The sequence below is a fragment of the Hippocampus guttulatus genome, chromosome 4 (genome assembly GCF_054856545.1).
Source record: "Hippocampus guttulatus isolate MCC_2025c chromosome 4, RoL_Hgut_1.0, whole genome shotgun sequence".
NCBI classification, from domain to species: Eukaryota; Metazoa; Chordata; class Actinopteri; order Syngnathiformes; family Syngnathidae; genus Hippocampus; species Hippocampus guttulatus.
In genome coordinates, this window is record NC_141264.1 from 16,324,034 (window position 1) to 16,396,122 (window position 72,089).

The 72,089-nt window shown below is 42.3% G+C and overlaps 2 protein-coding genes across 3 annotated transcripts in view; both read right to left on the minus strand.

Moving 5' to 3' along the window:
• Positions 1-19,871: 19,871 nt before the first annotated feature.
• Positions 19,872-47,179, minus strand: peds1a (plasmanylethanolamine desaturase 1a). Its single transcript, XM_086109563.1, has 6 exons — positions 46,746-47,179; positions 37,033-37,152; positions 35,165-35,256; positions 28,598-28,742; positions 25,527-25,739; positions 19,872-21,969 (listed from the first exon to the last, which is right to left on the minus strand). The coding sequence occupies exons 1-6, from the start codon at positions 46,903-46,905 to the stop codon at positions 21,848-21,850; spliced, it is 852 nt and encodes a 283-aa protein (XP_085965689.1). The 5' UTR covers positions 46,906-47,179; the 3' UTR covers positions 19,872-21,847.
• Positions 47,180-50,500: 3,321 nt separating this feature from the next.
• Positions 50,501-72,089, minus strand: part of znf423 (zinc finger protein 423) — a 118,175-nt gene continuing 96,586 nt past the window's right edge. For both annotated transcript variants that reach the window (XM_086108906.1, XM_086108907.1), the window contains 3 exons: positions 65,302-65,433; positions 63,848-63,963; positions 50,501-51,357 (listed from right to left, as the gene is read on the minus strand). In XM_086108906.1, coding sequence (XP_085965032.1) covers positions 51,328-51,357; positions 63,848-63,963; positions 65,302-65,433 — 278 coding nt within the window. In that variant the 3' untranslated portion in view covers positions 50,501-51,327. The remainder of the gene's footprint in view (positions 51,358-63,847; positions 63,964-65,301; positions 65,434-72,089) is intronic.

Below are 72,089 nucleotides of genomic sequence, written 5' to 3' on the forward strand. Positions count from 1 at the left end.
TGACCTTGTGCATTACCACACCATACAGCACACAGTGTTCTATCAGCATGGTGCGGGAAAAAAATCACAGTTTCCTTCCTACGATCACGGCCGCCCAACCAACCACCCACATCCACACACAACACAATCCATCATAACCCTGCCGCAGACCAAAAAAATCCATACCGATCTTATTAGCAATGACTTTGTATGCCAATTAAAAAGCTCATGGCTGGATGTGTTGACTGTCTGGTGTGGCTTCACAATGCATGACTGTCATCCCACAAGCACACACGGACATGCACACATAAAAAAAAAAATCCACAAAAGTAATTCAAGCATAATAATGATGGTTATAAAGAGTGGCATCTCTTTTGGCTGCGCCATACCAAAAATGCAAACCAGATCACAAAGCGTTGCCAAAAATGAGAAGCACTGGGAGACCTTTTCTGCTTGTTGAAGTATTTGTGGAACCTGAAAACAAACAAAACAATGGCGACATATCATCTATAAAGCAACACAATTTTGGAGCTTCTGAATGATATAAAGGCTGACTTGGAGATAGTCACAAGAAGGAGTCATGCTGAGTAAACATGGCCTTTATGCTTTGAGGTGGCTTCACCCCAAATAATCGTCGTGACTGACTCACTCACTCACTCACTAATACTGTACATTGGTTTGCCTCTTCCATGTTGTCCCATGGTTAAAATGATCAGAACTACCAAGAGTGTGAAACCCACTTTGAAAAACAGCCTCCATCAATTTTACACTTGTTGCCAACAGCGAGCGTTATTTTCATAGACTGTGTGAACACGCAATTGAGCAACAGCTATTTGGGATTAGTCTTATGAACTCAGACTCACATCCAAAAGCAGTCAGATCATACTTGTGTCCTGCGTCATCATACTCGTCATCTCTGTGTTTTGTTCATTTTGTGTACTCATCCTAAACATGTTTCACTTTTTAACCTTACTTGGCAATGAAGACCAAATTAAAAGTCTTGAGTGGTCTGGTGGTTAGCAGTGTGCCTGCATGACAGTTCTGATGTTCTGGGTTCGAATCTCCACTCGGTCCCTCTTGCGTGGAGTTTACATGTTCTCCCTGTTGCCTTGATTTGCGCTGTAACACCCTGGCAACCAGTCCAGGGTGTAACTACCTCTCACTGAGCTGGGACAAGTCCTAGCTCACAAAAATTGTCTGTGCTCTAGGCAGTGACACTGGCAAGAATTTATTCTTGTTCCATTATTTCAGACAGAAAAACGACATACCAAATACATGGTGATGGCTGTTTTTGACCGGATCTGGTATTGTTAAAAAAATTAAATCAATCTTTCAAATGTCCATCATCATTGTGAAAAAGTCATTTTAACCGCATGTGTGGATAACCATGACGGGGGGACTGTTGTTCAGTCAGTATGCAGCTGAGACTCAACTGAAGTTATTAGCTGGCAATCAATCTGTCGTACCTCTCAATTGATCTTCTGGACGTGGACACACACACACACACACACGCACACACATTTAGCGAGGGGCCAGTGGAGGGAGATTTTGAGCAAAGAGCTGAAGAGAGCAACAGAGATGTAAGGAAAGATGGATGAGACAGGAGGATAGTGAGTTTTGTCTCAACCTTTGTGTTTGCCTCAGCATTGATCTCTGTCTCACCTCAACAATCAGGTCAGCAGCCCATACACACGCGCGCACAAACACACACACTCACAAACATACACACACACACACACTCATATTTGCTGAGGCCCTGGCTTTGACCGGCTGACTGGTCAAATTAAACCAAAATCGCTGCAGGGCTCCAGGGACACACACACACACACACACACACACACAGACACATGCACACACAGACAGACACACGTAGACACACACACACACACGGAGACACACACACACGCACACACACACACACCCGCCATTGAATCAATCACAACGCGTGAGGATTTTGAGACGATTGCAGAGTTTAACATACCAGGACACAACATAAGGATGTGACACTCAAACTGCATCACTGTTGTGTCTTTTTTTTTCTACAAAGCACAAAGAATGGGTGTAACCATGTGTGTGTGTGTTTGCGAGATGTCTCATCGTAGTTCTGCTGTGTAAGCACCTCAGACAGACAGCATTGTTGTTGTATATCCACAGAGGAAATAAAATAACAGCCCACGTCTTTTCAACCCACTGACAACTCACTCAACCTCCCCCCTCCCTCCCCCCATTCTCGCTCTTCACCTTCTTCCTTTGTTCTGCTATTTTTCCTCCTTTCACACCTTTGCAATTATTCCACCACATATTATATGTGCCATTCCTTATACATTTTTTTCTTCACCTTTTCTGCCCCTGAAATAAAAAACAACACTGATATCCTGACTGATACTTTAGTTTATATGTTCATAAATGTACCGATGAGACAAAGAATGCTTATTTTGAATCCATAAGAATCCATAAGAATGAAGGCTATTTCATGACTTAATTAATGTGCACATACCTGCACTGTGTCCTGGTACGTGTGCGCAATTGAATACGAGCTGTAAAAAAAATCACAAAAACCTTACTAATTCATGCTCTTTTTTGTCAATAAGGGCAAAATAATAATTGAAATGCAGCTCTGTATACTGTAAAAAATGGGAAGTGAAATTTACTTGAAAAAACGGGGGAGGTTTTTCCACTCAAAGATTCTAAGTACAGTTTATAAGGAAAGTTTTTGAGTATTTTTAATAATTTATTCATTTAAAAAAAAGTCACTCAAGAGCTCTTGAGACAAGGCAAGACATGTTTTTTTTTCTATGCAGCACATTTGAGAGCCAAGGAAACTCACTGTGGTTGAGGATCAAACTCCCAACCTCCAATTTGGGAGACAGCCATGCTACACCCGAGCCATGTCGCTCCAACTGTGTGTTAGCGTATGGCTTGTGTCAGGTGGAAGTTTTTGGTCTCGTGGAGACACCAGCAATACATTGAGACAGTATGGAGGACCATGGCTCAGGTGTAGAGTGGCCGTATCACAACCTGGAGGTTGGGGCTTGGATCCTCAAAAACATTGAGTGGTCTTGTGCAGGAAAGGTGCTATTTAAAAAAAAACCGCCTTACATTGAGTGCTCTTTTTTATTTGATAAACTAGTAAAAACTTACTCGAAAACTCTTTTTTTTCTTTTCTTTTTCTTTTTTTTTACAGTACACTACGCAAAATGTATGGATACATTGTGATACTGCTGTCAAGTTTGTTATCAGATGTGCACCTACATTTTCAGGTGTCCTATCAATACGAAGATGTTTGGAGAAAACTCATGATAACACACATTTATGAAGGGGGGGCGGAGGGGGGGGGTATCAATACGGTTAATCACAACAAAATATTTATTCAAGATTTCTGTCTCAGTATTTGAGAATAGCGCCAACTACTGCAGCTCTCCTGACGTTGACAGCCATCCTGTTTGAAATACAATGCTTCCATCTACTGGACATTCAGTAAAACGCTTGCATTTTCATCTACTGTCTTAAAGAAGGAAAAAAAAAACCAAAACAGTATATGTTTGTTTGTCTGGAATTATCTCCCTAGTCACGTCTTTACACTCCTATTCAGGCAAGTATTGCCCAAAGGAACAAAACTGTTGTAATTTCACCAAACATCTTTCATCGCAACCCTGACACCAGTTCACTCAAGTACTGTGTAGCAGTGGACCATCCTGGACACTCTTGGTTACAAGGCTCAAGTGGAACAGACAATCGTCCAACTTTTTACTGTTTACGACTGTTCACTTAAATACAAGAAGGTAACTATACAAAACAAGACACACACACACACACACACATTTAATTCGCATACTTAGGGCCGCTGTGACAGTTTGACAGTGCTCTCCTCCCTGTCGCCTGGTGTCAGCCATTCATCAGCAAAGTCCCCTGACACTAACAATGGCCTTTTTCACCAGCCTGATCCCATCACAGCAAAGACCCAACAGTCACTCGTGGACAAGTGTGAAATTGACATAGTGTAACTGGTTAGACTGATGAGGTTTTTGTTCTTTCAATATCTATAATATTTTCAGCCTGATTGTTATAAAGCATGCTATCATGTTCCACCAGGGCTGGGCAACTTAAATGATGCAGGAGGCCAGAATATTAATCAGTGCTATTGGCTTGGCGACATAGGACCATGCACTACCTAACCATATGGACAAAACAGGCAAATGTTTGTTTGTTTTTTTTGAACCAATGTACCTCAAGAATGGTACAAAACTGCTTAACGGCCAACTAACATTCAGTGCAAGAAGACAGTCTGTGCAATTTTTTTTCACAAAAATCAACTCACTCAGAATTATAATTTTATTTACTACATTTACCCTGCAGGTCATTCCAAATCCAGAAAAGAAATATTATCTGACATACTCATGTTTAGTATAGGGCATTTCAAGACCCAATGGAAGTGCAACCAAGTGATTGCTGCCATCTCATGTTCCAATGTAAAACTATTCAGTGGACACTAATCAAGGAGGATAGCCTGCAAATAGCAACAACATTTTTTTGGGGTTTTTCTGTAGACCAAAACATCTTAAAAATAAGGTGATAAACCTCCAACATGCATTTTCCATGAAAAATGAGGGCTGCCCCCCCCTGGAACAAACAAGAATGTTTTTGTTAATTAGCATTTATGTCTATCTCAGTTTAATGAAACAGCTTTTTCAATTCCAATGACAGCATTTTGTTTGTTTTCATGATGACAAAATTGATCCATCCATCCATCCATCCATTTTCTATGCCACTTGTCCTTATTAGGGTCATGGGTAAACTAGCGCCTATTCCAAGCTGTCTTTGGGGTGTACTCTGGTCACCTCTCCAGCCAATCACAGGGCATTAAAAAAAGCACACCAAAAAAGAAAAAAAACTAACAAAAACATGAAGGATCGAGGTTAAAATTAGCACAGGTAGGAAGCGCAAGCGTGCCGAAAAGTGAATGCATGCACACAGCAGATTAAGTTACAACACAAACAATATTTTCATGGTAAACTTGGCACTCACTTCTATGTGGAAAGATTAATTCAATAATGATTGAGCTAGGGCGGCCCGGTAGTCCAGTGGTTAGCACGTCGGCTTCACAGTGCAGAGGTACCGGGTTCGATTCCAGCTCCGGCCTCCCTGTGTGGAGTTTGCATGTTCTCCCCGGGCCTGCGTGGGTTTTCTCCGGGTACTCCGGTTTCCTCCCACATTCCAAAAAACAAAACAAAACATGCATGGCAGGCTGATTGGACGCTCTAAATTGTCCCTAGGTGTGAGTGTGGGCATGGATGGATGTTCGTCTCTGTGTGCCCTGCGATTGGCTGGCAACTGATTCAAGGTGTCCCCCGCCTACTGCCCGAAGACGGCTGGGATAGGCTCCAGCACCCCCCGCGACCCTAGTGAGGATCAAGCGGTTCGGAAAATGGATGGATGGATGATTGAGCTCTGCCTTTACATCACGTTGGGTTCATGTGAAATGAGATGCAGAGTTTGTGCAAAAGTCTCAGCTGCTCGTAATTGGATTTCTCACTCCTCAAACCATTTGTAAGTGAATCTCATTTTCTCATGTCACAATGACAAAAAAAAAATCACGCAAGTAACTTTTTGAAACATTGGAACACAGATACCCTGAGGCACACAAAGGGTGTGAGCGCACCCCCCCCCCCCCCCGATCCTTAACAAGCATCTCAGTCGAAATCTCACACTCTCATAATAAAGTGACAAGTCTAGCATTTCCATTTGGATTAACAGTTTTTGTATGAACTGCCTGCAATAAGAACTAAGTGTGTCTCACAGGAGGCCGTTTGAACTGTGCCTGATATTGTTGCAGAAGGTAAGCAGAGCTGCATTGAGTTTTGTTTGGCAGCGCAGATCAGAATCGTAGACAACAGCGTTAGTTTCTGCTAACCACTAAAGTACAACATAATAGAACTTTGTCACTTTCAAAGAAACACTGAAAAACTCACAACGTGCAGTGGTGAGGTAAAAACTACAAGCACACAATTAACAAACAAAAATAATCACTGTATTTACACATCATACCGGTATTCACATTTGGGAGAAGGTCTATTTTATATGCTATTATATGGTAAGGCATAAGAGCAATTCATGATTTTTATTGATATAGTATACAACTACATATTTTTTTAACCAAACAATACCGCACATCTCCATATTGTTATTGCGTATGGGCTATTATATTAAAGCCTGCCTTCTTAAAAGATGCTTTTGCTGTTATGAAATACATGTGATGGGATGCAACTTTGCTTCTCAGTAAATCTAACAGAAACTTTAACAGCACCAGGACATGATCACTGGTACGCATCGACACCTAGTGAAAGCCAGCATGTCGCATCCATGCAGTGTGTGTGTGTGTGTGTGCGTGCGTGCGTGCGTGCGTGCGTGAGTGCGTGCGTGCGTGTGTGTGCGTGTGTCTTGTTAACTCTGGAGGTGAAGGTGCAAACGCCAGAAGCAATGTGGGAATGACAAAAGGAGGTCTCACGGTGAGCTATATGAAGACGTGCAAGTGCCGCTGTCGCCGTGTTTGTGGCGGGCCCTAACAAAGCCCACGTTCCTTCATAAACTGATTAATTAACAGTCACAGAAAGCTGTCAAAGCTGGTGTCAGACCACATGTAGGTTTTGTAAGATTTTGCACAAAAATACACTGTACTGGAAAGAAATATTTTCGCTGTACCAATGAAAAGCAAGAAGATCCAAGGAGCGACAGATAATAATGCAAAAAGTTACATCTTTAACTTTGGAAATTGATTTCAAAGCCCAAGAGGGACCTTTTTTTATAGTTTAGATATTAAGTGTGTGACTAATCTATATGAAGGAAATGCCACATTTATAGTTGTGATGAGCACCCAGTCAGCAAAATTGGTCTGGCCCAGCTCTGGGGCAGACACGGCACGTACACTCGGCCCACATACAGTACCTCAATGAATGACGGTCCTGCAGTGGCCCACGTCTGGCATCCATGATGTGGACCGCATTCGGCCCAGATCTGAGCCGCATTGTAAAACCATATCTGGCCCTACTCCGGCCCGACGCTGGGCCAGAAGAGGTTCCTGATATCAGCCTGAATTCAACCTCAACTAAGCCACATCTTTCATGAGCCATATTTGACCCACATTAAAAAAAAGTCTCAAAAACAACTGTTATAAAAATATGTTTATTGTCATAATTTGTGAACCTCACATCTAACTCCACATACACTGGAAAAATGCACTTTTCTTTATTTAACAGTGAACAGAATCAGAATCAAAATCAGAATCATCTTTATTGGCCAAGTATGTAGAACACACAAGGAATTTGTCTCCGGTATAACACGCTGCATTAGTATCATCGTAAACAAGGACATGACAAATAGGTATGCAAGGACATTTCGTAATGTAAGTGAACCGTAGTGCGGTGGTACCACCCAGTGACAACTGTGAGACAATGTGCAAAGTATCAAGCAGAGCTAAAGTGATCATTGGTAGAATACAATACTACGACAGTTTGTACAGTTGGTGCAGAAAATCATTGAACCATTTTAGAGTGACCAGTAGCAGTATTTGTAGTACAAGAAGAGTGATTGCGTCAGTGACTGTTTAGGGAGTTAATGGCTAGAGGGAAGAAGCTGTTTAAGTGTCTACTGGATTTGGTGGGCATGGATCTGTAGCGCCTGCCTGAGGGGAGTAGCTGGAAAAGGTGGTGGGCAGGGTGCGGGGGATCCAGGAGGATTTTCCGTGCCCTTGTCTTGATTCTTGCAGTGTGCAAGTCCTAAAGAGTGGATAGGGCGGTGCCAATGATTTTTTCCGCCGTCCTAACTGTCCGTTGAAGTCGGATTTTGTCCTTTTTTGTGGCGGCCCCAAACCAAACCGTGATGGAAGAACACAGGATTGATTCGATGACTGCCGTGTAGAACTGGCGTAGCACCTCCTGTGGCAGGCCATACTTCCTCAGCAGCCTCAGGAAGTACATCCTCTGCTGGGCCCTTTTCAGGATGGAGATGGTGTTGACTTCCCACTTCATGTCCTGGGAGACTGTGATTCCCAGGAACTTGAAGGTCTCGACGGTTGACACAGGGCAGTTGGATAGTGTGAGGGTCAACTGTGGAGAAGAATGTTTCCTGAAGTCCACGATCATCTCTACAGTCTTGAGCGTGTTCAGCCCGAGGTTGTGTCGGCTGCACCAGACCTCCAGCTGCTCCACTTGTTGGCGGTACGCAGACTCGTCGCCGTCTTTGATGAGACCGATGACCGTGGTGTCGTCTGCGAACTTTATGAGTTTGACAGCTGGATTTGTTGAGGTGCAATCGTTTGTGTAGAGGGAGAAGAGCAGTGGAGAGAGGACACATCCCTGTGGGGCTGCAGTGCTGGTGGTGCGTGTTGATGATGTTGTTGCTCCCAGTCTCACCTGTTGTGTCCGTCCCGTCAGGAAGCTGAGGATCCACTGGCAGATCGTAGGGGACACACCGGGGGTGAGGAGTTCCGGGATGATGGTGTTGAACGCAGAGCTGAAATCCACAAACAGAATCCTTGCGTAGGTCCCTGTGCTGTCGAGGTGCTCGAGGATGTAGTGCAGACCTATGTTGACTGCGTCTTCCACAGACCTCTTTGCCCGGTAGGCAAACTGGAGAGGGTCCAGCAGGGGTCCGGTGACGTTCACACAAAGTCCAACTTGGGATGCAGCTTACTCTTGAATGGTATTTTTCTGTCCATCAAATTGTTGCGCCCTCCATGTCCTCTTTTCTTCTCATGCTCTCCTTCCTGTCACCATCCCGATCAGGAGCCAGATGTAGCCATCTTTTGATTGTGACATCATTTTCCTGGTCTGAGGCCCAAGATGTTAGGCTGCTAGGTCTCACAGCGGCTGGAAGAACTGTAAGAAAACAAGAATGGACAGCGTGTTAGGAAAACAAACATTTGTACATGTCATGAACAATGAATGGTCAGTAAAAATAACCCCTGAAATTTCTTATAAAAATAATAATAATACATTTCATTTATAAGCGTCTTTCAAGACACTCAAGGACACTTTACAACCAAAACTAAAGTAGGTGTGACGCTGTGTGGCGGAATATTTGCCACCAAAAACTAAACGTAAATAACTTTTAAATAGTTTATACTGAATTTGAATTACGTGAATTGAAGGTCAGTGCCTCGGATAATGGATGGATTTGTAAATTTTACTCTGAATCATATTGAATAACTGAATCTGAATTGTACAATCTGAATTTGAAACGATAGACTTTTTTTTCTTTGAAACTGGATTTGATCCTCACTGAAAATTAAATTCTGTTTATTTTCATATTCAGTCTTACAAATACAAAACGACGTTTTTTTTCAACGTCAGACTTTGTTTTTGAATTGAGGTACTAAGTTTTAAATTAACTTTATGGTCAAGTATGAAGTATCCGGTTTGTATTGCAGCAAACGGAATCAAAATTAATTTCATTGTATTTCAGTGCAGAAAGGGTTCTTTTTGGCAGCACCTCTGACTGTTCAATCACCAACATTTTCACAAGTGATGTGTCGGTTGCGAACGAGCCTGTACAAATAGCTTTGAAGTGAACGATGAGCCGTTTTTAGACGAAAAAAAACGACTATGTATAGTAAGGCGTTTTTAGCCAAAAAAAAAAGGACCATGTATAGTAAGCCGTTTTTATACGAAAGAAACTAACATTTTTATAAGGCGTTTTTAGCCCAAAAAAACAACCCTGTATAGTAATGCATTTTTAGACAAAAAAAAAGACCATGCATAGAAAGGTTTTTTTAGCCGAAAAAAATGACCATGTATAGTAAGGAGTTTTTAGCCGAAAAAAAACGACCATGTATGGTAAGGTGTTTTTAGCCCAAAAAAAAACGACCAAGTATAGAAAGGCGTTTTTCGACGAAAAAAACGACCATGTGTAGTAAGGCATTTTTAGTCGAAAAAAAAACGACCATGTATAGTAAGGCGTTTTTAACCGAAAAAAAACGACTATGTATAGTACGGCGTTTTTAGCTGACAAAAACAACCACTTACAGTAAGGCGTTTTTAACCGAAAAAAACAACCACGTACAGGATAGTAAAGCGTTTTTAGCCGAAAAAAACAACCACGTACAGGATAGTAAAGCGTTTTTAGCCAAAAAGAAATGACCATGTATAGGAAGGGGTTTTTGGCCGAAATTTTTAGCCGAAAAAAACGACCATGTATCGTAAGGCGTTTTTAGCCCCCAAAAAACGACCATGTATAGTAAGAAATTTTTAGCCGAAAAAAACGTCCATGTATAGTAAGGGGTTTTTGGACGAAATTTTTAGCCGAAAAAAACAACCATGTATCTTAAGGGGTTTTTGGACAAAATTTTTAGCCGAAAAAAACGACCATGTATAGTATGGCGTTTTTAGCCGAAAAAAACGAGCATGTACAGGAAGGCATTTTTGGACGAAATTTTTAGCTGAAAAAAAAACGACCATGTATAGTAAGGCGTTTTTGGATGAAATTTTTAGCCACAAAAAGCGACCATGTAAAGTAAGGCGTTTTTAGCGGAAAAAAAACGACCATGTATAGTCAGGCGTTTTTAGCCCAAAAAAACGACCATGTATTGTAAGGCATTTTTAGCCGAAAAAAACGACAATGTATAGAAAGGCGTTTTTAGCCGTAAAAAACAACCATGTATAGTAAGCCGTTTTTGGATGAAAAAAATGACCATGTATAGTAAGGTGTTTTTAGCTAAAAAAAAAAAAAACACGTATCGTAAGGAGTTTTTAGCCGAAAAAAACCGACCATGTATAGTAAGGCGTATTTAGCCGAAAAAAACAACCACGTATAGTAAGGCGTTTTTAGCCGAAAAAAACAACCACGTATCGTAAGGGGTTTTTGGACAAAATTTTAAGCCGAAAAAAACGACCATATAAAGTAAGGCGTTTTTAGCCCCAAAAAAACGACCATGGATAGTAAGAAGTTTTTAGCCCAAAAAACCAACCACGTATAGTAAGGCATTTTTAGCCCAAAAAAGCAACCATGTATAGTAAGGCGTTTTTGGACGAAATTTTTAGCTGAAAAGAAAAAAAACGACCATGAATAGTAAGGTGTTTTTAGCCGAAAAAAACAACCATGTATAGTAAGGCGTTTTTCGCCGAAAACCCCCCCGACCATGTATAGTCAGGCGTTTTTAGCCGAAAAAAACTACTATGTAAGGCGTTTTTAGTCGTAAAAAACGGCCATGTATAGTAAGCCGTTTTTGGTTGAAATTTTTAGCCGAAAAAAACGACCATGTTTGTAGTAAGGCGTTGTTAGCCGAAAAAAAACGACCATGGATGGATAGTAAGGCGTTTTTAGCCGAAAAAAAATAACCACGTAGAGTTAGGCGTTTTTAGCCGAAAAAACGACCATGTATAGTAAGGGGATTTGAACGAAAATTTTAGCCGAAAAAAACGACCATGTATATATAGTAAGGCGTTTTTGGACTACATTTTTAGCTGAAAAAAAATGACCATGTATATAGTAAGGCGTTTTTGGACTACATTTTTAGCCACAAAAAACGACCATGTAGAGTAAGGCGTTTTTAGCCCAAAAAAACGACCATGTACAGTAAGGCGTTTTTAGTCGGAAAAAACGACCATGTATAGTAAGGCGTTTTTAGCCGAAAAAACCAACCATGTAGAGTAAGGCGTTTTTAACCGAAAAAAATGACCATGTATAGTAAGGCGTTTTTGGACGAAATTTTTAGCCCAAAAAAACGACCATGTACAGAAAGGCGTTTTTAGCCGAAAAAAACGACTATGTATAGTAAGGCGTTTTTAGTCGTAAAAAATGAATATGTATAGTGAGACGTTTTTAGTCGAAAAAAACGACCGTTTATAGTTAGGCGTTTTTTGCCCCAAAAAAGAAACGACCATGTATAGTAAGGCGTTTTTAGCCCCCCCCCCCTAAAAAAACGACCATGTATAGTAAGGCGTTTTTAACCGAAAAAAACGACCGTTTATAGTTAGGCGTTTTTTGCCCCAAAAAAGAAACGACCATGTATAGTAAGGCATTTTAGCCCTCCTAAAAAAATGACCAGTGAGGCGTTTTTAGCCGAAAAAAACAACCTTGATAGTGAGGCAATTTTAGCCGAAAAAAACGACCATGTATAGGAAGACGTTTTTGGACGAACAAAATGACCATGTATAGTAAGGCGTTTTTAGTAGCAAAAAACGACCACGTATAGAAAGGCGTTTTTAGCCGAAAAAAATGACCATGTTTAGTAAGGCGTTTTTGGACGAAAAAAACGACCATGTATAGTAAGGCGTTTTTAGCCGGAAAAAACAACCATGTATAGTAAGGCGTTTTTGTACGAAATTTTTAGCCAAAAAAGAACGACCATGTATAGTAAGGCGTTTCTGGCCGACAAAAACGACCATGTAGAGTAAGGCGTTTTTAGCCGAAAACCCCCCGACCACGTATAGTAAGGCGTTTTTCGCCGAAAAAAACGACCATGTATTGTCAGGCGTATTTGGACGAAATTTTTAGCCGAAAAAAAATGACCATGCATAGTCAGGCGTTTTTAGCCGACAAAAACGACCATGTATAGTAAGGCGTTTTTAGCCGGAAAAAAAAAAACGACCACGTATAGTAAGGCGTTTTTAGCCGAAAAAAATGACCATGTATAGTCAGGCGTTTTTGGACGAAATTTTTAGCCGAAAAAAAATGACCATGTATAGTAAGGCTTTTTTTGCTGAAAAAAAACAACCATGTATAGTCAGGCGTTTTTAGCAGAAAAAAACGACTATGTAAAGCGTTTTTAGTCGTAAAAAAAAAAACGACAATGTACTGTATAGTCAGGCGTTTTTAACCGAAAAAAAACGACAATGTATAGAAAGCCGTTTTGGGACGAAATTTTTAGCCGAAAAAAACGACCATGTTTGTAGTAAGGCGTTTTTAGTCGAAAAAAAAACGTCCATTTATAGTAAGGCTTTTTTAGCCGAAAAAAACGGCAATGTGTAGTCAGGCGTTTTTAGCCGAAAAAAACGACCATGTATAGTAAGGCGTTTTTGGATGAAATTCTTAGCTGAAAAAGACCGACCATGAATAGTAAGGCGTTTTTAGCCGAAAAAAACGACCATGTATAGTACGGCGTTTTTAGCCGAAAACCCCCCCGACAATGTACTGTATAGTCAGGCGTTTTTAGCCGAAAAATACGACAATGTATAGTCAGGCGTTTCGCCGAGAGAAACGACCATGATTAATAAAAAAAAAAAAAACACATAACTCCACTGCTCTCTGTGGTCATTTGGTTCAGTGGTAGCGTGATGGAGTGCCACACCAAAGGTTGAGTGTTCGATCCCTGGTTGTTGCAACAATGTCTACTCTTTAACCACCATATACAACTTATTTGAGGAAAAACACAAAACAACCCAAAGGTTCATTGTGGTGAGTTAGCTCAGTGGTAGAAAGCTGAAGTCCCAAATCTAGTGGTTGGGTGTTCGATTCCCAGGGTTTGTAACAAGGTCGCATTTTTTTTAACCACCATTTGCAGCTTTATTGAAGAAAACACAAAACAAACAAGAAGTTATGTGGTGGTGTGGCTCAGGGGTAGAGAAACCATGTCCCGAACTTGCGGTTGGGTGTTCAATCCCCAGAGGTTGCAACCATATCCCTTCTTTCTTTGACCAACATGATAAGTAAGGCTTATTGAAGTCATTTTTTTTATTATAAGGCGTTTTTCGCCGAAAAAAAACGACCATGTATGAAGGCGTTTTTGGATGAAATTTTTTGCCGAAAAAAAATGACCATGTATAGTAAGGCGTTTTTAGCCGACAAAAACGACCATGTATAGTAAGGCGTTTTTAGCCGAAAAAAACCAACCATGTATAGTAAGCCGTTTTTAGCCGACAAAAACGACCATGGATAGTAAGGCGTTTTTAGCCGAAACAAAACGACCATGTATAGTCAGGCATTTTTAGCCGACAAAAACGATCATGTATTGTAAGGCGTTTTTAGCCGAAAAAAAAAGACTATGTATAGTAAGGCGTTTTTAGTCGTAAAAAATGACCATGTACAGTGAGGCCTTTTTAGTGGAAAAAAACGTCCATGTATAGTAAGGCTTTTTTAGCCAAAAAAAAAACAGCCATGTAGAGTAAGGCGTTATTAGCCGAAAAAAACAACCACGTATCGTTAGGCGTTTTTAGCCGAAAAAAACGACCATGTATAGCAAGGGGTTTTTGGACGAAATTTTTAGTCGAAAAAAACGACCATGTACAGCAAGGCGTTTTTTGACGAAATTTTTAGCCGAAAAAAAAAGACCAAGTATAGTAAGGCGTTTTTGGACGAAATTTTTAGCTGAAAAATAAAAACGACCATGAATAGCAAGGCGTTTTTAGCCGAAAAAAACCTCCATGTATCGTAAGGCGTTTTGAGGCGAAAAAAACGACCATGTGTAGTAAGGCATTTTTGGAGGAAATATGTAGCCGAAAAATAATGACCATGCATAGTAAGGCGTTTTTAGCCGAAAACCCCCCGACCACATATAGTAAGGCGTTTTTCACCGAAAAAAACGACCATGTATAGTAAGGCGTTTTTGGATGAAAATTTTACCCCAAAAAAAAAAGACGAAATTTTTACTATACTATACATGGTCGGGTTTTTCGGCTAAAAACACCTTACTATACATGGTCGTTTTTTTCGGTCAAAAACGCCTGACTATACATGGTCGTTTTTTTTCGGCTAAAAACGCCTTACTATACCTGGTCGTTTTTTTTTGGCTAAAAACACCTTACTATACATGGTCGTTTTTTTCGGTCAAAAACCTCTGACTATACATGGTCGGGTTTTTTTCGGCTAAAAACGCCTTACTATACATGGTCGTTTTTTTTCGGCTAAAAACGCCTTACTATACATGGTCGTTTTTTTCGGCTAAAAACGCCTTCCTATACATGGTGGTTTTTTTCGGCTAAAAACGCCTTACTATACATGGTCGTTTTTTTTCGGCTAAAAAGGCCTTACTATACATGGTCGTTTTTTTCGGCTAAAAATTTCGTCCAACAACGCCTTACTATACATGGTCGGTTTTTTTCGGTCAAAAACGCCTTACTATACATGGTCGGTTTTTTCGGCTAAAAACGCCTTACTATACATGGTCATTTTTTTCGGCTAAAAACGCCTTACTATACATGGTCGTTTTTTTTCGGCTAAAAAGGCCTTACTATACATGGTCGTTTTTTTCGGCTAAAAATTTCGTCCAAAAACGCCTTACTATACATGGTCGGTTTTTTTCGGTCAAAAACGCCTTACTATACATGGTCGGTTTTTTCGGCTAAAAACGCCTTACTATACATGGTCGTTTTTTTTCGGCTAAAAATTTCGTCCAAAAACGCCTTACTATACATGGTCGTTTTTTTCCGTCAAAAACGCCTTACTATACATGGTCGGTTTTTTTCGGCTAAAAACGCCTTACTATACATGGTCGTTTTTTTCGCTCAAAAACGCCTTACTGTACGTGGTCTTTTTTATCGTCCAAAAATGCCTTACTATACACGGTCGTTTTTTTCGGCTAAAAACGCCTTACTATACATGGTCGTTTTTTTGGGCTAAAAACGCCTAACTATACATCGTCGTTGTTTTCGGCAAAAAAATTCGTCCAAAAACGCCTTACTAAACATGGTCATTTTTTTCGGCTAAAAACGCCTTACTATACATGGTCGTTTTTTTTCGCTCAAAAACGCCTTACTATACATGGTCGTTTTTTTCGTCCAAAAACTTCTTACTATACACGGTCGTATTTTTCGGCTAAAAACGCCTTACTATAGATGGTCGTTTTTTTCGGCTAAAAATTTCGTACAAAAACGCCTTACTATACATGGTCGTTTTTATCGGCTAAAAACGCCTTACTATACATGGTCCTTTTTTTGGGCTAAAAACGCCTTACTATACATGGTCCTTTTTTTCGGCTAAAAACGCCACACTATACATGGTCGTTTTTTTCGGCTAAAAACGCCTTACTTTTCATGGGCGTTTTTTTCGGCTAAAAACGCCTTACTATACATGGTCGGTTTTTTCGATCAAAAACGCCTTATTATACAGGGTCGTTTTTTTCGGCGAAAAACGCCTTACTAAACATGGTCATTTTCTTCGGCTAAAAACGCCTTACTATACATGGTCATTTTTTTCGGCTAAAAATGCCTTACTATACATGGTCGTTTTTTTCGATCAAAAACGCCTTATTATACAGGGTCGTTTTTTTCGGCTAAAAACGCCTTCCTATACTTGGTCATTTTTTTCGGCTAAAAACGCCTTACTATACATGGTCGTTTTTTTCGGTCAAAAGCGCCTTACTATACATGGTCGTTTTTTTCGGCTAAAAACGCCTTACTATACATGGTCGTTTTTTTCGGCTAAAAACGCCTTACTATACATGGTCGTTTTTTTCGGCTAAAAACGCCTAAAAACGCCTTACTATACATGGTCGTTTTTTTCGTCCAAAAACGGCTTACTATACACGGTCATTTTTTTCGGCTAAAAACGCCTTACTATATACATGGTCGTTTTTTTTCCGGCTAAAAACGCCTTACTATACATGGTCGTTTCTTTTCAGCTAAAAATGGCTAAAAACGCCTGACTATACATGGTCGTTTTTTTCGGCTAAAAATGCCTTACTATACATGGTCGTTTTTTTCAGTCAAAAACGCCTTACTATACATGGTCGTTTTTTTCGGCTAAAAACGCCTTACTATATACATGGTCGTTTTTTTCGGTCAAAAACGCCTTACTATACATGGTCGTTTTTTTCGGCTAAAAACACCTTACTAAACATGGTCCTTTTTTTCGGCTAAAAACGCCTTACTATATATGGTCGTTTTTTTTGCTCAAAAACGCCTTACTATACATGGTGTTTTTTTTTCGTCCAAAAACGCCTTACTATACACGGTCATTTTTTTCGGCTAAAAACGCCTTACTATACATGGTCGTTTTTTTCGGCTAAAAACACCTGACTATTCATGGTCGTTTTTTTCCGCTAAAAATTTCGTCCAAAAACGCCTTACTATACATGGTAGTTTTTTTTGGGCTAAAAACGCCTTACTATACATGGTGGTTTTTTTCGGCTAAAAATGCGTTACTGTATATAAATGGTCGTTTTTTTCGGCTAAAAACGCCTTACTAAACATGGTTGTTTTTTTTTCGGCTAAAAACGCCTTACTATACATGGTCGTTTTTTTCGGCTAAAACGGCTAAAAACGCCTTACTATACATGGTCATTTTTTTCGGCTAAAAACGCCTTACTATACATGGTCGTTTTTTTCGGCTAAAAACGCCTTACTATACATGGTCGTTTTTTTCGGCTAAAAACGCCTAAAAACGCCTTACTATACATGGTCGTTTTTTTCGTCCAAAAACGGCTTACTATACACGGTCATTTTTTTCGGCTAAAAACGCCTTACTATATACATGGTCGTTTTTTTTCCGGCTAAAAACGCCTTACTATACATGGTCGTTTCTTTTCAGCTAAAAATGGCTAAAAACGCCTGACTATACATGGTCGTTTTTTTCGGCTAAAAATGCCTTACTATACATGGTCGTTTTTTTCAGTCAAAAACGCCTTACTATACATGGTCGTTTTTTTCGGCTAAAAACGCCTTACTATATACATGGTCGTTTTTTTCGGTCAAAAACGCCTTACTATACATGGTCGTTTTTTTCGGCTAAAAACACCTTACTAAACATGGTCCTTTTTTTCGGCTAAAAACGCCTTACTATATATGGTCGTTTTTTTTGCTCAAAAACGCCTTACTATACATGGTGTTTTTTTTTCGTCCAAAAACGCCTTACTATACACGGTCATTTTTTTCGGCTAAAAACGCCTTACTATACATGGTCGTTTTTTTCGGCTAAAAACACCTGACTATTCATGGTCGTTTTTTTCCGCTAAAAATTTCGTCCAAAAACGCCTTACTATACATGGTAGTTTTTTTTGGGCTAAAAACGCCTTACTATACATGGTGGTTTTTTTCGGCTAAAAATGCGTTACTGTATATAAATGGTCGTTTTTTTCGGCTAAAAACGCCTTACTAAACATGGTTGTTTTTTTTTCGGCTAAAAACGCCTTACTATACATGGTCGTTTTTTTCGGCTAAAACGGCTAAAAACGCCTTACTATACATGGTCATTTTTTTCGGCTAAAAACGCCTTACTATACATGGTCGTTTTTTTTCGCTCAAAAACGCCTTACTATACATGGTCGTTTTTTTCGTCCAAAAACTTCTTACTATACACGGTCGTATTTTTCGGCTAAAAATTTCGTACAAAAACGCCTTACTATACATGGTCGTTTTTATTGGCTAAAAACACCTGACTATACATAGTCGTTTTTTTCGGCTAAAAATTTCGTCCAAAAACGCCTTACTATACATGGTCGTTTTTTTTCGGCTAAAAACGCCTTACTATACATGGTCGTTTTTTTCGGCTAAAAACGGCTAAAAACGCCATGTACAACCATGGTCGTTTTTTTGGGCTAAAATAGCCTTACTATACATGGTCGTTTTTTTCGGCTAAAAACACCTTACTATACATGGTGGTTTTTTTCAGTCAAAAACGCCTTACTATACATGGTCGTTTTTTTCGGCTAAAAACACCTTACTAAACATGGTCATTTTTTTCGGCTAAAAACGCCTTACTATACATGGTCGTTTTTTTTCGCTCAAAAACGCCTTACTATACATGGTCGTTTTTTTCGTCCAAATACTTCTTACTATACACGGTCGTATTTTTCGGCTAAAAACGCCTTACTATAGATGGTCATTTTTTTCGGCTAAAAATTTCGTCCAAAAACGCCTTACTATACATGGTCGTTTTTTTTCCGGCTAAAAACGCCTTACTATACATGGTCGTTTTTTTTTACATCACTGGTGTCAAACTCATTTCACATGGTGGGCCACATACGGCCTCGGTAGATGTCCAGTGGGCCGGACCATTAAAATGATACCATACTTTGCTATAAACAACCAAAACAACATGTCTTTCCTCTTTTTTGGTATAAAGAAGCACAAGAACATTTGGAAAATGTTGAAATTTAATGAATGTATCTTTTACAAAATATTTCATGAAGCACCTTACATTTCCTTCAACAAATGTGCAATTTACTTTTATCATTCACATATATGCATTGCAACTGATCCCACTGATTGTACAAACTTTAACAAGTAATTGGTATTGATAAATATAGAAATGCACTTTATGATTAAACAAGATTTATAAAGAAAGGAAGTTTTAAACCATTTACACGTGCATATAAAATCTAAATGTAATCCCTGCCTACACTGTACAATCTAAGGAGAGTGCTATTAAATGTGTAAATGTGAGAGTGCTATTGATAGCGTCTGCTGTCATGGGTCTGTCTCAGTGACGGACTGAGCGTTTACAGAACGCTCACAGTGAACGTCACAGATGTTCAATCTAAAACGCGATTCACCTTTCTCTCATCTCCCCTTTCTCTTCGGCATCATCCACAGTGGAGGCAACACCAGCTGTACTCCAACAGGAGGCTCCATTTTTTGGGGAGGCCACTTAAATGAAACAGCCCAAAAGGTTCTGGGATCCACACAACCGGTGCATTAAAGTGACCATGTGATTTTCTTGTACAACGTACGCAGGAGAACGTGATAACTTTCACCATGATTCATATTCAACAGCTTTTAATTATTTTGTAAGCTTTTTTTTTCTTCCAGCCCCAATGTTGGGAAACGAACCTGGCGCTAGAGGGCGCAAGAGGCATACAACTGCAGCATGTGGTTAAGTAACATTGCCATGAAGATGAACTCTGAAAAGAAAAAAAAATTGTCCTCTCGCCTTCACCCCTATGTCTTATGGATCTATGCGTTAGACCGAAGATCCTTTATTGAACCAAGTTTTAATATTTGCATTGCTTCAAAGAGACAACAGAGCACTTGAACATCTGGAATAGTTTAGTTCTTTATTCAAATGAAAGAGCAGATAAAAACATTAAGGCAGAAAAGCAGCGAGCGTTAAACTGCAAAATGTAAAATCAAGAGTTTAACTATACACGGCTTGATTCGGTAATAAGAAAATAGAAAATTATGAAGCCGGAGAAAGCAGCCAAACATAATATGAGAAACAGCACATGTACGCTTGTGCATGTGTGACAGAAGGTGGATACATTTGTGCGAAGTGAGGAAGAGTGCTCATTGCGGAAGAATAAAGTGCAGTTATCTTTGACCCTTCGAATGCGGACAGACACTAAACCTGTTGAAAATGTCAAGCAATGAGTTGCTTTATTTGGGCCTGGAGCAGCCGACTGTGATGCACGTGTTTGGGATTTCATCAGAAAAGACGGACTTCATGTAAGGCAACAGCATCAGACCTCAAAAGGTGCTGTGCCACGCAATTAAAAGAATGTGTGCCACCCATTTAGGTTTAATGCTTTACTGAGACACAATTGCAGGGGTCCCGTGTGTATTTTGAATTTTAACCAAAAGTGGATGGAGGGCATCCTGCAACAGTGAATGCAGGGGCACATGTTTATTGACAAAAAGAACCAAGACTGTTTGGGACAAAACATATACAGACAGGTGCATCTCAACAAATTAGAAGGTTGTGGAAAAACATATTCATTTTGTTTCAAGAGTTCAGTCAAAATAAGTGAAACAGAAAAAAATTGATGCAATTTATTACACTAAGTGAAGTATTTCATGATTGTTTACACACACACACACACACACACAACATTTCTAGTTTAAGGCTAATCCTGCCCCCCCCCCAAAATCCACCATCCCCAGATATTTGATGGCATTAGAAAAAAATATATATTTTTTGAATGTTAAAATTGAGTACCGGTAGACATTTTCTGATGAAAATATGCCGGGATTAGTTCAATCCAGTTTCAGTTTTTGAATGAACTACTGAGACAAATGAACTTCATACATAAATAATAATATTCCCATTTTAGGGGATGCACCTGTATGTAGATGCTTTCTGAGTGATAAAATCATTTACAGTGGGAATTTGAGTCTCTTCTAATAGCCAGTGAAAGCCATACTTGGTACCACTTAATAATGGTAAATCGGTGATAAAATAATTGTATGGTTGTGGGGATGGTGGGGGTGGAGCATATCTATGGCGTACAACAATATCTTCCAAAAATATACAACACGTCCATTTTGCACATCTTTTACTGAAAACACATCTTGCAACAATTTTTTTTCCTCCTTCACTAAGGTAACGCAACTGAATTAAAATCAATTCATGTTTGAATATGGAAGGCAATATGATGCAAATTAATTCGTTTTGAAAATGAAATCTTTAAAAAAATTCTGCCCTTGTTTTTATTCAATGTTGTGTATGCTTTTTCTGCATTCCCGCAAATGGTTGTGATAGCTTAAAACATATTTCCTGACGTATTGCCCTCCCGATGTCTCATCGCTGAGCGTGAAACAAATACGGGCCCCTCCCCAAATAGACAGTGCAGTGATGACTATTGATAATGCAAGTTTTTCATTCAGTAAAAAGCATTATTATTATTTTCATCAATACTGTAATACGTGTGTGTGTGTGTCTCTGTCTGTGTGTGTTAGCATGTGTTCGGCAGCGTGGTTTCGCCCCTGGAGAGCCCAACCTCCAGATGCGCCCGACACCAGGACAGCAGCACATCTGATTGATACTGGCTTCTCAATACACAAGTTGTTTACCGCTTTAACCGATGTTAGTGTTTGGAACACTTTTTTTCCCCCCTTCACAAAGTTTTATTGACTACAATTTTGCATGTACAGAAATGACAGATTTTTTTCACTGAAACATGAGTAAAATGTACAGTGTGTGTGCGTGTGTGTGTGTGTGTGCATGCTTCCCTTTTAAAACGTTATCTCCTTGTCTATACCCTCCTTCCCGTCTGTCCACGCATTCCTCAGTCAGTCTTCTTGGCCCAGGCCAGGTCATCACATCGAGGCTTTTGACCAGTAAGTCGCTCGATCAGATGCTCCATGCGCCTCCAGAAGCCCAGCTGGTCCAGTGGATAGTTACACCAGCCTGGGTGAACAGAACATCACACCAAAGGAACGTGATAAGAAGAGTTGTCTTGAGTGTCGAAAAAGGAACATTTGTTTTTCTATCTTTGACAGATCTCTTGCTCGTTCGGGTCGTGTTTGAACCGGAGCCAGTCCCAGCAGGTTTTGGCAATCGCGGGCAACGAAATAGTATGCATTCGATAAGCACGCAAAGGGCAAGCGCTCCCTCGCAATGGCTTGTCTCTAACCATCCATTTCCCAACCGGCTCTCTTTTGCCCTCCAGACAAGCTGAGCTCATCTTTCATTTCACATTGCTTCACCTCTCATGAGTGACCTTAATGTCCATTGAGTGGAATGTCCTCATCAGTCCTCACCTGCATCGCAACCTCCGTTTTCTCTCTCGCACCAAAACGCACATGGCTCCTCGTCGCAATGTCTACATTTCGGGAGCTCATCTTAGTAAATTACAATAGAAGAGAAACGTTTATTTCAGTTGATTAATTCAAAAAGTGAAACTCGTAGCATTGCACCATATATACACCACTTATATATATATGTCAGTGACACTGTTGAGCTAGACTCTATCTCACTTTGGGCAATAGGCATTGTGCACTCTGGACTGAGCACCAGATAAATTTCATAGTTTCTCGCTTTCCCATTTTCTCTCTCTTTCTCTCGAGATAGATAGAGAGATGGCAATAGAGACGGCTATCACCAATTCCGCGCACAACTTTTATGGACAAAATTTCTAGCCGCGGTCAAGATGTTAGGGGGTCTTGTTTGATGACCTCATTATTGCATCTCTGTTTTTGTTTTCCCTTCAGATGATGTGGGGCTCTTGGCTTCATCAAGCCGCGATCTCCAACTGTTACCGGAGTGATTTGCAGCCGAGAGTGAAGCTGTTGGGATGAAAATCAGTTCCTCTAAATCTGAGACTATGATCCTCTGTTGGAAAAGGGTTTGGATTAGGGAATGCCCATCCAGATCGGGGATGAGATCCTGCCCCAACTTCAAGTATCTTGGGGTCTTGTTCACGAGTGAGGGGAGGATGGAGAAGGACATCAACAGGTTGATGGATCGGTGCAGCATTTGCAGTGATGCGGATTTGGTATTGGTCTGTTGTGGTGAAGAGGGAGCTGAGAGGTGAAGCTCTCAATTTACCAGTCGATCTAAGATCTTGGTCGTGACTGAAGGAGCAAGTTCCCAGATACAAATGGCCGAAATGAGTTTCCTTCGCAGGGTGTCTGGGCTTGATTTTAGAGAGAGAGAGTGAGAAGCTCAGAGTCAAACCGCTGCACCCACACATTAGAGGAGCCAGATGAAGTGTCTCGAGCATCTGGTTCATGTTCTGGGCATGCCCCACCAGCAGTCTGCCCCAATGACGACCCAGGGAAGGCAGAAGAGAATCTCTCTTTTGGCTGGCCGAGGAACGCCTTGGGATTCCCTCGGAATATCAGGACCGAGTTACTGGGGGGAGAGAAGTCTGGGCTTCCCTGTTGAAGATGTTAACCCGTGACCCAACTCTGGATTAGTGGAAGAAAATAGATAGATGGATGGATGGATCCTCGCATCTCCCCCAAAGTCAGCTGCCATCGGCTTCAGCAGTGTTGAGATCCCCTTAAACCAGGCATGTCCAGTTCCGGGCCTGGAGGGCCACCGTCCTGCCCGTTTTTCATCTCTCTCGGCTGCAACACACCTGATTGAGATGATCAGCTCTGAAGCAGCATTAGAAGATTCCTGATTATTTGAATCAGGTGTGTTGCTCTTGGCAGAGGCTGGAAAACAGGCAGGACAGTGGCCCTTGAGGACTGACTTTGGACACCGCTGCCTTCAGCAGTATACAGAATGGATGCATGGATGGCAACAATGATATGTATACATTTTCAATGGGTTTGTGACTGGTAGTGGCTGGGAATTGGCACAAACTCAAATCGGACTAAACTAATATCTGATTTATATTCACGTACAAACAAAAAGCCCAGTGGGATTTGAAAAAAATAAACTTCAAATCAAAATTGTATATTCGGGGGGAATCGCAATCGACCCGCAACTCCGCCTAAAAAGGGCTGTGCGTACTCTAGCTTCCCTCGTATGATGCCCACACGTTGCCACCGCCCGTGATGTGTTTACATAGGGTGCATGGTATGGCTACGGGGAGGTGCGCGTATGCCACGCGCAAATGTGTGCGTCGTGTCCCTTCAGTAACCCGCCCTCTGCTCGGAAGACCGCAAAGCCGCCAGAAGTTGTGTTTGATTTCACTCCATCTCTCCTTCCACACCCGTCTCCGCCTTTCAGCAGCACACTCCTCCTTTCCCCCCCATCCAAATCCCTGCTTCCTACCCTTCCTCATCCTCCACTCTTCCTCCCTCTGCCTGTGAAGTCCTATTTGTTAGAACAGACAGCAGGTTAGCATTAAATATACATGGGGATTGTCAGCCAGTGGCAAACACAAAGGCAGCTCGGCGTGCCCCAGTGGAATCCGAGCCCGGCCCAGGCTGCTATGCTGAGGGAGACGGAGGTGATGTTGGTGGGGGGTAGCGGGGTGTGCTGTCACTGTCCCCTGTGGGTGCTGGACTGCCACCAACCCACACAGGCACACGCACAGGTTAGAAATTATGAAGAGGTCACAAAAGCTAGCTTGCGCACAGATGCTCAAGTATGCAGATGCAGGCCAGTGCGTGCATCTACAAACACACACTTTTCCCTGTGACACCCCCCTCGGCTCGCTCACTCACATCTGGCGTCCGCTGGGGCGCCAGGGTGACGTACAAGCTCAACCCCCTTCGCGTCTCCTGACGCTTTGCCTCTCCCTCTCACCCACATGCGCAAAGAATAGGAATGTGGCTCTAATACGGGGCCGGCGTCTCTCAAGACTCAAGACACACGCAAACTACATTTTTGGGGAGTTATTTAAAAGCCAGCGCCATTTTGTCAGACTGCTTAAGTGAAGACATTCTGTCGTCTTGGGTTTCAATTTAGGCCATGTAAAATGGCCGCCCGCCAAACAATCTTCAATTCACACAAGTTGACCTTGATCTGTTTTCACACTGGGACGGATATTCATTTACCTAATTTAGACAATGCACTTTTTTGAGTGGTATCCAAATCTTGACTTCACTCTGTACAAACAGAGACAAGCACCACAGTGCATGATGGTAGCGACATTTGGCGGTCACAAAAGGTGCAGAATCAACAAGCGAGTGAAGAATACGTCGTCACACAGCACAAAAAGGCACACTCAGTTAACGCCTTCTTCAAATGAGTGTCATTTGATTGTTTTAGATTTATGTCACAAAAGTTTGATGCACGCAAATCTTGACTATATTTTATGATTTTACAACTGCGTTAGGTGCAGCGTACATGTACAAATGTAGATTTAACAGGAACAGAAATGTGTCCTAAACCTATGACTTCCTGTTCCAAAAACATCTAAAAAGTATTCTACTGTTCACCGATTACCGACTGTAATTACGGCCGTAATGAGAAACCGTTAGCAGATTTATTTGAATTGAATAAAGTTTACTTCATCGTAACGCTCCTACGGCGCGATACTGACGCAAGTGAGAGTGCCGTCTTACCTGTAGTGATACAGTAGTACGTCTCGTGTGGCGAGACATGGTGGATGCGGTGGTGTTTCCGTGGCAACACCACATGCCAGTCCTGCAACAGCGTGACCCAGCGCGGGAGTCCGAAGTAGGAATGACTCCACTTGTGAATCTGGTTGGTCAACGTGACGAAAATGGCCAGGGCGAAGACATAGCAGTCCCAAGGATAGGACGCCGCCAAGGCCTCTGAAAGGTGATGTGAGAATGATTACATGAAGACGACAAGATTAGAAGGCATTCCTTTTTTAATCGATTTATATATATATATATATATATTTTTTTTTTTTTTTTAAAGTGTTGTGATGAGGGCCAACACAAAGACAGCACTCCCACAGAGAGAGCGCTGGCGAGAGCCACGCGGAGATGAAGGGATCGAGGGAGGGGGCGAGGAACGCGGGAGACGGGACGACGTGTCAACGGGAGAGCGATGAGCAGACAAGTGTAGCACATGTCATGAGCATTCGCGCTGTTCAAGAGGACGTACATTTGAAACATTGACCACCAAAGATGACTGAAGTAAGAACAAACGGACCGGAACACATAAAACATGTTGCGCTATGTTTCTCGGTTGAATTTTGTGTTTCCAGGAGCCTAATTTCATTCGTATTTGGATGTAAGGGGTTTTATCTTTATTTTGATTGAAAAAAAAGTGATAGAGATTAAAACATTGATAAATCATGTCGACAGTAAATACTGTACTTTTCGGATTATACGTCGCTCCGGATTATAAATCGCAGCAGTTAACCAGGTTAACAGTACTGTATTTTCTGCACACCTAAAAGCTTTCCATTTTCTTAAAAGCTCACAGCGTGCCTTAAAATCCGATGTGCCTTGTGTATGGTAATTACGGTAATATGTCGACCCCCCCCACCCCCCCAAAAAAATGGCTCCTTGCTAGAAACATGCTTACAACGGAAATAGAGCAGCGGCAAGAGAGTTCAACGTTAACAAGTCAATGTTATAACTTGCTGTTGGTTACGTGATCTGTGTCGCTGCTTTATTAAATACGTTTTACTGACATCTGATCGTTCTGTTGGCATTTCCTTGAGCGTAGCTCTATCTAGTGGATGCATTGTAGATTGCGTCCAATATATGAAAAAAAATTACAAAATAGGCCATTCATTGAAGGTGCGCCTCATAATCCAGTGCGCCTTTTAGTGCAGAAAATGCGGTAGTATTCATACAGCTTTCAAAATCGTGGAGAATGTCAGGGATTGTTGATACATTTGTATAAACCGAAAACAAGCCAAGAGGAGCATTTGGAGGTTTTGTTTCTCTGACGCTGTGGATGATGAAGGAATGATTAGCGTGACAAGCTAAAGCATTATTCATAACAAACCTACAGTGCTGCTGGAGTCGTATCGCATTGTTGACATAGCTGATGCACCACTCCATGGAAACACAGCCTGTCACTGTGGGTTAAAGGCGGACTACTCCAGTTCAGGTTGATTGTGAACGGGGTACGAACCGGAAAATCCCACGTCAGAAGCTATGAAAAGCACTGCGCAACCAAGTGGCCTATTGTTTTATATGCGTTAAAGTCTTTTCTATCCAAATGTTGCTCCCGAGGGCCTGTTTTTGTTTCGTCACGTCGGACACTCGTCGTCTGTCTGACTCTAAGCAGTCTTTGTCTTGAGCTGCCTTCCACATCCACTTCTTGACCCTCAGCTCAAGTGCAAACATGTCAGCTGGAAATGTCACCTCACCTTCTCACCTGCCCTCCGTGTCTTTGTCTGGTGACCACTTGCCACCATGAGGAGTTTGACACGTTACGCTCAGATGTCACCTCACCGCAACAAGACCGTCCTACCCTCCCACTCACCCTTGTCTATGCCCGAACCCTCTGAACGCTGACCCCTTCGAGAGCAGACGGAGATGTCAACATCCTTCTTGACCCACTGCGTAGACGTGACCTACGAGCGGGCCTCAGTTTTTCGATCTATAATCTTCTCCCCGCCCATTCTCCATTGTTTGCTGGACCCCCTTGAGGACGGATGACCTTTACAGCTTTTACTTTGGGTCGTCTTAAAGCACAAGTTCGGAACATTGTACTTCTAGTTCCGGTCTCCTCACAGTAGACAGAATAGTCAATGCAAATGTATCGTGTGATCCAATTGACCAGTTAACAGGTGCCACAAGTTGGTGATTCCAAGCAAAACAACTACATTCCGTGATTCACAGGGAAGCGAACTGCACACTGAAACCAAAGTAATTGTGTCAATGAAATTTAAAATTTTCTTTAAACACACTTAGAATTCTGAATACTATATATGATAAACATATAGTAAAGAAAGACACACAGTGTGACCATTTTAATCTGTAGAAAAATTTGGAATGAGCACTTGTGTGAGCATTAACGCGAGAATAAACAACGTGAATGGCATCACTCTGCAACTGTGCGCCAGAAGTGGGTAAGACTTTAGTCATCGTTTTGGTCATTTTTGGGATGAGCACAGCTGAATTTATACTCGATGGGTGGACGGCATCATTAGATTACGTAGGATTCATGAGGTCAGTGCACATACAGTAATTACCAGTGCAACTTCCCCCTGTCTTCCCTCACTTCCGACGCCTTCGCAAGCCGCGTTGCCTCTGCAGTATGGCGATGTCAACATGCTCGTCACTGTGACCAGTCACACTTCTGAGGCAACTTTCAAACGTTTTTATACTCACGTAATCCCAGTCTACTTCCACCATCTAATCAGACCCAATACAAGAGCCGAATCAAAATAGAAACAACCCCCCCCCCCAAAAAAAAGCGTTCACAAAGACAATACTCAGTTTTAATTGCAGGAAGGCATTCACTTAATATTTATTAGGGTAGATGTGTGCAGTGGTATGGAACACCATCCTGTTTCATTAAGTCTGTCATCTAACAAAAATAAGAAAAGAAATGCCTCAATGTGTGATTCAGAGCATTCGCACCCCAGCACATTAACTTTTCTTAATTGATTGATATGACATTTGCTAACATTTCCGCATCTTTTCGCTGCTGTGTTGATTTCTGACTGTGTGAGCTCAGATTCTGTGTACGTGTATATTACCTGGTGTGCAAGTGAAGAACTTGTAGGCCATGTGTGCCAGGGGTAAGATGGGGATCATACAGTTGTCTCCATTGGTTTCAATGAAATCGTGGCGGGTGATGGCGGTGGGGTCAATGTGGTGCTCCCTGAACGGCCGAATGAATGCCTGCAGAGACAGAAAACAAGGTTATACTTCTCTAAAAATGTAAAGAACGAAAGTGTTTCCTTAAAAAGTTTTTTAAAAAAAGGCAAGATATGGAGCTGTTTTTCAAGCTTTTACCACAATTTCCAAGGGAATAATAACTTGCGTCCTAATGAGAATTTAGTGGCTGCGTGTACCAAAATAAATTGCACCAAAAAATAAATTGATCTGGCGCAGGCTTTTTTTTTTTTAATATGCACTCTAATTAGGAGAACTTATATATACATATACATACATATTACAAATATTAATAGGAGCTCATATTGAGAAAAGGAAAGTACCATTTGAACTACAGCGCAGTGGCGCACACAAATGCACACTAACACAAAAAGACGGCGCTCAGCAGCCAGAGCAACTCCCAAAGCTCACATCCAGCATCTTAATAAACCACAGAACAGCAGTCAACTTGCACAAATGCACTCACACACATAAATGACCCTTGGACAAGCCATACACGAACTAAAGTGTACACTTCCCAACACACACACACCGCAGAGGCATACACCTCAACGTGAGTGCATAAGGGACGGCAAATAAAAGAATCTGCATCTCAGACGCACACAGGGGACAACAAGCATCTTAAACACTCACACTGAGCGTAAAGATAATTTATTTACAAGTGTGAAGAAAGCCAAATGGGAAGGTGTGTTTTTTTATGACACACACAACCGTGGAGACGTCAGCGGGAAAACTCATTATTGTCGCATGCTCGCACAATGGCGCCCGCCTATTTGCCAACTTTGTAGCTCGTCACCTCCGGTATCTTGACAATTAGATGCTCTCTTTCCTCCGGCCGCCTTCGTCTCCTCTCCCATCACCCCCCTCTTCCTGCCTGCCGCAGCCCCTCAGCCACATGAAAGGCGGAGGTCGTGCCGAGAGGGACGGCATCCTCGCTCCCGGTTAACGGCGGGCCACCGGTCACTGCGTGTCCTCTAATCCCACACCGTTTAAAGGTCCGCCTCGCACGACATCCGCTAATCACCAACTCACATCGCCTATCGCCCCGGCAACCAGCGCCATCCCACTGGTTGCACGGACACGCCCTGCCGCCCTCTTACACCCCCTTCTCTCTCTCGACCTTCCGACTGCAATTTCATCGCACTTTTTGTGTTTTTGTTTCTTTGTCCAAATCGTTCCACTTTTTTTTTTCTTTTGTGTTGCTCTCACTCTTTTTTCCCTAAAAGCCACAAAGCTCTAACAGATTACACTCAGTCATCTCAGGAAGCGCATCGCTGCCACACCTGGAGAACAATATACTGTATACATAAATGCAATTCAACATTGCATACTAGTAAGTATAATGTGATGCGTTTCACTTTTTAACGTGATGCTTCATGTCTAACGTGATATGTGGTGTATGTCACTTTTTGACGTGATAAATTGGACTTCGGCCTTCGACAAAATAAAATGAAGGAATTCCTTCAGGCGGCGCCCAATGCGTGTCTTCGTTTTCAATTTTTTTTTGTTGTTGTTGTTTATTGAACATAAAACATATACAGTAATAATTTGACAGAAAATAAGGTAGATAAAATAGTAAAAAGAAAGAAATCAGTCTTCATTCAACACAGTTATTATGTTCAAGGGAGTAGGAAGAAGTAAAAAACGTATCTAGTCCTACCCCGTTATGTGTTTATATCTCATAAATCATTTTTATATCAATCAGAAAAAAAAAAGTAAGAAGAAAGAAGTCTCCATTAAGGCTCATACTTTACCCTTAACCGTGATATTTTTATACAACTTTTGGTTTGTATCGGGATTATATACATCCACACCCTGGCACTCTTGTGTCAATTTTCTCTTGTATTCATAATGGATATTTCAATACCTTTCTCTATTTATCAACTTAGTTCTGATTTATCATTATATTTAATGTTTAGAATTTATCATTTTAACTCTGATTGATGTAGGTTGTTTGTACTATTTTTTTTGAATTTGTTTTTGAACTCGGCAAGGGATTTACTCATTTTCAGGTCCGTTTCGAAATTATTCCACAGATTAACACCTTTGATACACACACTTCTTTGCTTGATGTTTCTTCTTGTTTTGAGTTTTTTGAATAATTTGGTACCTCTTAAATCATAGCTGCTTTCTCGAATTTCGAAAAACTTCTGAATGTTTTGGCAGAGCAGGTTATTGCGTGCTTTGTACATTAATTGGGTGATTTTAAAGTCATCCAGGTCATAAAATTTCATCGTATTTAATTTGATAAATAGTGGATTTGTGGGTTCTGTATATTTTGATCTATTAATAATTCGAATTGCTTTTTTTTGTAGTTTTAGAATAGGGACTGTGTTTGTTTTGCAGGCATTTCCCCATATTTCCACACAGTTGGTCATATATGGTAATAATAATGAAGTGTATAATGTGTACAAAGATCTCTTATTTAGCACTTCCTTGGTTTTGTAGAGGATCCCTACGGTTTTGGCTATTTTTCTTTTTACGTTATCGATATGTGGCTTCCAACATAGTTTTGAGTCTATTACTAATCCGAGAAACTTGGTTTGATACACTCTTTCTATCTCAATTGAGTTTACCATAATTTTAGCTTGGTGTTTGATTGGTCTTGTGCCAAAAACAATTAACTTCGATTTTTTCAGGTTAAGTGACAATTTATTTCTGTCGAACCAGTTTTTTAATTTGTTTAATTCGTTTTCTACGGTTGTCAGGAGCTGTTTCAGATGTATTCCAGAACAGTAGAAAGTTGTATCATCAGCAAATAGGACACATTTAAATTGTTTTGAGACCTTGCAGATATCATTTATATATAAGATGAATAGTTTTGGACCAAGCACTGACCCCTGGGGAACTCCATGAGTGATTTTCAGTTGATTCGTTTTTTTATTGTTGAGCTGCATGTACTGATATCTGTTTTCTAAATAACTTTTTATCCATTTATAAGCTACACCTCTAATGCCATATCTTTCTATTTTTTTCAATAATATACTGTGATCTATTGTGTCAAAAGCTTTTTTTAGATCTAGGAAAACCCCAACAGTAAATTCTTTGTTGTCTATATTAGTGGCTATTGCTTCCACAAACTCCATAACTGCCATTGAGGTGGTCCGTTTTTCTCTGGTATTCATAATGGATATTTCATCTGACATCTTTTTAAACACTTGGCCTTTTTTTAACAGTACAGCATAATCAAAGAACACTGTCGTTACGTCGCTAGTTAATTAGATACACAAGACAAAAAAAGGATTCCTGCATTGAAACATGAAACTTATCTCGTTTCTATGTGAGAAGACATACATTACATGAGGTGTGGAGAACTGATTCAAACGTATGGACAATAGACTATGAAAGCAGCAGCTATTTTGTGATGACAGCACAGGTGTTACTAATGGGGTCAATGAGAGCCGTGATGATTCATCTAATTAGTCACACCTGTGTTTTCTTACGCCCTTATTACAACAAATGCCTTTCTTGGAGGAGGGCGTAGAGACACGCAGCCAATCAGGCATGGTTTGTCTGATTAGGCCACACCCACTTGCATTTTTGTCAGCCAACTGTAGCAAGTTTTCGATTTATTTATTTTTCTTAATGCATCAATCAAAAATGTCACCATGGACTTGGGCTACACTCCAGAAGAAAATACATGACCAAATTTGTGATGAAAAAAATATATAGATCAATAAAATCAACAAATAGCATAGAGGGTGAAAACTCCAAAGACAATGTAGTCACTAACCGATGTAAACACAGTAGTGAAGTCAAAACGATTTAATATATGTATGGATAAAATTAGGCCATAAATATAAAACAATTAAAAATAAAAAAAAGTTACAGGGGTAAATGAGTGTGTCTTCTTGTGCCGCGTGATGATGGATACTCAAAAACGAGGACTACCTCTATACAGTTATTTGTACATAAATACACTGGAAGAATGCTGAGAAGATGATGTTATAAACACAGAGTAATGTGTTTGAAGGGCTCAGCAGGGTCTGCAAGCGACCGCTATTAGCCTCAGGTGTTGTGTGGCCTGCTTGCCTTTCATATTCTAAACCGCTTAAAACAGGTAAACAGGACATCTTTATCCTCCTACTCCTAACAACACAGGGATGCAAAAACAACTACGGTGCAAGTCTTTTTATCATTTTGGGTTTTTTCTCTTTTTTTGTATACATGCAAATGTGGGTTTGCTGCAGGGTCTTTGGGCCCAGCGCCATTCCCAAAGCCCACAAAAGGCCTCATCAAAAATGAGCTTCACACTCACATTGCCTTGAGCGAGGAAATCCGATTCAACAATTAATGTTGTGATAATAAGCGGTGTTACACCATTTCATGTTTTTGTTGTACTAATATAGGCTTGCCCAATGTTTCTGGAGCCAAGATGTACTTTTCGAGCAGCCAACCTCCTGCGATGGACCACTTCAGTCGTGTCAGAATACAATACACCCGCTCGACATCACGTCACTCACTCTGCTTCTCTGCCACAATCGCACGCGCGCACACATGCTTACGGACACACGCGCATACACACACTCCTGCGTGCGCATAGGCGCACAAGCCCTGATGAATCGTAGCCAAATGAACCAGATACAAAACATCGTAGATCTCTGAGTTTGAAAAAAGGAACTCACTGCACACAAATTGTACCAATGAGGCTAAAATCGATGCCTCTATTTCAATCTGACATGACATAACCACATTTAGTCCCTTTAAATACTGCGAGTTGCCTCGGGAGCGCGGTTTGTCATAAATGGGTCATGACGGGCAAACAGTGACAGCAATAGAAAAGCAGAGCGGATCATTTCGTGGAAAACATAGTGATGAGCAACACTGCGGAATGGAGGAAAGCACTTGCAGGAGGCTGTTGGACCTTTAAATTGTTCAGATTCCACCAATAGGACATACCGTTACAGAAATAAATACCTTCCAGGGGTCAGCTTTCACCATCATCAATTTAAATTCTGCACACAAATAATTTTCGTACAATGTTTATATTGTTGGGTGAAGTGCAAACGTAACTTATTGTTAGAATAGAAACACACAATGTTGTCATGTTTTAAAGTTTTATCTTGTTACATGCTTGATTGACCTCGAAGTGCTTGTGTTCAGAACATCTTGCACAAAGGGAGAAAGGCAGAGGTTGCAGAGGTTGGGTGACAGTGGGAAGTGCACACTTGAGTGGCTTCATGGAGAACTGCACCTCCTGCCGGCAGTGAAAGTCGATCTGTTCCTGCGTCGAGCCTTTGTTCACGCTCCGAGTGAAAATCTCTGACACTTATACAGGTAACTTTTATAAATAGAGTTCATGGTATCTGGGGTTATTGTTTTGCATACCTATTTCATACTGCAATTTGTTCTTGTTTAAAAAAAAAAGAAACATCACGGATGATTGTCCCCATCGTCTTGTGCATTGACATAGGACGGGGGAATCAGGGGAGTGTCATTTTCAGCAGATTCCACTTTCTCGAATCTTCTTAGACTTTGTGAGATCTTAAACTGTCAAATTTCAACTCTCCATTAAAACATGCTTCTTTTTTTCCAAACCCTAACTTCCTCTCAAATTTGAATAGTATTTGTTTAATCCACATCACAAGCATAGTAAACAGTTTGACACAGAAATAAAAACCTCCTTTGTAGTTCAACAGAACAATGAATCAATCAAATTGGTTGAATTCAGTTGAGATGAATTCCCCCGCCAATTCCAAAACCTAAAAATGTATGCAACGATTAAAATAAAATAAAGCTGATTTCATAACAACAATGTCAAGTATGCACATCATTCGGAATGACTACTGTTGCCCAGGTGTTTTAGTATACTAATCAAATCCAAACATATACAACATTAATTATACAAAGATTAATTATGGGTTTGGCGGAAATGATCGCTCCTTGTATAAATAGGATGCTTCAGGTTTCTGAACACACACACACACACACACACACACGACAAGCGCATAATTGTCGATGAATATTTGAATATTTCATAACACAAGGAACTCTCATCCCATTAATCACAACAAATCTGCAAGCTGCACCTGATCATGTACATTCTAATTGGCTGTAATGACAATAACCTTTACTCTAATTGGCCATGTCGGTGTTCTAATATGAGCATCAAGTGTAAGGTGGCGTGCCCATGATGGAGTGTGGTGGTACGTGTGTGTGTGTGTGTGTGTAAAAAAAACCAAACACCATCTATATGCGGAGATGGCACACTGACACACACCATGTCACCATGACAGTCTTGATTATCTTGGTATTAAGGTGCTAACAGGCTTTATTGCCAGTATGATAAATTACACTTGGAGGAATGTATTTGCAGCTAAAAAGTGAACAACTTGCAACATTGATTTGTTTGTTTTTTTAAATGTCATCACAGAGTTGATTAATCTGTCTGTGTGTGTGTGTGTGTGTGTGTGTGTGTGTGAGCTCACCTTGCCTATAAAAGGGAGGTCTACAGATCCCCAAGTATCTGCCGTCCAGTGTACCAGACCCGATGCAAAGTCTGCTGTCAAGATTCCCAGCACTACAACATAAACATACAGATCAAACAAAATGTAATAGTCATCACTATAACCACAATAATAACAACAATAATTTAAAAAAAAGTAAATATCACAATAGTAGCGCTAAGAATCATTATCAATCAACAAAAGTATCCAAATAATAATGATGATAATAATAATAATAATAATTTCTGTAGGCTTTCTAGGCTCTAGCCCTCTGTGTCAAAGTCAAGGCCCGGGGGCCAGATCTGGCCCGCCACACCATTTTATGTGGCCTGCGAAAGCAAATCAAGCACGTCAAGTTCCATGATGTTTGCTGATTATGATCATTTTCTTTTCCTTTTTTTATATCTTGCCTGCCTTCACTTCTTGCCAATTTGTTGCTGTATTGTATATTTAATATGTTCAATAAACAATAAACAAACAAACAAACAATAACAGTCATTATTCTTGACTTCTGATTTGAAACGAGTGATCCATCCATTTGTTGTGCGCCGTGTATGTAATATGTGGAGGGGACCACATAAATGTTTACATTTATATGGTTTCCCGAAATTCATAACGGCCCTCCAAGGGAAACCCTAACTACAATGTGGCCCACGACAAAAATGAGTTTGACACCCCTGCTCTAGCCCATGACACTGAAGCTGAGATATAAAACGGCTGGATTGATGGTGTGGAACATGTCAGGGGTCCCCCTGCCAAGGCTGTCCTTATATTAGATCCTAATTAAAATAAAATAAAATGTACAGTATATATATATATTCTCTCTCTCTCTCTCTATATATATATATATATATATAATACTGTATACACTTTAGACTACACTTTATTTTGAATACACTTCCGCCCTTTCATAATGTTGCTGCTGTAAATTGGGATTTTCTCCATTGCGAGACAAATCAAGGGTTTCTTATCTTATTTCTCGACACAAACTGCCCAAGGATTTAACGAATATTCTTAGAAATGAAAGAGATTATTATTGTTCTCGCCTCCTTGGGTTAGGTCATTGCTCCATTTCAGGAGTGGCAAAATACTTGCCACATTGTAGTTATGGTTGGCCTTAAGATGATACCATTCATATCCACAATCTCTTTTGATTCTGTTGGCTTGGAAATCAAAAGTAGTGGCAAGACTTTGAATTCAGTTTTCAAAAAGGGTTGCGTAAATATGTGTAATGTAAAAAAATGTGTAGTCCCAGAAGGAACTTTCTCAAAGTAAAAATAACTTTTGTACATATTGTTTAGTAACTTTGAAAAGTTACAAATTGTTTTACAACACACAATATACAAGGACAAAATACATGAGACAAAGTATTTGTCTAAACAGGGCATTCTGATTAATATTGTGTTTGTGGAATATAAATTCAGCACCATGACTGGTTGTTACCTGAGCAACTGTGATGTCATTTTCAGTCGACAGTAAGTGGCAAAATGGCCGCCCCCAGAGATGGCTGTACAGTATTTTGCTCCTTAACTGATATTCCACAAACACAAGAACAATCAGAAGGCCAGGTTTAGACTAGTGGAGGCACATAGAACATATTATCGTTAACATTTTGGGGTTGACTTCCCCTTTTAAGATCTTCGTTTTGGCCAATGAGCGAAGTTTGCTAGCGCATGCTTGCATTACACAGCAAGAACCCGATTGATTTCAATTTACTGTCGGTATGAAAGAAGGATCCCCAGGTATATTTGCTGTTATTATTTTATTTTTCTGTGGGGGGGGGGGTAATTATTTTAAATATATCCGTCCGTCCTGCCAGGCGTTTGGAAATGTATTGAGGTCCAACTCACCAATCCCGAGGATGATCTTGTAGATGTGTAGAGTGGAAAAGTGCAGGAGGAGCAAAGTGAAGTTGATAACAAAGAGGACGAGGCACACGATTACACACACCCACTCCTGGACACGCTTACCTGAGGACACACACAACCGACACGATTCAAACTATTGTCTGAGTGAAGACACAAGAAAGTTGAGAGTTTCATGAACTGGTGGGTCATAGTGTGCGCACGCGTGTGTGTGGATGTGTGTTGAGGATTTTAATATGTAATCAGTGAGATGAAGACAGATGTACTCAGAGCTGAGGGGTCATGACCTCTCATATGTGTAACACCAACGCTGACGCAGCACTGAGGCCGATTGGTCAGACACACGCGCACACTTGGGCCGTTTCAGGTGGGACGTCGGCCTCATCAGAGAGGTCAAGCAGTATTCATTTCATGACTTTTATTCGAAACTCACTATTCAGCACTTTTAGAAGCGAGGGACACGCACTTAGTCATCGTAAATTATTGAAAACACACACAGCGCTGATCTCAAGCTCATTTATCATGATTCGAGTAGGTTCTGGTCCCTTCATGATGGTTCCACTATTTCTCTCTTTCTTTGGAACCGTCGGATCATGTGACAGCTCGCAGCCAATCATGGTTCACAAGTGTACAAACAAACAGAAATCGATGTTCTGTTTGAAAAGTTCTTTTATACTTACATCTCCACGCCGCTCTTCGTGAAAGTTTAATGCACTCGGATCCTCCTTTATGACAGCATTAGCAGCCTATAAGATATTAATGGCAGTTTTTGAATAAAGCACACAGACCTCCGCGTGGGCGCGCCTATAGACCAGAGCCACTATTAATATGCTCTCATAAAGGATGAAGCAAAGTGGTCACGGGAGATTCAAGAGATGTGATTATGGATATTTCACGAATTGTCAAACGTGACCCTTCACCTTCTGGAAACGTTCCCAAAGTTGGAGAGAGACCGAAAGAATTGTTCGAATGGAGATTTAAGTTGAGCTCTCCATGGTTTTCACTTCAATCAGAGAAAATGGTGGTGGCTGGATGTAAGGGGGATAAATTAGGCTTGCGCGTTTAGAGTCAATGGCGTTTGTGCTCGCAAGAAGGAATACAGAGTGAATGGAAATATATTTCTGCCTGAGCGAATAAATCTGAGCGGCTGCAGCAGCACAGCGAAACAGTAGTAAGCGCATTTTCTGAGGTTTAGGGTTAGAATCGCAACTCGTAGCCTTAATGCCTTACATGTTCGCCCAAGCTTATGTGTGTGTTTTGTTTTTTGGGGTTTTTTTGTAGGCACCAACACTCAAAAACAATATCATTTGCATTTATTGAGGTTAATTTCCAAGGTCATCCGATGTATTTTTTTTTTTAATATTGAATAAAATCAAAAAAATGTTTTCTTTGATTTGATTCAAGTATGTATGAGGTTAAATTTGGCCGGCAACCGGTTCAGGGTGTCCCCCGCCTACTGCCCAAAAATGGCTGGGATAGGCTCCAGCACCCCCTGCAACCCTTGTGAGGATAAAGCGGATCGGAAAATGGATGGAACAAAAACAATCCTTGATGATGTTTTAATACGTATCGATACATTTAAGATGATTCAATCCACACAACCTCGGTCTATGTATACTGACTGAGACTAGCAGACTCAGTCAGTATGCTCAGACTATGCTTCATTGGACCCCCCCCCCCCCCCCCCCCCCACACACACACACACTCACTTTATGGGATCAATACAACAAAATTCACTGATTAAACAGGCACACACACACAATGACACTGCAACTGACGGATCCCCAAATTCGCTCTCGCATCACTTTGGCACACATTCCTGTCTTGTGACATCAACACACGTTCAAACACTTCATCAGTGAAGCGCACACACGGCGTAGGGTCGCGGAGCAGAGGGGCGGCTGTCAGGTGATGTGCGTCAGTCCTTGGATCCTCCGGCTCCCTGGTGAGGGGAAGGAAACTAGGACAGGCCTCCACTGAGTGTGCGCGGGCGCACACACACACACACACACACACACACACACACACACACACACACACACACACACACACACACACACACACATATAAGCTCATGTCCCTAAGGCCAGGGCTTTGCTGGATATCACACACAGCTACGGACAGACACACAAAACAGCCTATAAGAGCACAAATGAAAAAATGAATACAAATACTTCGAGAGACAATAATAGACAAAAATAGCTGAAATTAGTACACACACGCACACACACGCACACACACACCGAGCGTCAATTACAGCGAGCATGTCAACAGCAAAATTAGAAGTTGCACGCACAACCTCACCTAAAGTTGGAACAAAAACACAAAAATTAGAGCCCACGATTCTCTCACACACACACACACGAGAACACAGGCACCCTCATTAATATTGTTCTGACAACAACCCTCCGTGGTAACCCCTTTGCCATCGCTCACCCTGCTGCACCCCCTGCTTGAGAGCGCGCACGTGGGCGTGCGCGGCAATTTAACCTGGGCGGGGCCGCGGGTGGGGAACGAGGGGCGCTAATAGGCTGAAATTAATCAACGCGCCTGATTTGCTGTCTAGGGAATGAGTGGCGGCCAGCAGGCAGCCGGCACATACTGAATACTAATGCAGGGCACACATGGACACACTTGAATACACAACATAGTTTCACACGATCATATGGAGAGAATTAGACCAAAGAAGACGAGGCTGCTTCCTGGTGTTAATTTGAAGAAGAGGTGAAGTCTGGGCCAAATGGAAGCCATCACATTAAGAATTGTGTTAAATCACCATTTTTTTTAGCTTTTGGTGGAGCTCTGTGCAACCCGGGCTCCCTGAAGTAGTGTACTTTACTTTTTTTATGAGACTACAATGACTAACATATGTTATGTAAAGAAACAAATGCCCAATCAGGAGCATGTTCAGACACAAAAGTGCTGCTTTATTAGCTTTAATGTGATTTATTCCTCGCTTCAGAATTTAATAATGTCCAACGAAGAGCCAAGTCATTAAAATGTGTTTCTTCTATAAAAATTAGATGACTGGCCACAACATGAAGTAGAGTGCGGGGTGTGGGAAGAGGTTGGATGGTGGGGCGGGGCAATAGCGCACCTGATCCAGTTCTTCTCAAATACTGTAGTGGGATAGAACCCCCTGCGGGGCGCGGTATGATACCAAGGGCACGTGTGACCCCAGGGAACATGCTTTTTTGTTTTCGCCATTTAAGGACAATGTATTTGCACATCCACTACAGTGTTTACAATTTTTTAATACTTTTTTGTTAAAGTGAAACCGATAAAATGCTTAGGGTGCAGTGTACAGTAGCACAAAAATATATAATAAAAATATATCTTTTCTTTTTTTTTTTTTTTAAATAACCCCATTTCCCCCTTACACCCCCGCGATCGACTAGGGACCAGTCCGCGAGCTACCGGATCGCGATCAGCTAGTTGGGTGCACCTGCCTTGTAGAGTGAAAATTGACACACTGGAAAGTCCAAGTACGACTATTATTATTATTACTCATTTATTCATTCATTCCTTTTCTATATATTGTGTGTGTGTGTATATATATATATATATATATGTAGCTCTCACTGAAATACATTTCCAAATATTTTGCTTTCATGGCTCTCTTAGTCAAAAAGGTTCCCGACCCCTGGCTTAGCGTCTTCCTATCTTGCTGATTTCTCAAGCCTTCCGCTCACAACATGCTAGCCTTTTGGCTAGCGCTTGGAACTGCTAGCTGACTAGAAAGCAGAAATAACATTAAAGAAAGCATCGATAGGGCCGGGTTTCGCTGAGTAGGTACTGTGCAGTGGGAAAGGGACATACATGCAGTTGGTAACCTCCCATTATTAGCTCCTCCAGAAAATCAACATTCATCGAGGTGCGGGGAGTGTGGACTATTAGGATGCACACCACAAAGGACAATAAAACACAACACAGACGACTGTGGATCTGTTTTTATCCTTCGTCTCTCTTTGTGTGTCCCTGGTTTGTTCTCAGTAGACCGTCTTCAGATGGGACGTGGAGCGAGTGGGGGGTGGGGGGGGGTGTTGTTGTTGGTGGTGGTAAAAGTGGGTCACATGCTTGGAGAGAATGAAAAAGAGGCATAGGGAGATGGGGGAGAAAGACAGTATCAGGGTGAGAGGGGTGAGGGTGGGGGGGGTGACACACAGAGGATGGGGGGGTGTTAAATTCCCTTGTTCAGGAGTGGATCAGTCACAGGCCTCATTCCTTTCATGTGATCTCTGCGGACCTCAGAACTTGGGACACACACACACACAAAACCAACATGAATGCAAAATACACATTGAAGAGATGAAACAATACACACACACACACACACACACACACACACACACACACACACATTTGTGCCAGACAAATTTAATAAATCTATTACCCTATAGATTCAACAGCAACAAAGAATGTGGCAAATGAGATTCTCTCTCTCTCACACACACACACACACACACACACACACACACACACACACACACACACACACACGCGCACACACACACTTTTTAAGCCACATGAGAGTGAGTGTTAAGTAGGCCCTGCTCCAGCCTCTCTCCCCCGTGGAGACACACACACAAAATAAAAGATGGACGGATCCTATCATGTGTGTGTGTGTGTGAGTGTGTGTGTGTTGTGTTCGTTGGACAGCATTCTGTCATCCCCGGGGCTTTCAACTTCCACCATATTCATCTGTGGCCCTCATCATACTAATTGCATACACACACGGTCAAGGTCAACAGCAGAATGCAGCTCCAAGGCTCGCCTGAAGCCAACGTGTGTGGTATTGTATATTTCACACTGTTGTGTCCGATTCTGAGAAAAGCGGTCTCTCAAAAGCATCATTTGCATTCCTACCAAATGTTGGACTCATTGAAACCTACTTTTACTTCCAAAATAAAAACAGTAACTGTTTCCAACTTCCTGCCCGGGGAATTACGAAAGATGTAATACAATAACTGTGCTAGTTAATGCCAGTGATGCTTTTAGAGGGGTTTCCTGTGAGATGGTCAGGATAATTTAACTACCTACAGTCAACACACACACACGCGCACACGCACACACACACACACACGCACGCACACACACACACACACACACACACGCACACACGCGCACACACTTTTCAAAAACTTGTACCTATAATCGGGTTTTCTGTTTTGTTCATGTTAGCATAGATAACTAAATAAATAAGTCTTTTCCAGATTTAAATTCAGGTTTCTGATGGACTAAAATGGCCGACGGATGTCGGAGGTTCGAGCACCACCTGTTGCCTTTCACGCTTGCCTTTTTACCATATGGACTGATGTCATGATGCGATTTACAAATGTCCAAGACCGCACACGGCTATCGTGCGCCTTGAGGCAACGATGAAACGCCGGAGGAGGAGGAGGGGCTTGGTCCGGCGAGACTCTTCAGCCCCTCAGGAGGACGCGGGAGAGGGATGGCGGGGAGGGGAAGAGGGGAAGGAGCCGGAGGATAGCAAAGCGGCAGAGACAAACGGAGACGTCTCCAGCTGTTTGTCCATCCAGGCTGTGTCGTAATGAGGCCACATTCGGCTCGATGGAGCGTCTCGGCCGCCTCATCTAACTTGTCCAAAGTCTAACAAGGCAAACTACTATTTAGATTTACCTCCCGCCAGTGCCGAGACGAAGCCAAACATCTGAGCGTATAACAGTGTGGCGCTGCCTTAAATGGACTCTTTGGCATTTGAAATTGGGCCTGTTTAGTTGTCTTTAACAGACACTTGTCAGCATGTGGGAAACATTTTTACTTTTAAGCCTGCCTTAAAATGTCCTGGTGGCATTGTTAGCGTGGACGAGCGCGTCCTCTGCCTTTGGCCTGCTGGGCCCTTTGGCAGCAAGCACCAAAACAAATACGTCTTTTTGACTCAACCTGCTCCAAACATGAACATTCACACTGTTCATTTCATACAATAACATGCAACATTTGACATGTCATGTTTTTAGTCTTTTCAAGTACAGAGAACAATTGCCAAATATTACATGCGGTGTGCAATTATTATTTTTTCCCCAAGGGCAACAAAAAAATAATAATCTGAAGGATGCTAGGACCACTAATCAATCCATCATGCTAAAAACAACCCATCAATCAATTATATATCATATAGGGCGACAATCACCAGCCACCCTTGTTAATGGAACATATTTGTAGTGTCAGGAAGTGATCCACATGTGCGCCTGATCGGGATTATTTTTAGCGTTTGGGCTCAGTGTGCTAACTAAGCGGCTGCTAAGTGAGAGGGGATAAAGTTGCCGGGACCCCAAATGCACGCGTGATCCTCTTAAGCATCAAAACACTGAAGCGAGAGAGCAAACGTGCTGCTTTTAGGACAATCACAGACAAGTAAGGATGCCTGCCTCCATTCGAACACCATTAACATTGAACAGTTTGTACGAGAATGAATCACAACTTGGGCGATAAAGCTAGCAAAATTAAAACAAGAAACTTTGGGTCGACGTTGTTCTTGCTATTTTTATGGAAATGGAAAAAAAACCCCAGACGACATAATTATACAAGTATTCATTCAAATTAGCAAAAAATAGCAGTGCTGATATCTAAGCTAAGAGTGATTGAATATTTTGGCACGATCACAATAAAGAGACCGCGCATCTAGTTGACATTGTCAACGTTCATGTCATCACAAGCGAGAGCGCTTGCTCCGTGATGTGAAGTCCCTAAAGTGTGAGGTGATCACTTTCCTCATGAGTCACACCCACAGACAGAAATGATGGGGTTGGTGGACTTGTACATGTATTCATCGCGCTAACAAGAGGAGCAACGAGGCAGAGCTGCTTGCCCATTTGTCTGCCACCAAGATGAAGCATTTTCATGAGTCATTTCTCTATCACGCTAAAGATTTTGAGAAGAGACTTGCCAAAAAGTTTGGTCTCCTTTTGACTCATCTGTCAAGTTGGTGTCTGCACTAACGCCCTATGATCAGTATAAACTGTAATCACGATCTGTGAGCAGATCAGGAAGTCATCAGTGGAAGCGCTAGTGATGATCCAATTCTCCTAATGGGGAAGGTGAGCGGAATGAGCAGCTTAAGAGTTTGTTTTGGTGAGCGACGTCACGGCGACAGATGTTCAATGACATTGACTCTTAAAAGGTCACGAGTGAGCTGTCACATCAGACGATCATTTTGAGTTCAGTATTTTGAGTAAGTGAGGGCCAGCCAAATGCTGGAAGAGGAGGAGGAAAGCTTTGGTGGTTTTTGTACACTAACGTGACCGGAACATGATGTGGTTAAGCGCCCCTTATGTTTTTTGGTCCGGTGTAAACTAATGGAGCCAGTTGATGTCAGTCATTTAATGTATCAGGCTATTCGGTAAAACAAATATGAACATGATGCAGTTTAGATGAGAGAATTTCCCAAGTTTACGAATCATTTCACACCTATGAACATAAAGTGTCATGTGTCCCACAAAAACACATCTACAATCACCAAGACAGAAAGTGACATATGTTAGCTAGCAAATAGATCATAGCTCGTGTCAAGGCTAGACACAGTCAATGGTGCATTTCCAGGAGCATTATTGACGAAACGGTAAGAAAATAAACACATTTATTCACAAGCTTTTGACAGCCGCAACTCACCACGAGTAACTCGACACACAGACAGCAAGTGCGTCACTGACGCTCATGTCACTCACCTGGCAAGGCCTGCTGCCCGCTTTTTAAAGCTATACAGACTTGATCTGTGAATTTGATTTCATTTTTTAAATAAAATACGTTAATGTGATGTCCGAAGCGCCGACACCCCATTATTGTGAACATTTACAAAATAACAAAAATGGATATGTGTTGATTTAAAAAATACATAATAAATAGTAAAAATTATTGACCGGTTATTAATTTAAAAAATATATTTCGCGACAGTGGTCCTTCTTGTCAAGCAGCCTAAATGACTATCCAACACCAGTCCGAGAAGATCCAAATTAAAGGGGCTGGTCCAATTAACCAAAACCAGCAATAGAAGATGCATTTAAAAGGGATCGTCATTGTTCCCGCAAACAAATATAAACGTGTGCATCGTTTTAGTGATTTGCAACCACACAGTGGTATGAAGCAAGAGATAATAAGATTATTTGATAGTGTCGGTGTTATTCAGCAAAGACTAAACACATTTGAGGCCAGCGTAACGACGAGTCTTAAACACAAACAAGGACAAGGACTTCTTCGTCTTTTCTATTTATGAAACAAGAAATTATTGTTTGTTTGTCTGGTCAAAAAAAAAAAAAAAACTAGATCGCTTCCGGCTTGAGCTGACCTCATCTGTCTCTCATGTCCAGCTCACGACTTCTTCTCCGCACTGTCACCAGTCACGTGAAGTCATAACAAGTAGTCCAACAAAGAAATATTCAAACATGCTATGGTGTATCTTAAACAAATGGAATCTATCATATGCGTAAAATAATAAACTAATCCCACGCTATTTCACGGTTCGTTTATCGCGGCTTCAGTGCATCGCGGATTTTTTCAAACATATTCATTTTTTTTTTTAAATATATACATGGAGTACAGTACTGTATATGTTGCTCTATGTGACTCGCTGTTGTTTTGCAGCTTCTCGCGGACCGTTTGCGGACATAAAAAAAGTTGTTTTTTTTACCTGTATATGTTTTTGGTCACTACTTCGCGGATTTTCGTTTATCGCGGGTGGTTTTGGTCCCCATTAACCACGATAAATGAGGGATTACTGTAATGACGATTAACAAGGCTATGAAATATGCCAATTCAACGTATCAAGACTACATGGCATATGGAACACGCCATAAAAATCGACCATGATTAAATTGGCACCAAGAGATAGGATTCCTGTTTCATAAGGTATGAGACAATTCAAGGCTGTAACGATTTGATTGACTGGGATTATGTTTCGATTTGATATGATATGGCTGTTTATCATGGTTAAAATATGCAACATGTAAAAGCGCTACAAAGCCCAAACGATCCAGGTTCAGTCAATTTAACAACAAATCATCAGCAACGTCAAACCAAATTACATCAGGTGTACATCACCTATAAAAAATGAATTAATATGATTCTCAATACATGGGGGGCACATAATAGACACCTCATCCGTCATACCTTTGCCTCTAGTTGGTCGTTTATACTCATGTACAGTGGTTTATCAAAAGGATGCTTTTTTTTTTCACCGATCATTATCCTCGTGTAATGCAATTATACACACAGTTTTAACAAATCGGATAAAAAGTGTTTTCATGGTCCTTATATGCGAATGTCATTTTCTCACTAGTGGGAGAACTTTTGCATACTTATAGCACAATTACATCTTAATAGTTTGGGTAAAACTGCACAAGTTTACAACTGTGTCGTATTAGTAAAACACTACAACTGATATTAAAAGAACATTCTAGTAACATGTCCAGTACTACTACTAACCAAAGTTGTCCTACGAATGTGCAGACATGTCATACAGTAGTTGGGGGGGAAACCCACACTCGTTCTGATAGTGTGCTAAATGGTTTGATTGAAGAGAACAATACTCGTACTATGGTGCATAATGCACAAAACGACTCTGCAGACTATGACCATGATGCTCGGTGCTGGTGCACAACAGTGAGCCCTCCCCTCATATATAAGCAGTGATGACAAAAGCACACAGCTAAAAACGATGATTGACTCGACTCGTCGGTGCTCACCAGGAGAGTAGAGCCGAGCCAGCTGCCGGGCTCCGGCGTGCTGCGGTCCCCAGCGGGGCGCCGCGCTGCGTGCGGCCGCCCCGTGCTCGTTGCCGTTCGGATCCTCCTCTGCCATGGACCGGTGCCTGATGTCGCTCTCGGAGAGCAACGACGCCGCCATAGTAACAAACGTGACCGTCTCCCGCTGCCGCTGTCGTCTTTCAGCTAGCGCACGCCATCGTGGGAGTGTGTCAAGAGCGGGCTGCGTGCGATTTTGGACGAGTTTTGTGGCGGACAGACGGCTCGCGGCAGCCCGGTGGCGGCGAACGCTCACTCGATCCACCCGCGGTTGGCGTTTTGTTTCCGCTGTCAACCGGCCGCGTGAAGCGCTGTCACGCGTGACAGCCACGAACACGCGTGCCTAAAAGGCCCCCCCCTACACAACAAACCGTGGCTTTAAATGCCCCCATTTTAATACCAAAAGCGTCTACTTCCAGTTCAAAGGTCACCTTAGCAGGGATCGTCTGCATTTTGCGTTCGTGGTAAAAAGTGGTGAAAAATGACATGAGCACTTAATTGTGCACACTAGGAACACTTGCACAATGTAATTGAGCCCCATTTAACCATATACAGTACAGTAATCCCTCGTTTATCGCGGTTAATGGGGCCCAAAACCACCTGTGATAAACGAAAATCCGTGAAATAGCGTCCAATTAATATAAACAGGTAAAAAAAAAAGAATTCTTTTCAAAGTCCGCAAACGGTCCGCGAGAAAATGCAAAACAACAGCGAGCCACATAGAGCAACATGTACAGTACTGTACTCCATGTATATTTAAAAAAAATAATATATATTTTTTTATGCCTGAAAAAATCCGCGATGCACTGAACCCGCGATAAACGAACCGCAAAGTCGCGAGGGATCACTGTACTGCAGATGCGGGGAGTGAATTTGTAACAAAGAGCCTTCGTTGGAGACATAGATTGAAGGATAGATTTTGGCAGCACGGTACATGATTGGTTAGCACAATTGCTTCGCAGTTTTGCAGTCTTTGGTTTGAATCCAAATTCAGGTCTCATGCAGTTTACTTTTTTTACTACTTGGGGTTTCTCCCACATTCTAAAGACTTATATGTTTGCTTCGTTGAAATGTGAACTGGGGTGTGAATGAATGATTGTCTGTAATTGACCAGTAATTGACGACCAGTGTAAGGTGCACCCATGACCCTAACAGCTCACAGTTAACAGAATTGTTGGCTAGTTTAAAGTTGACTGATGACAGAGCAGACTGTGGAGGAGGATCCTGTTTGATTAAATGTAAGATTACAACATCCAACGGGACCATTTTGTTGGGTGTGGGACAAGAGAATGGTCGTCAGACACTACACAGTGGAGACTGTAGATAACGGGGTGTGACTTACAAATATATAAAAGAGAAGATCAGAGAAATACGCAATCTACTGCATTATGCTGCTACCGCTGTATGGATGTTCCTTCTTGCAGGAATAGTAAATCATCTATATAGACGGCGCGCTTCCGTACATGGATGGATGGCTTTAGCTGCAAAATCAATACAGTGTGCCAAACACACCTACCAGTGCATGTCATCAAGAAACTCTGCTTATCTTTCTGTCCTTGTCATACATACTGTACATTAACTATTCCTACAATATAGTCATTTGCATACTATAGAGGTTAGAAAACAACATTGCTACAAGGAAAAAGCATTAAAGTCAATCAGGTCTTGTGACTCCCTATGGTAAAACTTGTAGCTTTGTGTTACCTGAAGTGGATTTTTGTGTAGAACATCTACTGCACAAATAGGTTGGTAACTTTGTGCCCAACAGGCCTGGAATGTTGATTAGTGGTAATATTTATTTCACCCATTTTCCTTATTGAGCTGGAGCCCATCCCAGCTGACTAAGCGGAGCGGGAGCCAGGCAATTGCAGAGCAATATGACAGACAACCATTCACACGAACGTGTGACAAGGCTTCAAGTTAAAATGAAAATGCATGTTTTTGAAATGTGGGAGAAAGCTGGCGCAAACCCACACAAGCATGGGATGGGGGCGAGAACTCAATTACTCCACACTGGAAAGCAAGAACAAAGATTCAAGCCCACACCTAGGGCTGCAGTCTGCACCTCTTGAATATTTTGGTGTTCGGATATCATACTGAAAAGTATATAGAATAATTCATATATTTGAATAAAATACTACTGAAAAAATATATACATTTTGCATGGTTCAAAAAGAATTATGAATATTGAGGAGAAAAAAACAGATTTCACTTAATAATTGACTAATTGGTTTTCATCTTTAGAAATCAACCTTTAAAAAAACTACAACATCTGTCATCTACTGTCAACATCAAAGTGTGCAGAGTCATTTTCACCTTTTAAAGTGCTTTTGAAAAGTGATCCGACGGCTCTGGCCAACCTATATCGGGTACTTCCTGAGCAACTAGCTGCTAGCTGACAGCTGCTAACGCTGACAACAGACGCCACATGATACAATGTCAGTGGAATTAACTACAATTTTTTTAGCATCCTTAATTAGCAATTGAACTTTATTTCAGGGTGTCAAGTTGATGTTTGTGGCAACATTTTATTATAATGCACTCCATCTAGCTAGCATTCAGTCAGGAGGACAAGTCAAGTCAGTCGCCATGTTAAGAGGAACAACTTCAAAATAAAAGAGTACAAAAACATTGATGGCCATGTATTATTTGGTAAGATTACTTTTTGAAGTTGGCCTTCTCACTGCATGGGGAGCTTGTTCCCCTCATGCAGAACATGCACAATTGTTGCTGCGGCTGGCCTGACTTGTCTTCCCAATAGTGCACACCAAATCAATGGGTACCCGAGACAGAAAACAAAAATCCTTGAGCATTTTTTGAATCGAGGAACTCAAATTATCGTACTTGAGAATTACAAGGCAGACATGCACACCACTTAACTAGCCTGCTGTGGTAGTATTTATGCTGGCTGTAAGAATGTAGTAATGTAAACCCATGGGACAAAATGTAAACAACAGACAATACTATGCAGGGATTTACTGGAGTTAATATTTAATATTTGTCTCTAAAGCAGTGCCTCTTAATTGTTTTGTATTATTTCGCCCCCCCCCCCCCCAAAAAAAAACAACTCTACTCTGTGACTGTAAATAGCATCATTTGTTTATAGAATTGTTAAAAGTACACCTCTGCATAACATTGTACCCGTATTAACCTTAAAGAAAACAATAAATAAATATACATCAATTTATCACAAACTCACAGCCAGAAAAGATTAGAAATGCATCAATTTGTCTGAAATAAAAAAATAATAGAGAGCTGCTCCCATTTACTACAAGAGTGGATGTGCAATTGCACTTTATTCTTGTACAGAATGAAAAAAAAAAGAAAAAGCAAGTATGTTCCCACATCACGCACCCCCGTCAAATTTGCACGGTGCTCCAGTATTTGAGCACTGCTATAAAGAGAACTTAAATATTCAGTAAAATATTTTATTGCAGTTTAACTTGCAAATGAGTAAATCTGCCAATAAATTAAGAAAAATGAAAACTATGTTTAAATGTCTGTTCATGACAAATACAATATGCATTTGTTTGCCGATGTTTTCAAAGAATTATTGAATTATTGTTGAGCTCTATTGAGACGCATCCAACGGAATATTTTTTGAAATCTGAGTGTATCTTCTCATGGAGAGTGAACATAACATCCCCCTAAGTGTATGTGACCAACACAATTGGAATAAAGTCACACACCACAGAATGTCTTCATTTGTCATTTATTTATTTGTTTGTTTTTGTTGTTTTTTTTTGTCTCTGCTATATTATTGCCATCTGGTTAATTCACATTTAAAAAGCAGTCATTGACCAGACGCACTGAAATTGATGATTTTTTTTCAACTATTAGAGGCCCCGTAGAGACTGAAAAAAAAGAAACATTTGCATGGTTTTCTGCATTTTAATTTGCTCCTTTGTCTTTCTTTCATAGTAATTACAAAAAGAGAAGAAAATATATATATAACAATAATCATAGAAAGAAGATTTGGGGGGGAACTTACAACTGGAGAACAGACAATCACAAGTACACGGCACGAGTACCTACTTACGGCGAGAACGCAAAGACAGAAAACAAATGAAAGAAATGCTAAACGCATCTGGAAGAAGGACAATAATGAGCACAGATGAATTCGTATACTAACGGAAGGAAGAGAAAATTATTTTCGAGAAACTATGAACATGATCGAAAACAAATGATTCCTTTTTTCTTTCTTTTCTTTGTCTCTCTGAAAAGAAAATAATTACATGGTAACAGAGAATTTGGCAGGGTTGATTAAAAATACTGCACATACAATACCTTGTTCACGCCCCTCCTCTCCTTCATCCTGCTTGCCTTTCTTTATTTAATAGCATATCCCATTAATATTCCTTTCCCCCGCTGCCGCTAATAGCCACACCCAGTGGTGCGATCGTTACACTTTTACATGTGAGTGGCAAATGACACTTTGATTGGCTGTGATGTGGAGATGTAGTTCCCCCGCCGGCTCCGGGTCGGGGGCCCCGACTGAGCCGAGAGATCCTGCCGGGCCTCGGTCTCACTGCGCGTGCTGACTCAGTGTGTGGTTCTAGATGGGAGGGAGAGAGGGGACAAGTGAGAACACATGATGGGAGAAATAATGGGCTCTGTAAGCACGGAGCTGTTCTCTCGCCCCCGCCCCCAATAGGAAGAGACGCACGCCATTTGCGACAGGAACGGCCGCAAAGACTCCTCGTTTGAGAACAGCTGATGGCCAAAGATGGAGGACAAAACAAAAAAACTGGACTGTGGGACAATCAGCATTATATGCATCAGCATAGACAGACACACACACAGTCGGGTTAAAGCCATTGCATGAGCTGCTGAAAAAAAAAATGCCTTAAAAGCAAAAACAAAAGATCAGTCATAGCAATCAGGGGCGGAGCTATGTGGTGGCCAATGGTGGCCACGGCCACTATTGAGTGAGCAGCCAACCTGGAGATTCTCTTGGAATGTTTGTCTTAATTTGGTCAAATAATATAGAGGGAGTGATTGTTCCCAAAAAACAAACAAACTAATAACTTTTTTTTTTTTCTTGAATGGCCGACGCTCATGTTTTCTGGGCACAGAGGGCACTGCATCAGCAGCATTCTTACCGTCGACGATTTTGAAAAGTTATTTCAGATAAGGCCATGGGTGACGAGTTTTTCGGCTTTTGGTCTTAGTGGTGTCATCTTCGATTACATTTTGCTTTCCTCCATAGTGACTCAGACAAACACATTCATGTGACCATCCATAAACTTCACTTGGTTACGTCCTGATAGGTTATCATCTTTCAATATATTGGTTTTGTATTGTGTCTTTCACATCACTCATCGAGAAGGTTTTAAAAGTAAGAAGCTCATTTTAAAAAAACAAACAGTAGAAAGTATGGACATTTGTGTTTGAAAAGTAAAGAGTAAAAGTTCACCAGAAAAGTAAAATTGTTTATTAATGTTGTTGATTCAATCCATCGATGCATCCACCCCCATGTTTAAAATCACAAGAGGGGCAGGACTCTATCTCAGATGGGTGATACAGTTGGTGGGTTGAAAATTCACAGACAGATTACAAATTAAGTGGAGGAACGGGTGAATGCAGTCATCGTAAAACTCATTAAAATTGTAAAAAAAAAAGTGTCTTCTCATGTTCAAGTTACGATGCGTGGAACATACCTTGTGAGATCATGCTCCTTCAAACACACACACACGCGCGCGTGCACACACACACACTCATCCCTGTTCAGTCCCCTGCGGCTCCCACATATCGGCTACGACAGGGAGCTGAACTGATAATCTGGATTTGTTGGTTTGGAACGCAAAGCCATCACATCTAAAGCAGGGGAAATACTATGAGTCCGTGTGTGAGTGTGCGCGCGTGTATGTGATGGCAAGATGATTGGAAAGATTTCTCTGGGAATTCGTGTGTGTGTGTGTATCAGAGAGAAATTTCCTATCGGATACTTTCGTTCTCCTCTCCTACTTTTCCCTTGACTGTACAGCTTGTCCCTATGAAACGTTTCTTATTACTCTCTCTCTCTCTCTCTCTCACACACTGAAAGAACACATATTCCCAGTGAGACATTAGCAATCAACGCCCACCCCTCACCACAGCTCCCATCAGCACTCCTAAAAAGCAGCTTCGTTCAGATTAATCACCCTGGCTCACATGCCCCGCCACAGACGGGACATGAAGGAGAGGGAGAGAAGGGGTGAGAGGGAGAGAGAGAAGGGGGTGATGAACACAGCACAGAGGAGAGGAAGGCCGGTTGGGGACACAAATGTGGAGGATTATATGTGGTTTTGGGTTGATAATACTTATTTGTCATTCTGTGGCCCTTATCTTGGTGAGCATGTTCCATTGAGCCCTTTGCTAAGCATGACAGAGCGTGTGTACGTGCGCGTGCGTGCGTTTTGAGACTGTCACACAGCTTTAGAGTCCAAACTCGAGCCTGTCCGGGGTAAAATAAAGCATTTTAATGCAACGCACACACGCACACACACACACACAATTCACATGTATGAAGCCATTTCCTACAATCTATCTATCTATCCATCCATAGCAGGATCAGATCGAACCCCAAATGTTAGAACTGTAAGGCACAGGTGCAAATCACTAGTCCACATCATGCTGCCCCATCACCTTTCATCTGAGCAAAAATCATTGAGTGTGTGTGTGTGTGTGTGTGTGTGTGTGTGTGTGTGTGAGAGAGAGAGAGTGTCTCCCCTTAACGCCACACATTGAACTGGAAGGCCGCTGACCCCATTATGACAGGACCACCTCTTCTCTCTCTGCACACAACAGAACAGAACAACTGTAGTTCTTCTCCAAGCCAGTAGAGGTCAGGCTTCTTCCTCTTTAAGGACGAGAGGACAAGTCTGAGTCGTGCCTCCGCTATCTGAACACCACATGACCCGCCTACCTTACGTCACGCTTGACCTCTTAAGGTTTGCAAATGCAGGTGGAGGGGTAAAAGGCAAGGTGTTACTACGGCAAGGTAAATGAGGGGGATTGTTGAGAGGGCGGGGTTGCTGTTGCTGTATTGATTTGTAGACGGCGCAAGGGATGGAGCATGAGGGCGAGGGGAGGAGGGTGAGGTGGAGGGATACTCCCTGGAGGGAGAGCAGGAGGAAGATGGTGATCAAACAGGAAGCCACTGTGACATGGATGATGCCATCAGATGGAGCAGGGGCACACGCCAGCTACCCTCTCATCATGGATGTGTTATCGCTGCGAGATTCATGCAGTGAGGTGGTCAATCAGAAATATCCGTGTGTGTGTGTGTTTGAGCCACCTGCGAAGTACGATACGTACACTATACGGACAAAAGTATTCCTTAATCAGTTTGTGATTGAGCGATTGGTTCCTGTTGAATGCTAATGTGTCTGACCTTTTGGACCACAGGTGTATCTCAATAAATAAGAACTTGGTCGAAAAGTTCTTTTGTGTTTATTTTATAGATTGATTAAACATGATTTCTACCAAATTTCTATATTCAAAATACTTGGCTTTTTTTGTTATCCTCTGTGAGGTTGAATTTTGTGTTTCCGTAGCTCTAGGCCAGCTTTTATGAATGTTGACGTGTTTCTCTGTGTGACATCTAATCTCTGAGGTTCGCAGAACATTTTCATTTATTGAGATGCACCTATGCAGGGTTCCAGCTTTGTGGTTTGAGGGTGACAGTTCACAGTGCGGAAAGCAAGGCTGGCAAAGGCCTGCTTGGGTGGCTTTGGTGTGGAAGAGCACACCGTCAAACACGACAGAATATAAGGCGTGATCCAAGTCCTCCATCGGGTCACACAGAAAGACCCCCAAACAACTTCATATCGTCGGCCACATAGCATAGATGCCTCAACCACCTTTCAATATTAAACAAGAAAAAAACAACATGCATATCAAAGCATATGATAGTAAATAATAGATGAGGATAATTGTGAGTCTGATGAGAACTCAATATAAAGCCATCAATGTTGTTCATGTGCACTGTCCTCAGAAGAGATGTCTTCCAAGCGCGACTGGTCCAGTCCATATCGAGGCCTGTCATTGTTTTTCCTAAACTGCTGAGAGCGAGCGAGTGGAAAGCCAGCAGAGCCCCGGGCCCGGGGGAAATATGGCCTTGTCGCATTACCTACGCACACCACTGCCAGACGCACACATGGGAATGCATTCATGGCCTTGCACTTGCAGCTAAGAGCACATTCATGCACACGCACGCACACACACACACACACACACACACACACACACACACACACACACACACACACACACACACACGGCAACACAGTATCTCCTGTGGAAAGGTAGATGGGGACAACATTGGGAGTGAAGAGGAGCTGGAGATAAAGAGAAAATGTAATCTGCTTTGTCGTGCACTCTCATTTCTGTTATCTTCTACAATGCACACGGAATGTGTGTGTGTGTGTGTGTGTGTGTGTGTGTGCGCGCGTGTATTAGTGCTGTGTTCGATGTGTGCCGATTGCGTCTGCTCATGCATTGATCGTGTCTAAAGGTAGAAAGAGCACCGCTCACGTCCGCACGTTTAACAGCGACATAAAGAGCAGCCAGTGACGACTTTGCTAATGTGTTGGGGGGCAACATGCCGGGTGATGATTTTGACGTAACGTATTTTCACGACCATTCGACGCACCGTATGGTTGGGCGCAGTCTCATTAATGGGTGCTATTTCTGTATTTTACACATAGACAAAACGCACTGTATTATTGGGCGCAATTTTAAAGTGGTAAAACATACGCCAGCTTAAACATACGGCATGCATGCGCGCACGCTAAAAACACGTTAGCTTGTAGCATACGGTAGCATGCCAAGACATACAGATACAAGCTAAAAACACGTTTTTAAAAAGGCAACGGAAAAATGAGTTCCGTTGTATTTTATTTAGCCATCGTACAATGTACTCACGTTTTTCGATCAATCATCACCCAGAAATCCATCAAAGTCCTCATCCTCTGTATCAGAATTGAACAATTGTGCAAGTACCGGTAATCCATCAAAAACGCCGTGTTCCCTCTCGTTGTCAGTCACTCTCATTGCCATGTGGCTCCACAGAAATGATGCCGGCTTTGCCAAAAACTCGAACAACAGTGCAAGCAGACACGTTCGTCCAAGCAGCCACAATCCATTCGCAAATTATAATTCGCTGCCTCTCACTCTTTGTAAAGTTGTGTTTGCCATCGATCATTCATTGTTCCCATGCCGTTCGCAACTTTACTTTGAACGCCCGGTTGATGCCGATGTCCAGCGGTTGGAGTTCTTTAGTCAAGCCTCCGGGAATAACGGCGAGCTCAGAGTTCATTTGCTTGACTTGGTTTTTCACCGCTGCTGTGAGATGGGCACGCATGCCAAAAGCATAACCGATGGCTTGAGGTTTGAACTGAGCTTCGTAGGCGTGTCTCTTTGTAGAATTTATTTTCGGGGGTTCTTAGAAACCAAAACCGAAGTTGTTTTGCAACAATGCACATAGCCACACTCTATACAGGTGTTGGTACCTGCTTGGGGCGTACCTTTAGTGTCCACTTACACGCCCACCCTTCACTCATTGGCGGACTTCTTCCCCGCATGCCTGTCCTCACTCACATCTGCCTTTTCTCTCTCTCGCTCTCCATATGTGTATATATATACACGCCCACCCTTCACTGATTGGCCGACTTCTTTGCCGCATGCCTGTCCACAGTCACTTCCGCCTTTTCTCTATATAAACAGCGTGTCGGCTGTCAGTCAGGTTTTGGAACTCAGCGCATGGACAAGACTCTCCGCATCATAAGGCGTCCTGTCCATTTTGGAGAAAATTTTAGACTTTTAATGGCGCCTTATAGTCGTGAAAATACGGTAGTTGAAAATACACGCCGGAATAACGTATACTTGAAGTGTTTGCGTGTGTGAGAATGCTACCCTCATGTATCATGGAGTGTCAGTCCATAAATGTGTGTCAAATGCGTGTATATGTGGGGGTAATTGGAGGCACTACAAGTGTGTGTGTGTGTGTGTGTGTGTGGATGAGATTTAACAGTAAATGAAAAATCACCTCGGTGGCCTTGTGGTCTTCTGAGTTGAATGTATTTATAGCTCAGTTGACATTCTTCCAACAACGTGCGTGTCTTTCAAAATATGTGTGTCTCGGGGACAAGCAGATGGGCTAGCCCGCTCGCTCTTCTCCCTGGCTTGTCTTTGGCCCAACCTATCCAGGACAGGATGCTGCCTCGGGAGCAGCTTGAAAATAAACGCACCCCCTGCCCTCAACATCCCGCCTGCACTCCCTCGCTGCTCCCAGCACACACGTTTCCGTGCCTCCCTGAGTGACTAGTCCACATCTTGCTGTAACTGCTCCATCTTCTCAGCTAAGTGGTAAATGACACCCGTTTGTTTATCCAAAACATCGCTTGTTCTCTCCCAACCGAGTCACAACAAGTCCTGATTTCCTCCTCCTGCGGCTCAGCCTGCGTGACCTCCTGTTCGGAGTGTTTTCTCCCATGGGGACTTCCCCTCCCCTCTGCCCCAGACAGAAAGGTTTGGACCAGTAAACACACCCAAAATACACTCACAGCACGAAAGGGCGCGCACCCAAAACCGCAACACGAGAGGCAAAGGCACACACAACCACCGATACGCAACAAAGACGTGAGATCCCTGCTGGAAGCCGTTACACAAAGGAGGAAGTGACCTCACTTTCAGGACAAACAGCTAATCACACTGAAGCACCGCACGGCAGATTGGAGTCACAACAAGAGAGCCACACACACACACACACACACAGACAAATGTACTCAGAGGAATGTGGTCCGTGAAGACTGGGAAGCTCAGTACTAGATGAAGAGCGTGCAGACACGGGTGACAAGACAGAATGGCAACCAGAAATACACAAATGCAAGCAAAACGGCTGAATAACAAAATAAATATGCGTGGAGACACGAGCTGACACGTATGAACCGTTTGTGGCGTGTCCACACGCAGACATACATTAAAAATCTTTTTCACTGCTTCAACCAGTTCATGATTGTGATGAGCTGGAGTCTACTACCAGTTGGACTTTCGGAAAGGGAAACAACCCTTGGACTGGTGGCCAGTCAATCAAAGGGAAACTATAATAATAATAATAAAGAATACATGATCTGAACTGTTTCACCCTCACAAGGGTCACGGGCATACTGGAGCCTATCCCAGCTGTCTGCGGGTAGCAGGCGGAGTACACCTTAAACTGGTTACCAGCCAATCGCCGGGCACACAATGACAAACAAACATTCACACCTGAGGACAAATGTGAGTGATCCATTGACCGACTGCATGTTTTTGGAAAGTGGGAAGAAACTGGAGTACTCGAAGAAAACCCATGCAGGCACAGTAAGAACATGCAAACTCCACACAGGAAAACCGGAGCCGGACTCGAACCCTGCCCCTCTGCACTGTGAGGCGGACATGCTAACCCAGGGGTGGGCAAACCTTTTGGCTCGTGGGCCGCATTGACTTTTAAAATTTGACAGAAGGGCCAGGTCAGCACGAGCTATGGTACATAAAAAAAAAAAAAATGCATTTGTTGACAGTCCATATCAAACATCAACAGAACAAAAGCATGAAAGTACTGTATTAATATACTTTTTTAAATGACAACAGTGTTGTTGATGACCTATTTTAGCCTGTGTATTTCTGCAGATGGGTTGTGATCAGACCAGTAGAAGTAGAGCGATACAGAGGTCCTAGGTGGTCGAAAAGATTCCCCCCCCTCCCCGTGTTCTGCAACTTCAAGTCAATGCGCCACCTGGCGGTGAAATGCCTGTCATTACAAGTCCAATTGAAATGAATGCAATCATTCACATCGAACCTTAATTGTGGACCAACCTTCGGCGGGCCGGATTAAAAAGACCAACGGGCCGGATTCGGCCCGCGGGCCGTAGTTTGCTCACCTCTGTGCTAACCAGTTGACCATCGTGCCCGCCACATACCCTTTACAGAAATGTATTGATAAAAACCGCTACATGACAGCTTGACAGGATTGAACCATTTAGTTGACTTCCCCATGGCTCATCGACTTACTTGAAGCTTGACGCTGACTAATCACTAAGCACAGCGTTTTGGCATCTCATTATTCCAATCGGTCAATTTACAAAAGGAATTTCAAATCACTCTTGCGTCACTCATCTGATGCAGCCGCTGGACAATATCGCTATGGAGAGCAGCAAAATATCTGGCCCAGAGGGAGACGCAACGCAGTCTTACGTGTTTTTTGTTGATTATACCTTCCAAGTCAGATTCAGGAAGGAAGTCTGTGTGTTTGTGTGCATGTCCCATTCTAATAACGGAGTCTCCCAGAGACTCTTGGGGGCCAACTGAGTATTTTACCTTGGAACGCCAAAGGATCTTCAGCTCAAGTTCTCCATCGTGCCCACACACACACACACACAGAGGTGGATCATAGAGCGAATACACAATGTCAGAACCCACACTCAGACCCAAACACACCTAGAGGACAAAAAATATATATAAATGCACACACACACACACACACACACACCCACAATGGTTCAGCCGCATACACACCTTTCATTATTCATTTAGAGGGAGACAGACAAACACATTGTTCTCAGACATAATGCTAACAGCCGTGATAATACATCAGAATCAGAATCAGAATCAGAATCATCTTTATTGGCCAAGTATGTAGAACACACAAGGAATTTGTCTCCGGTATAACACGCTGCATTAGTATCATCGTAAACAACAAATCATTGAACCATTTTAGAGTAACCAGTAGCAGTATTTGTAGTACAAGAAGAGTGACTACGTCAGTGACTGTTTAAGGAGTTAATGGCTAGAGGGAAGCATTAAAGATAGGTTGGCAAATAGCTACAGTGTACCGATAGAGTTGCAGGAGTACAGCAGCTAGTATCTGTACAAACAACCAAGTATATATTTTGTTGGCTAACTACTTCCAAAAATGTGTCTGTGGCCGAGCTGTTCTGCATTTGGAGGTTGTGCGCTGTGGGTAAAAACCAGCCATGGCAGCTTTGCACAAGCACCCTTCATTTGCAGTCTGGATGTGGAGGGGTTAATAAACATGACACTGAGTTTTTCTGGATGCTTAAAATTGTGAAAGCAAATGCATAATATGTCTCCTTTAAGAGCCTTTGAATGACTTACTTTCAAATGTCAACTTTCAAAAATCTTGGAGGGTTATCATTCCAATGAGGAGCATTATTAATTTTCCCATGTTTGGCTGGCGACCACGACAGGATGTAGCCACCAAGCACCTTGCCCAAACTCAGCTGGGATAAGCTCCAGCAGACCTGCAACACTAACGCGACATGTTGTCTTTGTATTCGGCTAATTTCTGCCTGTTCACTTCATTAGGCACACCGACACAAGCCAAAGAATAAATGAATGGCTCCAATTAGTGCTCAGTTTTGCCAGTGTCAGTTATTTCAAGTACAATAAACGTAGGGCCAAATGCATACATCTACGAGCATTGTTACGACTGCAAACACTAAATATTGGATATGGTTCGATATGGGATCTGATTAGATTGTGGAGGTGTGCCTCCAAGCTTTGGCCTGTGAGTGTGAAAACCAGTGCAAGTTCTTTAATTGCATCTAAAAGCATTGCGCTGTATGCATGCAAAACTAACATTCTACACTGCGGGGGCACAGCACAGGTGGAGAGAAACAGCACGTGTACAAAACTAACGATCCTTCATCCATTCACTTATTTATCTGACCAGCAATCCACCCATCTAGCGCTGATGCAATATTAACTAGCGTTAAAGGAGAACAACAGATCCAGTGGAATCAAAGGGAGGGATGACTGGGGAGGTTTGGTAATGGATGGATCAAGGGAAACTTTCAGGGCAAGAGCTGTAGAACAGCACCCCTCAGAGGCCAAACAAAAAAAAAAAGCAACGTGATCTCGAAGTGAATCAGGAAAAATAAAAAAACAAAAAAACATTGAGACAGAAACCCGGGACTAAATGAGATCTAGAAGGACCTCGGTGATCAGGGCCACAGCATTTCTTATTTACACACCCTCCCTCAGTCCCACACACAAACACCCATGCACAAAGACACACGGCAAAACATGTCTTATTTACCAGCTTACGTCTGCACTATTTATGTGGCACCAGGGAGTAGCACAGAGGAGAGGAAGAGAGGAGAGGGGATAAAATATGCATAGGGGCTGGTTCTTCTGGGACGCACGGGGGGAGTCTGAGTGAGGGAAAAAAATAAAAAATACGCCAGGCAGGGAGAAAGACCGGAAAAGTGAAAATGAATGATAAAAACGTGAGCGGCGAGCCCCAGCATACTGACACTATCAACGGGACTGTGTTGTGTGGAAGGAGGCACAGAGTTGGAAGTCGGCAAAATGAAGGAGCGAAGAAGGAATCAGTCTCGAGGGAGAGGGGATGATGCAGCGATGTGTCCGTGCTGCAATGACCCCTGGGTGTGTTGCGCGTGTGTGCGTGCATGAGCGAGATAGAGGACGAGAGTTGAAGCTGGACATCATATAAACCCTCTGAGGCCTTGAAAGAGGCCAAAGCCTTTTTGAGCTAGCCAAGCAGCAGTCTTCATCCATCCACACCTCATTAAAACACACACACAAATAACCCTGTTCCACACACACACACACACACACACACACAAACACACGCGCGCGCGATAAATGCTAGCAGTGGCATTAACCTCCTTGGTAGGAGCTCTCCATCTCTGCCAGTCGGCCTTTCTGTCCAGCCCACTTAGAGAGCCCTCCTGTGGGACGATGGAGCGGTGGCACAGCAGACTGAGGCTGCAGGTTATCACACACACACACACACACACACACACACACACACACACACACACACACACACACACACACACACACACACACACACACACACACACACACACACACACACGAGGAATGGACACTAAACAGTTAACAGGTGGATCAAGCCTTAAGTGCAGCTGCCAAAGGGGAAGAAATACAGTGAGTTGACTGCCCCTCTTAAAAAAAAAAAAAGAATGAACCTTTCATGACCTCACACAACCTTTTAAACGAGGCACAGCGCTTCAAGGGTAGGATAGGCCATTCAGGGAGCATTATAAAATTTTAGTTGATAGGGTCGAGTTGATTGTTGATTAACTTTTCATTTCAACACTGGCATGGAAACGTGAAGTTCTGGACATTCTCCAATGCAATTCAAAATAATATTTGAAAAATAGCAATGAATTATGATCTGTTACCTTAAATTCACTAAGCGAAATGCCAAGCAACACATCATTTGATAATGATGGAAAAAAAAGTTGGAATATTTCACAAATGTACAAACAATAAACCATTTTATTTTTTGTATTCATTGAGTCCTAAATTATTAATTAGTGATGATAAGATTATAAGACAAATAAATGCACCGTAAGTGTAACATTTGTATCTCCTAATGCTTTTTTAAATTATTACATTATTATTATTTACAATAACTCTAATGACTGATTACTCACTGGAATTGCTGAAAAAAAAACTCTTTCAGGGACAGCGGCTAGCTTATCATGTTATCAGGTTACAGGGTGCATGAAAGGGTTAAATTCGAATTAACCAATTTAAAAAAATACATATCGATGAATGCATACCTTTCTGACACTGTAAAGGTGGCTTTTTCAATTCATGCGGCGATGAGATCATTTGAAGGCTCATCGATCAACACAAAGTAAGATTTTCATAGGTGAGGAGTCACCCGAGACCGTGCATAAGTAAGAGGAATGACTGTGACTTGTGTCTGTGTGGACATTAACCGACAGGGTCCAACAGTTATCCTGCTGTTAAATTGACTGGCCGGCCATATGCCCACCACCTTCGGTCTTACATCATGGCCGCTGTGCGTGTGTCTTTTGGCTGCAAAGAAATCCTGTCAACAGTAGCCGGCTTTCCATGGAGCCATGTATTTCTGATTAGAATGCATTCGAATGACCAAACGGAACGAAAATGCTCCATATAAACACCTCAGTCGGAATACAAAGGTCAAATCCGAATGGAAATTTGTTCGGATTCAGAGGGGTGGTCTATTCCTCTTCCCAATTCAAATGAGCATCATGTTAACAGTTCAATTAGAATAGCCAAACTGCCTCCGGTCTGCACATACTATGTCTTGAAGTAAACTTGTACTGATGTCGTCAGATATGCGCATTGAAATGAGAGCATCACAGGTGACCAGAAATCTTCATTCGGAATGATTTCGATCGGATTGACCCAAAAAAAAAAAGTCTCCGTGTAAATTGTCAGCTTTGCATTTTTTAGATAATGGATCAGACATCCAGTCTGGGAGCTGTTAATGCTCCTGAGATCGAATGAACTCAAGCGATGACTGATCTTCAGCAGGGGCTTTTAAGCAGCACAGTCAACATTAGGTTAGGAAAAGTGCACAATGCTAGATGCTAATTATTTGTTCAAAGCAAAGGTTCAAGATTAAATTGCAAGCAGATGTTTATTATTCATTGAGTATCCACTAAAATGACGCCTATGGTTCTGTCGCCGATTACATCAAAAAATATCTGCAGTGGGAGCTTTAAATTGTGTTTTGTTGATGCTGCATTAATTATTAAAACTATCATCGTTGTGCTGGCAAAAAAAAAAAAGAAAAAAAAAAAGCTCATATTCATCATGGTGTGCAAATAAAACGGTGGCATAAATTTTGTATTAAAATCATGTGTAGAGTTTGTTGTGCTTTTCGCATCGCATAAGGTGAAGAAGGTCACACACATCTTCCACTTTCGGCTGACTGGTCTGTCGCGACATGACTCGAGGACATGTTGAAATACAAGATCAGCGATTAAGTTCGGAACTAACCAAGCCACAGCTGGCCGATGATTGACACTTGGATGACTGATCCCATCTACTATTTGAACATGCACACACACACACACACACACACACACACACACACAGGAATGCCATCATGGCCTGCCCACCCCAAAAAAAGCCGATTGCTCAGACACGAGATGAGATTTCCGTTCTTCTGTCTTGATTCAGACCTGATGGACTGACAACTGACCCAACTAAAGTATGCGATGCAAGCAACCTACCTGCAGTTCGGTCTGAAAGAAGAACTTCTGGGGACACTGCGAACAGTCGTATATCTTGTCCTCTTGACCGTGGACTGCAAAGATGTGCTGTTGCAGCTTGTTGGCCTGTACAAACACTGGAGGAGAAAGGACACGGAGTAAACATATCACTGACAAAACAAATAACTAAATGAATAAATACAATTAAGGAAGTGGGGGGAAAAAACAAGGCATAATGTGAAATGTTTGAACCATTGAGGAGTAATGGCAGAAGCATCAAAATATGTGGAAAACTTTTTCGACTTGGCTTCACCGCGGCATAAATTCTGCATTGGGTGAGCTCAGGTCGAATGAAACCATTCAAGACAATAAGAGGTGAGACGATAAATAGTGACGTAGCTGCACAAATAATCACAGGTTTAAAGGAAACGCAAGAGTGCGGGAGAGCAGCCAAGAGGAGGAAGCAGGGGAAATAAGCTGAGAAGAACAAGAAGATCTATCCTCAGTAGGCCTTGTGATATTTATCAATAAATTATCTCTCCCTTTTAAACTTCTGCGCCAGAGTTGTTTCATAGAGGTTTTTTTTTCTTATCATCGTTCTTTCTTTTGCTCCTCTTTTGTTTCGGTAAACTTCTGGTTTTCACTGAGTGGGTTATGTGTTGAATTATTAAGACTCCCCCCATTGGAGTGGTGGCCATTTTACTAATTCATAGGGCCACCAAGGAATAGAGTTAAAGTTTAAAGCATTGCTGTGCACCTGGGGAACGAGCACACAACACAAGACTCAACTCAACAACTCGGGAAGGCCGAGAGAGAGAGATGAAGTGACATGGAGAGCGTAAGTGCGTGCACGGGGAGGGACGGGGAAGACGCAGAGTCAGAACGAGGGAGGGTCAAAAGCAAAGGTAGATTTGGTAGAAAAGAGAGTCACTGCTGCAAAGAATTAGCTCCGCCTCCTGAGTCCCCCCCCCCCCCCCCAAATATCGTAGTACTGTAGCATATCCACGGTGGCGGTGGGTGAATTAGTGTTTGATTTCTATTAGTTCCAACCGTCTGTGATGCGCTGAGTGCAACGGAGGGACCACGAGGGTGCTTAAGACCACCACTTGCGCAGACAGTTGACAAGTGGGGGACAGAAAAAGGGTTTAAAATCTCTCCGTCTTTGCATTTATTAATTTCATTCACTCACTGATGAAAATATTTATCGTAAATGATAAATGAATTAAAATTGACTATTTTACATATGTTAACTCCACCCCCCGTCGCAATCCACTTTTCCATCTGTTTTAAAAATCCCTTTGCCCTTGAGCACAATTTTTTTGGGATGATGGAAATGCAAACAAACTACAAGAACCAATGAAGCAAACACGACTTCTTGGTGGCTACGGGGCTGAGAGGCTAATCAAGCACTCATAGCCTCCAAAGTTCCCTGCAGACTGTCCTTGAAGGTGAACGCGCACTGTTTTTCCTCTCACCTGTGAAGCAGACGGGACACTTGAAGGTACCTCCCATGCCTTCAAAACTGTGTTCTATCAGGTGGCAGAGCAGCTTGGCAGGTGAATCAAACATCTGGTTACACAGCTTGCACTCGTGATTGATGCCCTCCTCTGCAAATAGGACACGGATACATGTGCACGTTAAGGCTGGCTCGAGCAAAAATAAATAAACAAACAAACAAACAAAAAACGGGAACATATTCAACACTTAATAATACAGCATTCACCACAGATGTTTGTTGCAGATAGAGAAGGCAGATCAACACGACGAGGTAACGGCACAAGTATCGAAAGCAGGATCGAAACAACTAAACCCGGGTGGGTTACAAGTTGAGCACGATTGACCAGAGCACTCATTGCGATGTTTGTTCCATGGCTGTCACCGCGCTAATTAGTGAGTGGTTGCTTTTAAATAACATTAAACTCCTTGCTGGAGGTCACGCATAAAACAAATCATCTCCTTTGATAAAAGCCTGACCGGCACAGACGCATTTTTGCCCATCGGGGGCATTTGTTTTTGCGATACATCAGTCATGTCCATTCTCTTCTCATCTCTGCCACATGTTCTGCTTTTATTTTTCATCCCCTCTCGTACATTTAACACCCAACGGCCCCAGTGGTACGTGTGCCCCAACTGGTAATTGCCTGTCCTCCCCACCGGAGCTGTGAGTGATCTACCTCCATGCTGGAGCCACCCTTCCCTCTTCTCGGTCCTCGTTATCCTCCCACCCCCACTGTCCAATGCATCCCCCCACTTAGCTCGTGGCTCACTCCATTTATCCTCATCTCAGTCCCTCCGTCGCTGATTAATATGGATGGCCCAAAGCCCATTTACTTGTACCATTAAAAAGTTGGACCTAACGTCCGTAATTTAATGATATAATGGTATGACATTCAAGATTTTATTTGAAGTTTTATTAGCGCACAGCTGCATAATTTGGTGCGTCACGGTTTTTCATCACGTACTGTACCATCGGCGCAACTCACAATTGCACTGCATGCCTTCGTATAAATGTATTTAAAAAAACAAAAAACGGGAGCCAGGCTGCTCTTTTATAAAAGGCCATGCGTCCATCTGCTGCCTGCATCTGCACTTTTTTTCTTTTTTTTTTTTGTTTCCTGCTAGAAAAATTCTGCTTGGCACACCATAGAAAAAGTTAATGGCTTGTGTCTCACACTCGCTGTCCCTTCATGATGGCTATCTCGCAGCAACCCCTAAGTGATAAGTAATAAAGGATTAAATATGAAATCAAGAGCAAAGATGGAACACGACAACGCGACCATGCACATTATTACACCTTTCCATCAATATATGCAAAACAATGCGCATATCTCTACTTATAAAGTATTAATACCTCAACCGTGTCCTGTGATAAGCGACACAAATAAAAGACACCGTTTTTTTTTGTACGCACGCGTTCGACAGTCAGCAACAACAAGCTGGAGGCGATTGTGAAGTTAATAACATCTTCAGTCATGTACCCATGACACCCATACTGACAAGCACACGCACATACACACGCACAGACAAAGATTCCCATCTTTCCTTGCCTCAAAGGCCGACATGGGTGCCCTAATCCTGCTTCAATAGCTGTGTGTGTGTGTGTGTGTGTGAGGTGCCACACAGGCTTATGAGGATGGTATGCTCCACCACTGGCATCCCCGTAAACATCACCTCATTCGAGCTCACACACACACGCGCACGCACACACGCACGCACGCACAGACAAACCTCAAAAGGCCGCTGGGCTGTGTGGGACGCCAGAGAGCCCGAGACCCAGCGAGCCTGATAGAGAAGTTCATTAGCATTGACTCGGAGATTGAAGCGGCGGGGGTTTGTCACATGGTGATCGGCGCACATAAAGAGAGAGTGGATGCGAGCGGGAGACGTTTATAGCGATGCACTTAAATCAGTTGTCATATTTCACACTACAAATCTCATCTTGCTTTGTAGTATACAGAGATCAGAATGAATGTGGTCAGTGATTTTTACAGAGTGAGGGAATTAAGTGGTTATACTTTAATCAAGTGCAGTAAGTAGAAACGAAAAGCGCGAGAGACAGTTTTGAAGGGAAAATATTTGGATTTTTCAGACATATAATTGGGCTGTCCGGAACAAGGGCAGAGGCACACGCCTCCAGCCACTGCGCAAACGTGTGTGTGTGTGTGTCATGAAAGAGTTCTCTTTTGTGACAAATACATTGTTTTGATCAGTATGTGTGAGGACGGCACGCTCTGTACGCCGTCTCCCTCTGAGACCAGGTCCATGTGCGAGGGTTTGTGTATGCGACCCATAGTGAGATGACAAAGTCGCCGAGCATCCTGCCGTTACACTTCGTCTCCCAGCGTGCATTTGACACACACACATACACACACATGTTTGCACACGAGCACAAGCATGGGAGGCCCATGCTGGGACGGGGAACGTAGGGGGGTGGGGGGGGGGGGGGATGAAAGAGAGACCAAAAAAAGAGACAGCCAGGGTGAAGGTTAATACTTGGACTTTGTAACGGAACAATGAATGTTAGAGAGATTTTTTGGGGGGAGCATTTTGTTTTTTTCCACACATTTAATAAAAACATTCACTGAGAGAGAACTAAAAGTGTGCAGTACCTGGAGCAGGCCCATGGCTCTGCATGCTGCTCTATCAGCTACTAACAATTCTCATAATAGTACAGACCTTGATTAATTGGTTGCTATGACAAATTTCATGAGAAGCAGGGCACTAGAAAGACATTTTTGCTTCATTTCCTATTTTAGTTTATTTTTTTACATTTTCGGGGACAGAATGTTAATGGCGCTCGTTGTTACCCAGAGAGAACATGGGGTCACTTTATTGATGTTAAATTATTGAACGTTGAAATGTTTTAATAAAACGTATTAAGGATTGTGCTTAGAGGGACATTTCCTTCACAAGGAAGCATTTTTATTTTGACGTGATCTGGAAAAAAAATATCAAAACCAGATTATGTCCGTAGTCCCAAGACTGACCTGTAAGAGGCAGCGTGGTGCCACAGGGCATCCAAACTGCCGGAAAATACAAAGAGGAAAAGGTAGTTGTAGAAACAGAAGAAATAGAGGAAGCTAGGACAACTGTTTTCTGCTGTGGCTTATTTGGTGACTCCATTCCAGTTGAAAACAGGGGTGAATAACTTGTCTAACCCAGTAAATATTTGACAGGATTTTCATTGACAATTGTCACAACCCTTTTCTGAGCAGAAGGGAGGAGGGGAAAAAATGACTATTCACAAATCTCACAAAAGAGCATAACGGCGAAGGATAACCTTTGAAATAATATCACCTTTGCTAATTTTGAGTGGAAGTGAGAATGCTCATAGTTGGCCTGGCTGTTGGTATCTGTGTACCCCTGCTTTAGCTTGAGTCTCTCTTCTTACCCTCCACTTTCTCAGCTAATTGACCAGAGGAGGGGGACCAGGTGGCATCACTGTACACACACACACACACACACACACACACACACACACACACACACACACACACACACACACACACACACACACACACACACACACACACACACACACACACACACACACACACACACACACACACACACACACACTGAGTGAAACATGCAGCAGAGCATAAATGAGCTCCCAGGTCCCTAAGGTGGCTGCCTACCCCTTTTACATACCACACACACAGACACACACACACACACCAACTGTCTTACCATAGACTGAAGCTCTCCGGGGTATTCAAGCACCCACTAACCCTAAAATCCCACGCCCCTTTTTCCTCTATTGCTATCCCGGCACTGGCTGCAGGGGGTCCCTGGGGTACCAACCCTCCATTACTGCCCCTCCTCGCACTTGTCAAGCCCCTCCTTCCCAAAAGTATGTGAAGCTGTGTGTATGTGTTTGTAGGCGCATGTGAGTGTGTGTTTGGTCTCTTGCGGCGCAGAGGCCGTCAAGGATGCCAGGCGCTAGATGGCCAGGACAGCAAGGGGGACGGCAGCCAAAAGCGAGGTACGGAGGGAAAAAAGACGGATGCAGTCGGGATGGAGGGAGGGAGACGGTGGGATGAAAAGCAAGATGGGCAGAGGGTGGTGGTGGGGGAGGGGGGGTGGCAACCGAGATGGCGGGAGATAAAGTGCAGCCAGGAGGAGACCAGTGGATGGAAGGTGGAGGAATACGGAGCTCTCTAGGGGGTTCACTCAAGGTGTGTTTCCATAGCAACCAAGTGGTGGGGGTTCAGGGGTTCAGGGGGTGAGATTGACCCATTGGTAGTGTGGGGGCTGGACAATACACACACAAACCTGCTGCAGTGCTGGAGGGGTCCCAAGTGTACCCCCACCTTACTCACCCTCTCTGTCTCGCTTGCTCACACACACACACACACACACACACACACAAACACACAGACAAAAAATGCTGCAGTGTGGAGGTCCCTCAGGTATCCTCCACCCACACACACACACACTTTCTCCGTTTCTCATTTTCTCTCTCTCCTCTAATTCTATCACTCGCTCTGCGAGGTAAATGTCAATATTTTCATCATCTGAATACTCCGTATTGCTCTGTGTTTTTTTTCTTACTTTAAACTGAATGGCAATGAGAGAGTGTCCAACACTTGCAAGCAGGGTTTGAGATTGCTTGAGATTAATTTCTAGCCATCGCCCATTAACACCGCCCCCCCCCCCCCCACCTCCAGAAAAATGCAGTCGTGATAGTACATTAAAGGCAAGCATTATTATTCTGTGTTCTACTAACTTCATGGTGTGTTTGTTTGGGAATCTCTCTGGGGCTGCAGGCCCACGCTGCAGCCATACAAAGACAACACAGAAACCAAGATGGCAAACAACTCAAAACAATGCATTTGATATGCTGTTGCCGTATATGACAAATGAAGCTGGTCTTCGTATATTAAGATGCTTTCCAGTTGAAATGATCCTAAAAATGGCCATTTGGTGCAGCGTGAGCAGTGGGGACTTGTGTTCTGAATGCAAATAGGTCGTCCGGAGCCGGAACCTATCAAGCTACAGTATTTGTTAAACTGTCATAGATGTACAAATGTAGCCTACACAAGACAAGACAAGAGTATTGAAATGTATCTGTGCATATCAATAAATTGCTGCCTAATGATCCAAGTGACAGGACTTTTTGGAGATACAAGCTGGCATTTGGGCGATTTTATTTCTTATTGTATTTGATGGAGAAAAATCAACTGGGTTTATGAAAAAAAAAGAGCCACAACCAAACAGTCAAACATACACACACTATTGGCAAGCAAGAGTGGCATATGGCGATAACCAGTGAGTGTTTGTGTAGAATGAAAGCAAGCACAAATTGAGCAGGGCCATGTGGCACACAAGTGCATGTATGTCTTGGAAGGAGAGTCTGTGTGTGTGTGTGTGGGGGGGGGGGGGGGGTGTTGGGGCGGGGGTCTGTGTGTGTGTGTGTCAAGGATGGGTTTTCCCTCTCAGATTACATAACAGTAGAAATGTTCTGTGAAAGCCAGCAGCTCCTGTTACAAAAATAAAACACACACACACACACACACACACACACACACACACACACACACACACACACACACACACACACACACACACACACAGGTCTATAAACAATCCTACGACTCACATTAATACAGAGGTTTGAGTACAGCGATGTGGCGAGTGGCCGGACTTTTTCACGCTGCTGTTCAGACAGTTTTTCACTTTGAAGTAATTTTTTTTTTTTTTTTTTTTTTTTTTACATACAAGCGCTGTATGTTGACACTGAACTTAACGGAGTTCACTTCACAACCAGCAGGAGTTTGGCAGATAATAAACGACTGATCCAAAAAAAAAGAGGCTTCAAGCTGTTTATGGCCATTGCCAGTTGATGCTGACTGTCAAACTCAACAAAGCAAAGAGAATTCCACGTTTGGACATTTGAACACATGTAGACAGATACTATAACACTCCAGGCGAATGTTATGTAGTCTTTCCAAAAAACAACTAATATAGCAGCTCACTGAGGACAAAGCATCTCTGTCTCTGCAGTATGTACACTCCCTCCATATGGCTGTGGTGCCCAGACCACAAGGAGCAGCACCATTTCCATTAAAGTGAAGCAAATAATGAAACTTCATATTTTTATGAAGTATTGAGTGCTATATTTCTTGTTAAAAACATTTTCTGAAATGTTTTTTTGGGAAGGGGCGGGGGAGGAGGGGGCAGGATCGGATTTCAATTTAATTTAAAGTGGTAGGATAATTCAATCTGTATTTTAGGGCACCACTGTATTTAGTAACAAATTCAAATGATAATGTCAGTCTACGTAGGCGAAAACGACGAAAAAAAAGTTAGCTTATGTAAAAGCTGATTCATTCTCATTCGCTGAACTTGCGTAGAAGTTAATAGCAGAAAAAAAAATTGGGATGGAAACACTATGCCAGGATATCTTCCCTTCACAATGTGGGAAGCACTTGACCGCAACAACAAGCAGCTAATATGAATGTCTTGTATCATCCTATCATAATGAGACTTTAATTAACATTCAACAAGGAGAGCGGCACACATCATTGCTCCAGCCGTGGAATCATCGCTCAGGATTTTCACGGGAAAAGAGGGAATTACTGCTTCCTCCAATAAACACACGGATGCCTAACACACAGGCGCGCGCGCGCGCACACACACACACACACACGCACACGCACACACAGGCACACACACACACAGGCACGCACGCGCACCCGTGCGCGCTTTTTAGCTTGTTAGGAGGGATAAGGGTAATGAATGCAGAGTATATTTCTGTTTA

Excerpts from the sequence above, each read along its gene's own strand:
- peds1a (XM_086109563.1), bottom strand. The coding sequence starts at position 46,905 with ATGGCGGCGTCGTTGCTCTCCGAGAGCGACATCAGGCACCGGTCCATG. Across the intron at positions 35,257-37,032 it reads CAAGATCATCCTCGGGATTG|TGCTGGGAATCTTGACAGCA; the intron begins GTGAGTTGGACC and ends TTTATGTTGTAG. Across the intron at positions 28,743-35,164 it reads ACCTCCCTTTTATAGGCAAG|GCATTCATTCGGCCGTTCAG; the intron begins GTGAGCTCACAC and ends CTGTCTCTGCAG.